The sequence below is a fragment of the Pteropus medius genome, unplaced genomic scaffold, assembly GCF_902729225.1.
Source record: "Pteropus medius unplaced genomic scaffold, Ma_sr-lr_union100, whole genome shotgun sequence".
NCBI classification, from domain to species: domain Eukaryota; kingdom Metazoa; phylum Chordata; class Mammalia; order Chiroptera; family Pteropodidae; genus Pteropus; species Pteropus medius.
This window is the reverse complement of record NW_024351732.1, coordinates 1,368,918-1,429,419: the sequence shown is the minus strand read 5'-3', so window position 1 is coordinate 1,429,419 and position 60,502 is coordinate 1,368,918. Positions and strand designations below refer to the sequence as shown.

Below are 60,502 nucleotides of genomic sequence, written 5' to 3'. Positions count from 1 at the left end.
TCAACAAATACCTAAGCACTCACCATATGCTGGGGAAGGTCTTGAAGCCAAGCTCTGAACCTTTCAGACCGGGTCTTTCTCTCACAGACCTTGAAGATTAGTAAGGGAGAGAGTCATTAAAGAAATAATATGAAATACATCAATATAAATAGTGATAAGTACTCTTTTAAGGGTATGAATGCTAACACCATATTTCCTAGATTGGTAATCCCAGCTCTGCCATTCAGTGTTTTCCTTGCAAACGGGCCCCAGTCCTATTTGCAAAAAGAGGCTTATAATACTATTCCTCTATGCACATGGAGTTATTGTGAATATTAAATGAATTAATGCAATGTAAAACATGTAGAACAGGCCCAACACAATTTGAGTTTATTTAATCATTATCTATTATGATGATAGGAAAAAGCAGGGCTCTGTCAGAGTAAACGAGAGGACTGTCTGTGAAAATGACTTAAGACCTAGAAGATGGTAAGGCTCCAGCCAAGCAAAGTGGACAGATAAGAATCTAAGGCCTCATCCCCGGTACTTGGGAATGTGATGGTATTTGGAGATAGGGCCTTTAGAGAGTTAATTAAGTTAAAATGAGGCCTTTAGGATGGGCCCCAGTCCAATCTGACTGGTGATCTTAGAGGAAATTTGGATACAGAGGCACCAAAGGTGAGCAACACAGAGGAAAGATCATGTGAGGATGCAGCCAGAAGGTGGCCATCTGCAAGCCAAGGAAACAAGTCTCAGAAGAAACCAAACCTACTGACACCTTGATCTTGGACTGTTAGGTCAGATACTATTTCTTATTCATCCTGGAGGTAGCTCCAGTTCCCTCCTACCCCACCATTCCATTGCAACTTCCCACTCCTAGGTCACTAGCAATCTCCTTCCGGATAAATCCATTCTATACTTTTTAGTCCTTTCTTTCTTGCCTTTTCTGTAGTATTTGACTCTGTGGAGCACTCTCTATTCTTCAATCCCTCCCACTCCTTTGCTTTACCTCCTACTATTCCAGCTATCCTTTTTCAGTCTCATTTGAGGATTTCTCCTCTTCTGTCTGTCATTAAAATGTTGCATATTCTTTGGGGTTCTATCTTTGGCTGTCTTCTCTCAGCACTCAATACACTTTCTTGAAGCCATCTCTTCCATTCCCATGTCTTCAGCTAGCACCTTTTGCTAATAACGGCCCAGAATTCCTTTCTAAATGTCCATATACACAACTATTTACAGGGCATCTCCACTTAAATGAAAATCGGAAAAGAAAACAACTGCTTGAGTTCAAAGCCTTGCTCCCTCATTAAGATGCATGGCATTGGGCAAGTTACTTACCTCTCTGGGCCTCAGATAATAATAATAATGATAATTATGGAGTTTGGGGTACTAAATGAAATAATTCATAGATAATTCATATACAGCACTTAGCACAGTGCCTAGCAATAAGTGTTGATAGTAGTGATTAAAGTTCTTCAGAAAGCTCAATTCAAAAGATTTAAAAGTGAATTCGTCACTGTAACTGAGACTTTCTCTTCATTCTTTGTCCTAAATCTTAGTAAATGACACTACTATCTACCCAATCAGAAACCTGGGTATTATCCTTGTTTCCACCACTGCCTCCCCACACCTATCCTACCAGGGGCTCTTCCTCAACTTAACCTTGTTGTAACATACCTACGATCCATTGAGTATTTCCAATGTCCAGGCTTTACACATCTTCATTGAGTCATTCCATAGAACAATCTTGCAAACTAGGTGCTATTATTATCATCCCTATTTTTCAGATGCAGAATTTGAGATACAGAAACCTTAAGTAACTCATCTAAGTTTATATGAGAGGCAAAGATGGGCTAAAAACCGAGGCAATCTGGTTTCAATCTCCATGCTCACAACCACTATGCCATATGCCATACTGTTTCTACTATAATCCTTATCACATCCTGTTGTTTACCTCCTCTCCCCTACTAGACTCTGATTTGTTTGCAGCAGCATCTTCAGTGACTATAACAGTGCCTGGCAAACTGTGCCTGCTTAATATACCCAGTGAGTTCAATTATTCCTCAGAGATAAGACAAAGTCTAAATATATGGAAACAATAGAACAGTCATCAGCTTGCATTCAACTAGGGCCAGGATTAGAGGTTTTGTTTGTGGAGAAAGTGTTTTTGTTTGTTTGTTTGTTTATGTGAGGATGACAAGCAGGAGACTGGAGTTAGAGATAAGTAGAGGTTAAGTTTACGATGATATTGATATTCACTGATTCAACAGTTATTGCTATAATCCTTTTAAGGAAGGGAAATTTGACAAATAAACTCGTAAGAACTCATATTCTTTTGAGTGCAGGTACTACCAATTTTTTTAAATTCCTTTTTTTTTTAAAAAAAAAAAAAAAGAGGCTACTACCTACTCCCATGTCATTCAAATTTTGTTAAAGGACCCAATTTCAGTGCTACGCAAGGTGGTTCAGATGAACTATCATGCTGGATATGAGAATTAAAATTTTAATTGGGGGACAAATAAAAATGTAAGCTGAAGCAGAATGTCAGTTTGCAGTTGGGGTCAATTTAAGCATGCAGTTAGTTTATATTCAGCACCACCTGGCGTGCACTGTGTACTGTGTGACTTACTGTATCATAATAAACAAACAGACATGTTAGTTTTCTTAAACAGTAGCAAGAAAAATGCTTGCTGCGCAGCCGCCAGCCAGTCAGTGCAGGCCCTGGGCAGCCCCCAAGAGAGGGAAGTAAAAATTCCATGACTAAATTTGTCCCTTCCTATTTCATCTCCTCCATTTGTTCAGGCCTTCCTCCCTTTCACCACAGGGTTATTTCCTTAATCCTCCTGACCCCATCTGCAAGGTTTCATCCTGTGCCACATTGGAAAATTTTTCAGAGCACCTGAGCTCAGCAAAACAGTATTTTCTTTTTCTCCCACTGGGTAGTAAAACAGTGCCAACCCAGGCTCTGAGCCTCATTAGACTAACCAGGCAAGAAGTCAGGCAAAACACTGTTTATATCCACACCATAGCTCTCTCTCGAGCTTCTGGCATGAAGACCAGGATAGCTCCAAAGCTGCTTTGGTGTTTTTTTCCCCCTACATGGCCTTCATGAAGAATAATTAGTCATATTCGTAAGTAGTAATTAATTACAGTTTATAGGCTCTAGCTAGGCACAATATAAATGTTTTCTCTGAAAATCAAGTTAGAAGAAACAAGATGTAAAACAACAATTGAAATAAATACTTGAACTGAATGGTCCCAAGCACTGTCAAAAGAACAGTGTAATCTATCTCTGCAATAATGAGCACATAATAGTAGGATCGGTTTCAGGTCATTTCCCTATCCCGCTGGGCAAGTGTTGGCTCAGCAAAAGAAAAAAAGAGAAAAGAAAAAGAGCCAAAAATAATTGCTCCCGCCCCCCCACCCCCAAATGATTTTATGCCTGGTAAACAGCCTGCGCCAGACGATAAGGCCTTCCTGGCTCTCAAATATGTTTTGTTTTTTTCTTTCTTTCTTTCCTTGTGTCTGTTCTCTCTTGAAGCTGTAGGGTGGGGAAGTCTAAAAATAGTCCATGAATCACGGCAGATAACACTGTGCAGCAGTTACATAAACAGCCGGCCCGGGCGCCGGGGCCGAGGGTAGGAACGGAAAATATCTGGGTCAGCGTTGTCACTCTGAATAGGGTCCCCGGGAGCCGGCCTGCGGGAGGCGCGGCCGCGTTGGAGGCTTGGGCCTGCGGGCGGGGAGCAGCAGGGGAGCGGCGGGCGGGAGCAGAAGCCCCGGGCCCGGCGCGGGCGGCTGCGCGACCCGGGCGGCCGAGCCCCGCGGTCTCTCCCCATGGCCAGGAGCGGGCCGCGGCGGCGGCGGCGGCGCTGACGGGCCCGGGGCAGGGCTGGCGGGCGGACGGGCCCAGGCGGAGGCCTGGAGCCGAGGGGAAGATGAGCGCTCTCCTAGAGCAGAAGGAGCAGCAGGAGAGGCTGCGGGAGGCCGCGGCCTTGGGGGACATTCGGGAGGTGCAGAAACTGGTGGAGAGCGGGGTGGATGTGAACTCCCAAAATGAGGTCAACGGCTGGTAAGTGGGGAGCGGGGGAGGCCCAGGGTCAGAGCAGCCCGCCCCGATGCGGGGCGGTCGCCGGCGACCTCGGCGACACCAGATAAGGTGTGACTTGGCGCCTGGGCCCTCCGAGGTTCTGCGCTCTTGAGGCCAACCCTGGCCCCCCTGCCTGGTATAGTCTGGGGCGCGGCCTACCTAAATCCTGACCCACGTGGTCCTCCGGAGTTAGCGCCCACCCTACCCCTGGGGCCCCCGCGGTCCCCGAATCTCCTGGCTAATATGGAGCTCATCCCAGTTCCAGTGTTGATTTTGCCATAGGTGCTTCTGAAGAACACATCTGTGCAGAGCAAAACACATAAGCAACTGAACAAATATGAATCTTATAAACTAGCACGGTTTCTTTCCCCAAGACCAGGAAAAAAAAAATCACTTGCTTCACTGTTCTGCTTCTCTGTTGTCTCACTGCAGCAGTGGTTGCTGCCGCCTATAGCTGCCTGTTGAGGGACGACTCATTCGTTTATTCTCTAGATCCAAGGCTTTAGATGCCTGCTTGCGGCTGAGTCCTTCCCAATTAAATAAGGAGTCTCTTTTTAAGATGCGCTGGTGGTCAAATTTTTAGTGTTGTTACTGAATGTGGTATTATTCTGCCTTCTTCACATTTAATTTTTTTATTTGATCCAGTCTACTTTGCTAGCTTAGAGTAGAAGTGAGTTTGCAATTGTTTTATTTTTTTAAGTGGAATCATTTAGAACTGAAGGGGACATTGGAGATGGGTTCAACCCATCTATTCAACACAACTATTACTAGGATAGCCGAGACCAGAAGCACAGTTCTCTGACTCCTCACAAATTTATCTACCTCCTTACCTTAAAGAAAACAACCTGGGTAACTTTTGAGAAAGCCAGGAAACAGTAGATAATGCTGTTTTGTTTTGTTTAAAGGTGTTTGCGAACAAGCTTTCTGTTCTGTGCGTACCTTTCCTGAGCATTGCTTCCTAGCTCACAAGCTGTGAATCGCTGTTCTGGCGCTGGGAGGCAGTGTTGTGTAGAAGAATGAGCCTGGTCTGTCTTTTCTACAGATTCTCCATTCCTGCCTAGTTATCTGAACTCTAACTAGAGTCACTTCATTTTCCAATTATTTCAAAAGTGTTGTGAGCATCCAACAAGCTAAGCATAATTTAAATAGCCAACATTTATTGAGCTTGCTCAGTAGCACAAACAAGATTCTAAGGATTTTATGGGTATTATCTCATTCGCAACTACTCTAGGACATAGCTATTGTTATTTTCTCCATTTTACAGTTAAAGAGACTGAGGCCCAGAAAGATGAAATAATTTTCTCAAGGTCACAGAATTTACAGTACCTAGGAGCTGGGAAACAAATCCAGCATCTGACTCCACACCCCACTTTCCTAACCATAATATCAGCCACATAGTAGGTTCTGTTAAAAAAAAAAGGAACAGGCCCCAGGCCCCAAGGACAGCAAACCTAGAATCAATTGCAGTTTCAGCCCCTCCCATTCTGGCCAATCAGTCTGGAATTTCCCAATCAACACTAGTGAGGTAATCTGCCTGATAAGACCCCTGCTGCCCTTCCCCCAAAGAAAAGTATACTCACCTGAAAAAAAGGAACCTTTCTTGTCTTATGCTAATAACTCTTGTCCCACCCAGTTTCTGCCTATAAAAACCTATTTTGCACAGCTATTCAGAGCTCCCTTCTTTTTGCTAGGTGAGATGCTACTGGATTCATGAATCGTTTAATAAAGCTAATTAGATCTTCAAATTTATTCAGTTGAATTTTGCTCTTCAGCAGTGCTCAGTTAATGTGAAGTGAATCTGAAGTAACCTGAAGAAGCTTCTCAGATTTATTTGGGGCTGACGTCTAAAAGACACCTCAAATTCAACATGTGAAAGGTTGAATTCCTGGTCTCCTCTCATGCCCCTAATTGCCCCAAGCCTCCTCCTCCCCACCCTCCTCATCTCAGCCTCTGAGGGTGCTCAGGCTAGAACCCTCGGTGTCCTTTCTGCCTCCTTTCTTTTTTTCACACCCCAAATCCAGTCAATTGGCTAATTCTGCCAGCTCCACCTAGCTACAGTTGGAATCTGACCACTTCTCACTGGCTCTGCTACTATGCCTGTAGTACAGAGCTGCCATCATTCTGTCACCTGGATTACTGCAGTAGCCTCCTAATTAGTCTCCTAGCTTCTACTCTTATACCCTAGTCTTTTTACAATGCAGCAGCCAGAGGGATACTAACTTAAGACTTAAGTCAGATCATTTCATACGGCTCAAAACCCTCTAGTGGCTGCCATCTCACTCTGAGTAAGAGCCCAGAGTCCTACAGTTTCTACTCCCTGTCCCCTGATTCTCCCTCCTTACGTCTGTGCCTCACCTCTGGATTCGACCCTTGCTTTCTTCATCTTGCTCCTTGCTTTTCCTGAAACACCAGGGCACAGCCCTGATTCAAGGCCTTTGTGTTTTCTCTCTCCATCTAAAATGCTTTTGCTCCTTCACTTCTTTCAGGTATTAGCTTAGTGATCACCTTGGTGAGATTCTCCTTGGCCCTCAATTTAGAATTGCACCATGCCCTTCCTCTGCTCCTGGCATCCCCTAATTCCTTTCCTTGCTTTATTGTCTCTATAACACTTAATAACAATACTTAATAACCACCAAGCATGCTGTTTGTTTTGCTTGTTTATTTGCTGACTGCCTCGGTTTCCTTATCTGTGAAATGGAGGAATGTTGATAATAGTATTTAACTCCTAGCTTGTTTAGAGGATGAAATAAGTTAATATATGTAACGCTTTTAGACCAATGTCCAGCATGTAAAGCACTATATCTGTGTTTATTTTATTAAGCAGTGTGCTGGATAATGGGATATAAAGATTACCCTCAAAAAACTTACTCTGTGGTATAGAAAAGCAGAGTGGTTACTGCTTTCAGTTTTTAGTTGCTTGATAATCACAACTTCAGCACTGATGAATGATGTCTGAAATACTTCCCAGCGCTAATAGGAGATTCTGACTGCAAATTTAAAGCTTAAAGAGTTGAAGTTCAAATATAGAACTCCCACATCAGTCGTAATTTAAGTGTCATGCATACCCCCTTGGCTTTAAGGAGCAAATATAATGGCTTGTGAAGAAGTTGAAAATATTGCCTGGCTGCAGTGGCTCTGAGTTATGACTGCCCAGAGCCACACAAGTCTGGACTGTAAATGATCACTCAGGGCTCTAGGCTGTGGGGTGCGAGCCGTGTTGACTTAACCCCACTTTACATGATGATACTTTAGCTGGTTGGTTTGTCCCAGAGTCTCTCAGACCCACTGGCAGTAAATTACCTCCTTCACTCTAAAGCTTGTCGTGAACAAGTTTGTCCTAATTTACAACTAGCAAGTGAGCACTTTATTTCCAAAAGGGAACATATTTTTTTCTCATCATGTTCCATTCATTTTCGAGTGCTTGCTTATTATAATTATTCACTTTTCAAGCCTATGTCACAGACATCCACACAGAAACACACTCTCGGCTGCAGTTTGCCCAGAGTGAAGGATGCATTAGATCTTCTACTTCTAGCAACGTCTACCTTGTTCCTGGTTCACTCATTCAGAAATATTAATTAAGCACCTGTATGTACAAGCAGATACTTCCTTATCTTCATGGAACTTATGTTGTAGAAGTCTAGTTCAAGACTCTTATATTTCCCAAATTGGCAGTCATTTCTTCATAGAGTGCACCTTTCAGGCACCTGAATAATCTAATTCTAATGAGTAATATTGTGTAATGTCACTCTGAAGCATCAGTGGAGTTGCTCCCAGCCAGCCAGATGAGCTAGCTTTCCATAAGTCATTAATGTTAAGGTGCCCAGGGTAAAATCAGCTTTTTCCTGGAACCAAATGAACTTTCTAGAGATTATATTTCCCAAGTTAGTGACCTAATCCTCACATATGTTCTGTTCTTTACCATATCTTTGTTTGGCTATAAGCACTGAAGATATTTATCTCAGTTCAATTAGAGAGTTGGTAAAAGAGGGCATTTCAAAACAGAACAGGAAAGAGTGTTTTCCTTCCATAATATCATTCAGCTTTGGCAACTGGGGATGAATTTAGTAGCTCTGAATCCTTCCATTTCTGTTAAGATGGAGTTTTTTTCTGGCATGCTAATTATATTTCTATGCAGTGTTAAAATAATAGCCCTTCAGAGTATGCATAATCCCTTCCTATGTGCGCAATATTAAATAATTAGTTTTACTTAAATGAGTCTAGTATGTTAGAAGAATTCTCGAAAATTTTGGTGGTTGATGTCCATTTTTAAAGTGCCTCAAGAATTGAAGTCTGTGTGCAGTGCTTTACATTTAAGCAGATGAGGCTATGTTTGTAGCCTTCTGGAGAGAACTAGAGAAGCCAACTTTTTTAAAAATGGAAATTTGGAAGGCCTTTTGTGTGCGTGCAAAAGAAAAGTAGAGGAAAAGAGAGCGAGCTACTGAGATTCAGACAGGAATATCTGCTGTAGTAATAATTTTAGTGGCAGAGCAAGCCTGTAGATAGGAGATGGTTATTTGCTTGATAATATTTAATCTTCAAGTGATATTTGATGCATATGAAGCAAGTTTCCATAGTCCCTGAAAAGGAATATGGCAATATAAAGATACATTTTAAAGAGACTGGGGGCAATCTAATGAGTGATACTGACAGCGTAACACTCAGCAATACCATTAGAGTTATCCCGCCAGCCAGCCTGCAGCCTTCTGGAAGCCATTGAAATTAAAGCTCCTGGGATAAATTAGTTTCTCCCAAGGGCCAGAAATAAAATTTAAAAATAAATTTTAAGCATACTAAATGTTTCGATCATCTGCTTTCTGAAAAGAAAAGTTGAGATTACCAGCCAGTTTCCTGGTTCTAGCTGAACTCTTACATGTATTTATTTACTAATGTGTAGAATTTGAAATCCCAAATCACCTCTCTTCTTTTTAAATCGTTTTTTCTTTCTTTTTTTTTTTTTCTTTTTCTTTGGAACAGGACCTGTTTACACTGGGCATGTAAACGCAATCATGGTCAGGTGGTCACTTACTTGTTAAAATCAGGAGCTGACAAAGAGATTCTTACCTCAAAGGGAGAAATGCCAGTCCAGTTAACATCAAGGAGAGAAATCAGGAGGATTATGGGAGGTGAGTCTGTGTTTTGGGGCAACTTTTGATTTTGTCAAACGAATTTAAAATTTGTTATTATTGGCTACATTCTTGATGCCATTCAAACAACCAGTCTATGCCTGAAAGCAAAGACTGCGTTACTATGCCAAGATAGGAATTCCATGTCGTTTCTGGAAAGATAGGCATTATAGGTTTTAATTTTTTTATCCGTAAAATTTAAGACAATAAAAATGGTAATCATAAATCTAATGGAATAGTCTTTACTTTTCTGACTTGAAGAGGCACTAAACATTGAGAAAAGTATTTGTCATATACCAAAGGACACTAGCTTTCACAAGACACTCTTCTTGGTAGTCTTTAAAGGGCTATGTAAAGGTTCTGTGTTTTCTTCTTTTTAAGTGGAAGATGATGATGATGACGGCAACCTCCCCCAGCTCAAGGAGTCAGAACCACCCTTTGTTCCCAACTATCTGGCCAACCCAGCTTTCCCTTTTATCTACACCTCTGTGGCAGAGGATTCAGCCCCGCTGCAGAATGGGGGCCCCTCCACACCTCCTGCATCACCCCCTGCAGATGGCGAGCCTCCATTGCTGCCCTCTGGGGCCTTTCCACGGGACCACACCTCTTTGGCACTGGTTCAGAACGGGGATGTGTCTGCCCCCGCTGCTATACTCAGAACACCAGAAAGCACAAAACCGGGTCCTGTTTGTCAGCCACCAGTGAGTCAGAGTCGCTCACTCTTCTCTTCTGTCTCATCCAAGCCACCAGTGTCTCTGGAGCCTCAAAATGGGACGCACACAGGACCAACGCCAGCATTCCAGCCATTTTTCTTCACTGGAGCATTTCCATTTAATATGCAAGGTAACCCCTTGTCAGCAAACAGCCTCCACAAAGGGGCAGACAATATCCAGAGGTCTAGTGCTTTACTTCCTGTTTGTGTGGGGCGGGGGCTGGGGGGGGTGGGCGGTGTTATATATTTATTTATTTTGAGCATAATTACAGATTTACAGAAAAGTTGCAGGAACTCTCTTTACTCAGATTCACAAATTGTTTACCTTTTGCTCTTTTACCCTGAACTATTTAAATGTGTATTTCCTAAGAACAAGGATAGACTCTTACATAATTATACACAGTACAATTATCAATTTAGGAAATGTAATCTTGATTTATAATGGATCCTCTAATCCATAGTCCATATTTAAATTTTGTCTGTTGTCTCTACAATGGCTTTTATAGCTATCTTTACTCCTTCCACCCTGCCTTCTGCCCAGGGTTACCCATTACATTTAGTTATGTTGTTTTAGTTTTCTTTAATCTGGAATGTTTCCTCAATCTTTCTCTATCATTTTGGATCTCAATATTTTTCAAGAGTCCAGGCCAATTATTTTGTAGAATATGATTTCCTGTCATTCTTTCTCTATTTATTAGTTGGCATTCTACTATAAAGTCTTTCCCTTCTCCTCCATTCATAACGGTGTGAACTCGTACTTTCTTATTTTATTCATTGGGTTATAATCCATTTTGATATTCAGATTATGCCGTATTTGCCCAGAGGGAGCGTCTTCAAGCCAGTTCTTATGTCCCTTGGACATGTCCCAATATTCTTGGAGCATTTTCTTACTTTTTGGTGCAGCAAGATGTTTCCTCCCAAAGCCAAAATGCCTTCCTTATTGAGGTGTACTGTATTGAAATCATAGTTAGACTTTAATTTTTGTTAGTAGTTTTTGCCCTTTTACTGTGTTTATTGCAAGGAGTTGCATATTTCATAAATACCTTTAGATCCACAATTGTTAAATCTTTTTAGAGTAACTTATGTATTCCTATTTTGCCTGTGCCTTTTCACCTCTCTTCTTCCCCATCTTATGAGTGGTTTGACTCCCAAACCCATTCTTAGCCTTTACCTCCTTAGCTCCAGCAACAGAAGTAAATGATCCTTCTATACAGCTGTGACGGTTGTCACCTCCCCAAACCCTCCCTGCCCCCCCACCCCGCCCGCTTTTTTTACTTTGTGAACCACAGTCTTAGATGTAAGGAAGACAATGCAGGAAACTATGCCAGCAGAGCCAGAACTGAGCCTGAGCAAACCCTGCTGATGGTGCTTGGTTTTTCTCATTGGGTGGCACAGGTCTTCGACATGGGGCATGATTAAATATAACCATCTTCTGGAAAAGATCTTAAATTATACAGGCTGAGTATGCCAGAACCATTTATTAACATTTCTCCCTCTTTTTTGCTAGAGCTGGTACTCAAGGTGAGGATTCAGAACCCATCTCTTCGAGAAAATGATTTCATTGAAATTGAACTGGACCGACAGGAACTCACCTACCAAGAATTGCTCAGAGTGAGTTGCTGTGAGCTGGGTGTTAATCCAGATCAAGTGGAGAAGATCAGAAAGTTACCCAATACTTTGGTAAGAAAGGTAAGGAAAGATCTGTTAAGCATGAGTGGTTGTTAGGTTTTTGCATTTTGAAAATACCTAGTTTCTTCCTCCACTGTATGAGTCATAGTTGACGAAATGAAGAGATAATAGAAAAGGAGCAAAGGGTGGTTTTCCAAATGTAATCATTGAGCTTTCTTTCCCTTTCCTGAGTCTGTGGAGACATTGGCATTTTTGAAAGTTGTAGGATATCGGAAAGAATTTTCTGAACTACCATTCACATGTACCTGTTTTCGGTTGTCTCTGTAGTGGTCTGTAAGGATGCCCTTAGTGCACTATCAGGAGTGGGTTAAATTCTGGGGCAAACCCATAAACGTATGTGGTTTTTCCAACATCTCTGGGTTCTTTGAACATCAGGCTTCTGGCTTCTCAGAGCACCTGAGGAAAACTGATTCCTGCATTGCCTCTCTCTCCCTTCAAGGTGTGCTCATCCTATAGCAGCTGCTACTAAGGGCTTCCACTATTCCAGCCCCGCTCATGCCCTTGAGGACTTCTGTGCACTATCACTGACAGCCTGACACAGGAATTTTTTGTTTGTTTCTAGGCTCTGAAATGAGCCAAGATAGTGGTATCAGCGCAACACAGCGCACCAAACATATAGAAAAAGTGACTCCTCTTAACCTGTTGTTTAACCTGTTTTTATTTTAGGATAAAGATGTTGCTCGACTCCAAGATTTCCAAGAGCTGGAACTGGTTCTAATGATAAGTGAAAATAATTTTCTATTCAGAAATGCTGCATCCACACTGACTGAAAGGCCGTGCTACAACAGGAGAGCTTCAAAACTGACTTACTAATGCAGCAGGGACTCTTATCACTGAGTATTGTGACAGTGCGTTGCCTCTGGGCCAAGGACAAACCATTGATCTGAATGCCTTGGATGCCCAGGAGGGGCCCTAGTGCCACTGAGTAGTATACACTAACATCTTTCTGCCAAGGTAGGAAGCCCCTGACCCCCAAGCAGCGGTGCCACTATTCCAAGCCTCTTGGTGCACAATAAACCTATTGCTCAAAGCCGTGAACAGCTGAGAAGTGGTCTGGAGAGGCAGAAGCCGACGGTTCTCTATCCAGTGTGTTTTATGTGCAGCATGTAAGAGAATTGTCTAAGCAGAAGCTGAGAGAGAGCAGAGCCTATTTCTAGCCACTCCTGTTGACAGTGCACCTGAAGAGCCAGGATGCGCTTTTCTTGGTGTTGCATGCTCACAACTCTCCTAAAACATGAAGTGACTAGAGAGGAAAACTAGTGAAAGCACAGGTACTGAACAAATGGGTTTAAGGTGACTTATGGCTGTGAGGTTTCATATAACCTATTTATAAGTGTTACTCAGGTTCAAAGTATTTAAGAAATACAGTTACCTAATTGTAAATATGCTGTTAACCAAAAGAGCTTCCCCTCCCCCATTTTTTCCTTCGTAAACACTCATGACTGCTTCTCTGTCTCCAGTGGGCTGTTGCCTAGACAGTCATCTCTGCATTAACTCCCCTCCATCACTAGAGGGCTCTCCGATGCTTTCCAAGAGAGCAAGTGCTTTTTTTTTTTTTTAACTGAAGCAATTCCTATCATCTCTGTGTTTAATTGCACCATGAGAGAAGAGCACAAACATTGCCTGTCCAATGTTCTCCACTTTCATTTTTCCACTAGAAATGAAAAACAATTTTTGAGACTGAATCTGTTGCTATTTTAAAGGTTATTGTGGGAAACTGAGCTAAAGGAGTTAGCATCTTTATTTTTGTATCAAAGATAAAGGTTATTTTGAAATTATTAGGATTTTTACACAACTCTGAAATCTGTTGCTTTTGTAAACAAATTGTTTGATCGTAGGGATCCCCCACTACTCGCACTAATCCACTTAACGAAGTCCATTGTGAGTCTACCAGGCTTTGTTCTGTAAAAAAGAAACACACCTGATTAAACTCTTGAGCATGGCAAAGAATTTTTTTAAAAGAATGCATTCAAGGATTCTTTTCCTTCCCTCAGTGTCATTAATGTTAAAAGAAAAGCCACTGTCTTGTTGAAACAAACAGCTTAACTCTAGAAATAAGAACGAGCACACTTAGAAGAGCAGGGGTTTGAAGCCAGCTGTTGAAGAGCATCCCTGTTGTCTTAAGAAGCTTTTTCCCCATAGTGCCTAGTTTCCAAAGAAACTTAACTTCCTAACTGTGTTAATTTTATTGGAACGCGACTGAGAGAGCACGTGCAGAAGATGCCAGTGGAAGAGAATGTGGTGCTAAGATGACAGCCTCCTGCTGCTGCCCAAATGCTGAGTTGAGCTGGAGGTGTTCTCACGGCCAGCTTCATGGAGTCACTGTTCAGTGGTTTACCTATATTCCAATTACTGATGGTGACTACTTACCCTTGTACAGTGTTTGCATAGCAGGGTAAAGGTTACTTATTACTCCCTTTCTCTAAAGTACTTTAAAGAAACCTCCCCTGTGTTTCACTCAACCAGAAGCTAGTTTCTCTAAACGTAGTAACCATTTTTTCCCTTTAAAAAAAGTTACATTTAACTGATAAAGTGGATGCTAGTTCTATCCTGGAGGAAATAAATTCAATATTAATTCATGCCTAAATTACTAAGGTTAAAACTCTTCCAGCCATCAGATCAATTAGAGATCCTCGAGCAGTAGAGGCCCTTGACTGGGAGGTGGCCTACAGAGCAGCAGCTCCAGGGCAAAAGAAACAGGGAGCCAGAGGTTTGGTGTCCCAGGTTAGAGATAGGCCCTACATGGTTCTCTCTCCTGCTTTATAAAGTCCTCTGTGGTCAGGTAACTACTATGTATGGCAGGCAGTAGGATAAGACTACACAGTTGCTGGTAGGTGAGTTTAAAGTCTTAATCTATGCATTCAGAGAAATATTTTTATATGCTTTGTGTAATTTATAACAAAGATTTTTTTTAAGCTGTTAACTGTGAATTCACCCCTCCTCCTCCACTGCGTATCTAAAGCATGTGTTCACACCGTGCGTAAACATTCACGGAAGATTTTTTCTTTGTGCATTGCTGACTGTTCAAATATAACAAGTATTATTAAAATTAAATATTAACCGATTGAGCCTATGTTCTTTAATTTTGGCCTTTGAAACAGTGCTATACTTCGAATCATAGGGAGTTCGAATTGTTGGACAGTCCCAGGGACAAGATGCTCTGGAGGAAGAATAGAAGGGACTGTTCCCCACCTGAGCCTCCTGCATCCTGCTGCTGCTTTGGTGCTCATGCCTTGTCAGTGGCACCTGGAGACAGATATTTTGTGCGGTGTCTTTCCTCCTGGTTCACAGCAGTCAGCTTCATTTCCCCGGAGTAGCTGAGCCAGCTAGATGGAGGTCATCCTCTATTAACCACATTTTTTGATTATCCTATTTACTTTACACAACTGAGCCTCTCCTTTGGGCTGTCAACACCTGTCAGGGCCTCAATAAGCTCAGAAGCAAACTCCCAAGATAGGAGAGGAAATACAGCCTTACATTCTTTGGATCTTTAGCTAAGAATGATGCCGAATGAATCTGCGTTTCTTGTTGGTTTAGGGCAGCTAGAGCCTCACAAAGCAGACGTCATGCCAAATTGGTCTAATAAATCAGGGAGCATAGCAGAGACCTTTTCTTAGCACCAAGCAGAGGCAGAATAATTTAGGCATTTGTGCTTTCATACTTGCTTTATCACAAGGATGAAAGTCTTCTTCCATACACTCATAAACATCCTAGACAGAAAGAGCCTGCCAAAAAAAATGTGATTAACCTTTAACAAATGGTCCTGCAGCACAGACTGACCCCAAAGCATATAGAAAAACCAGATCAAAGGCGCCATCTTCACACTTACTGCAAACCATTTAGGGTGGGGGACAATAAACCGTCACCCACAACCGGTCGCATCATACCAAGAATAAAGGTCAAGGAGACCAGAAAACTTAGTAAGGTAACAAAGAGAAGAGATCCATTCTAAATATAAGGCCTTGTGCAGGTGGACTCTGACCTGCAGAAAATAAACGGTTTGCTTGCTCAAGAATGCAAATTTAATTCATTCCCTCATCGCATTTACCAGCCTGGGACTGTCAGGGCAGGGGCAGCCTCTGGGCTGCTCTGTACTCTTCCCAAATTTAGCCTCAGCCGGACTGAGGAAGATGAATGACTCGGAGGCCTCACTGGTTATGGGGACCTGTCGGGAACAGACTTCTAAAGGAGCAATGAAATTAAGCACCTTGCACTCATTTCTCAGCCCCTAGAGAAGCAGGCTTAGAGGTCTGAGGGATGACATAAATGTGAAGGTGTTCACAACAGCTTTCCCAAGAGGCCTTGGGTCAGATTTCAGGGGCTTTATTTCTCACCTTTTTATAGTATCTGCACAGCAGATCAGGAACTACTGGCAACTATCCAGTGAATTCTGGCCGTGAAGACAATATTTCCAGCCTAGAGCTCTTGGGTCTAAAATCTTCAGATAATTCTAGCCATGTAGACAAAATACCTCTGCTTCTCCCCCTTCCAGGGCCCCTGCCTTCTCCAAATGTCGTAACCCCCACATCCGTGACCAGGCAGAAAAAGCCTACATCAGGGTGTATATATTGTTGACCACATAACTTCATTTCACCAGTGCTCCATTTTTAATGGATTCAGGCCAGCACTCCAGAGTACAGGACTCAGTTCTTAGGGAGGCCTGACCTGGCAGTCTTCTGTTCCAGGAAGAAAAAGCTTTATTTAAAAAAATATTCAGAGTAGAAAATATGAAAAATCATAGGGGGTAGGGAGATCATTCCATGAAATGATTGAAAACAGTATAGCGGGGAAATAATATGAGATTGGGTCTGAGGAGACCTGGGGATAAGTCTGGGCTCTGTGCCTCAAACCAGCTGTGACCTTGGGCATGTCAGGCACCTCTTGAGCTTCACGTTCTCATCTAAAGCATTTAGCCTGGTTATCCTGTGAAGCGCTTTACAGGGGCAAAAATCTAACAAATGCCTCCAGCATTTGCTATTAAGTCCATTCTGCAAATATATTTGGTGTCCTTTTCCTTTTCTTGAGGAAAACCAGGAATGGCCAGGAAGAAATCCCAAGAAGATATTTTAGGCAAGTCCAGCATCGCTGGCCATCCCGTAGAAGATGCCTCTGGCTGCAATGAGGTTGGTTGGAGAATCAAATTCAGCTACTGTCCCTTTGTCCAGGACCAGGACTCTAGCCAAAGAAAAGAAGTGGTTAGGTCTCCGTCAGCCCAGACCTGGCCTCATATCCCAACCTTGCCCTTCTGGGTACTGCTCAAGATCTGCAGTGACATGCCAACCCTGCCACTTCAGTCAACCCACCCAACACAGCCGCTACACCACATGTACACACTTGCAAGGCTGGTAATTTTAGCCACTCCGTTTGCTCTCCTGGCAGATGAGGCAGTTTCTGGGATCAAACACAAGAATCCTATTCATCTTTGCTAGTCGGGGCTCCAAAAACCTTCTCTAATGAGCCTTCCCCTCACCGGGGTCATAGGACTGTGTGCAAGGAGCCACGGGCTTGTGCGCTGGGCCCTGTGTGCTTCCATCTGCTTTGTGCCAACTCACAAAGGCACACGGCGGGAAACCGGGCTGCAGTGAGGCCTGACACTGGAATCTGGGGCTTTGGTTGCCAATCTGGCTGCTGCTGATGGGTGGATCCCACCCGCCTCACCTCACACACAGTCAGGCCTGGGCCTGCGATTAGATTATCCCGCCAACTAATCAGAGGGTGCACCTGGTGTAAGGACAGGCTCCCTGGGTGAGGCAGGAGTGGAAAGGGATCTCCCAAGCCCAGGGAGATGCCACTCAATGGGAGGATGTGGACCGTACTCTGTTTCCCCACCTATGGGACGCCTGGAAATGTGTTCTAGGAAGGAGTATATCTGTGGCCATCACTGCCTAGCCACTGCCCATATTGGAGCCCAGGAGACCATTTCCTCCTTTCAGGGGCTTCTCACTGCTCTTGGAGGTATGGACCGAATGCTTTACCATGATCCTAGAAGTGCGGCATGGTGGGGCCTGTCCCTCTCCCCGCCTCATCTTGGTTCTACTGCCCTCGTTGCCCTTTGTACTCCAGCCTCGTGCGCCTTCCCACCTCAGGGCCTTTGCATGTGTTGCACCTTTTGCCTGGCATTTTCAGCTCCCTCCCTACCCCACTTTTTCCCCATGCTCTCCAATTTCTACTCCTTTAGGGCCTGGCTGGCGCTTCCCTTCCTTAGGAGAGAAAGTATTCTGGCCATCCTGTATGAATTGGCTTTCTCAGGCCACCCCCGACACGGACCCCTGCTTCCTTCCTGCAGGCTCTAATTACACATCCAGTAGAGTGATTATTTGATTAATTTCTGCGAGCCCCACCAGAATGAATAACTCCCCATCCCCAAGCTCAGTTTGAGTTTTCTTCCCTCAGGGCTGCTGGTGAAAATCATTTTCAGTTAGGCCTGAGAACCCAAGGCCCAGTGCTTCCTGCCCACCTTCCCTTCTCTTCTCCCAGTGGGGTCCTGGATGAGAGCGGGGAGTGGGGTGGGGTAGGGATGGAACAGACAGACCATATCATCAAGCATTCTCGGTTTGGTGCCCGATCCTCGGGGCCTGTGTGGGAACACTTCTGAGAGAGACACAAGGGTTGCCCATTGCCCTATCTGTGGCACTGTCCCTGCCTTCCCATGCCCTATGGGTGTTTATTTTGTGAATGAAGGCCTGTTGATGTACTCCCACTGGACTCCTTCAGCATAGATTTGTGGCAGCATCCATGAGTTCCCATGTCTCCAAGAAGGCCGGCCTTCTGGGCCAGCGCCAGCTCACTTCCATGAGGCTTCTGAGTCACCCAGCCCCTCCCCTTATTCTCCAGCACCACACCTTAACATTGGGTACAATGAAGAAACAGGTCACAATTTTTCCTTTCACCCACGTGAGCTGCCTCCCGAAGAAAGCCATAAGGTTCCGAGGGCAAGGCCCCTTCCCTAATCCTCTGAGAAACTGGAGCTAGGGAGAATAAGAGTAAAGGGTGGAGGAGGAGACTAACATTCCCCAGGATCACCTGCACTTTAAACACTTTATGTCACTGACTCCTTCCTACAACCCTGAGAGAAGTTCATGAAAGGTTTGTGAATTACCCAAGGTTACACATCTCTCCTACCTCCAGATAACCTTAATCTGCCTGCCCCTTCCTGATGGTCCAGGTGACCTCACAGGTCCCTTCCTGCTTGGGTTCTGGTGTCCCACCTGGTGTAGTCCATGATGGTATTGAGCCGGTGTGCGATGGTCAGCACTGTGCAGGTCTCAAACTGGGTGCGGATGGTAGCCTGGATGAGGTCATCGGTCTCCAGGTCAATGGCGGCCGTGGCCTCGTCTAAAATCAGAATGCGGCTCTTGCGAAGGAGGGCTCGAGCCAGGCACACAAGCTGTCGCTGACCCACACTGAGAAAAGGAAAAGCAGACGTCTCCAGCTGGGAGCCCCAAGCCTGCCCCAGGCCTCATTCCCCCGAACTGTTTCTGTCTCCACTCCTTTCCAATGGCCCAAGACTGGCTTTCTGTCAAACTTCTTCATTTCTGCCTCAGCCCGGGCCTCCTGAAACAGGGGTCGGCGGAGTCAAGGGTCTGAACACCACAGGATTAATGAGGGGCCTTGGAGGTAGAGCCAGTGCTCGACCACACTGTGCGATCAACGGCCTGGCACCATGGCATCCGCTTTCTGTGCTTCCCTCTCATCCTCGCTCCTCAGCTAGTGCCATGATGCTCTATCAGTCATTGACACCTTAATAAGAACACCCTTTCTGGATATTTGCACACATTATGCCATCTTGCTTAGCCTAATATCACATAATTTGGACAGTCTTCTCCTGCCGCCATGGACAATAAAGTCCAGGGAACGAGGAAAACAAGGAAGGGGCAGGGCAGAGGAGGACCTGGGGAATGACTGGTGTCTGGTCACTGGGGAGGTGGAGGAGGGGCAGAATGCATACCTTCAACCTCTTGCCTTGGAAGCCAGAGCTAGTGAACAAAGCAAGAATGTGTTCCCAACCACAGAGGCTGCAGCACCCCCACACCCAAGGACAAATACCTCAGCCCTTCCCAAAGGGGTGAGTCACCACAGCCCGAGTGAAGGCCAGGCTCTCTCCCTGGCCCATTCCCGCAACTAATGAAGGTTTTGGCAGCAGAATGAGCCGCCAGATAGAACTCAGGGCTGATTTATGGTGAGACTGGCACAGCATACAGGTTATACTTAAAGTGGCTACCAGCTCAGGGAGGAAGGGAGCTGATTTCTGTCTCAGATCCTGGTGTAAGTGAGGATGGAGGGGATGCTCTGGGGGAGGTGCTGATGGCAAGCAGGGACAGGAGAATGGGCCAAAAAACAACTATGGGTTCAGGGTCTGGAAGCTTAGGCCCGTCTGCCAGCCGCCCCCAACACCACTGTGTAAGTGAAATCCCGTTAGGATGCATATTCAGTCTTACAGGATTGCTTGGGGAAGAGAGGGTGTCCCACCGCTGGCTATGATGTAGAAAGGAAAGGTTTGGGGCAAAAGCCCCCACTTCTTTGAGTTTCTGTCCCTTCTCTGGCTAGTCGAGCAGCTTTGGGCAAATGATTTTATATGTTAGAGCCTCATTTCTGGCCCACAGGACTGCAGTAAAGATTATACGAGATACTGGGGGCCAAGGTGTTTTGAACACTACTAAGTGCTGAGCAAATGTAAGGTTTTTGTTTTGTTTTTGAGGTCTGGAGAGAGTCCACGGGTATGGGCTGAGTAGAATAAGAATAAATAAGAATAAATTTTCCAGGAGTGTATGTAGGCTGAGTGCTTTCTATTTCATCACAATGACCCTAAGACTGCTCTGTTCAAATGGTAGTCACTGGCCACATGTGGCTACCGAGCACTTGAAATGTGGCAAGTCTGAACTGGGATGTGCTGTAAATGTAAAAATACACATGGGATTTCAGACTTAGTAAAAAAAATATAAAACATCCTTAATAACATTTATGTCAATTATATGTTGAGAAGATAATATTTTCTATATATTGGGCTAATTACACTATTAAAATTTATTTTACCTGTTTCTTTTCCCTTTTTCACCTGGCTACTAAGAAAAAAATTTAATTACACATACATGGCTAACATATTTTTATTGGGCAGCAGAGTGCAAGAGGTATGGGACTATTATTATTCCCATTTTAGAGTGAAGGAAAAGGAGGCACAGAGAGGTTAATCAACTTGCCCCAAATCACAGAGCTAACATGAGTATGGGACTCTCAAGCCTTTAGACTCAGTGAGAAGTGGCTCTCAGCTCTCCCTGATACACAGTCCAGCTGCCGGGGATATAAAATCTGGGGCTATAAGAAAACACAGAAGGGCCCAGGGAGCTCACTTTGCCCTCTCCTAAAATGCAGATGAGCTTGCATCCATCTTGGAAAATATCTATGATTTTCCTAAAGCGCTGTAGGTTTCCTCTCACCTGCTCCACAGACATTGACAACCCACAAGGACAAGACTGAATAAGACTTTGGAATCTTCCAGACCTAGTTCAAGTTCTAGACATGCCTTCTTCCAGCTACGTCACTTTGGGCCTGCCTCAGTTTCCTCATCTGTGAAGTGGGACCTCTGAGGCTTACGTGAGGAATCAGAGAGATAGTGCACTGTGTCTGGCACAGAGAACACGTTCAAGACAAAACAATGCCCTCTAAGTACACCCAGGCTGAGGTGGGAGTGAGGAGGGCAGGAGGGGGCTGGCCAACTCCGTGTCATTTGATATTAGATCCCCTAGCTCCAAAAGGTGCTGTTTCTGACTTGTCTACTCCCAGCTGTTACCTGAGATTCTCCCCTCCCTCGGAGCACTGGAAGTCCAGCCCTGCTGGCTGGGAGGCCACAAACGTGTGCAGGTGAGACAGCTCCAGGACCCGCCATATGTCTTCCTCTGAGTAATTGTCGAAGGGGTCCAGGTTCATACGCAGGGTCCCTGAGAACAGGACAGGGTCCTGGGGACACAAAAAGGCCTTAGAAGGAGGCAGCTTGGACCCTATAAGGCACCATGGGCCCCAGGGCCAGGGAAAAAGAAAGGATTTAGGTGGCAGCATTCCCACTCTGTCCCCAGCCCTTTAGGGGGTAGGCAATGACCAAGGAGATAGAAAATGCCTGTGGGGAAGTGATAAACCTCAGCTTTGCCAATCACAAAATCCTCTGCTAAAGCAGAAACAGGAGCACTAATCTGACTCCAAAGTGTCCAGTCAGCAGAAAAAAAAATACCCCAGAGGAGCCAGAAAAAGTGAAATGTAATTCAGAGCTGAGAAACAAGGAAGCCAGGACAGAACGTCTGGGGATGGGTCTGCAATTCAGGGGTCTGGTGTTCCTGGTTTGATTTGCTGGCCCAGGAGGTTGTGGGGCAAGGTATATCTGACCCTTCCAGATCCACTACAGGTGGCCGCTCTATGGCTCTGCTATTGCTCTCTGATTCTCCAGCCCCCCAGATAGAAGTCCCAGTCTTGGACCTCAAGTTACAGAACAGGGATGGGGTCTGCTCCCCAAGGGTCATTGGCCAGTGTGGCCGTCCATGTCAGGTTTGTACCTGGGGGATGATGGTCAGCTGAGAACGCAGGTCATGGAGTCCAATGGCTGCCACATTGAGGTCGTCAATGCGGATTTCACCCTCTGCGGCCTCCAGGATGCGAAACAGACACAGGGTCATGGACGATTTGCCAGCCCCAGTGCGGCCCACGATCCCCACCTGCAGCAGGTGAAAAGGGGCTGTCAGGGGAAGGCCCAAGGGTCCTGGGGACATCTCCAGGACACCCCTAGAGAGGCTGAGCAGACATGTGGACTAAAGAACTTGCTCTCGCAGAGACTCACACCCCCTCATGAGGAACATGGCCACTTCCCAGGCACAAACCCATCTCACGCGCACCTTCTCGCCACTGCGCACGCGCAGACTCAGGTTCTTCAGCACCAGCTCCAAGCCCGGCCGATAGCGCACTGAGAAATTTCGGAACTCCACTTCACCCTGTGAGGGCCAGTCCGCGGGAGGTCGGCTGCCCTCTACCACCCAGGGGGCCTGGCCAGAAGGAAAAAGACAAGTTCTGTATCAAGGCGGTACCTCTTCCCCAGCCTGGCTCCCTCCCACTTTTCAGTTTCCTTCTCTCCCAAAGTCCCCTCCATCCTCAACCCATCATGGCCCCTGAGGGATAGTCCGTGGTGCCCCTGTGGCCCATGCTTGTGGTTCAGTGAATCTTTTATCCCTCTACCTTTATTCCTCACAGAACTGCTCCAAAACATCCCATCCTCCCTCCCCTACTCTCTCTTTGTGCCGCATGCTGTTGAGCTGCCCCTCCCTGCCTGCCCTAGCTCCCCCTTTCACCATTCATTATTGAGTGGCTACATGGTGACAGGTACGTGGGTCACAGTGATAAGCAAGATAAAGTCTTTGCTCCCCTGAGGCTTACATTCTGGTATAGAGGGGCATACAATAAAAAAATAAAAGCATATCTATATAATGTAAGAAAGTGATGAATGCCGAGAAGTGCTTGGTGGTGTGGTACTGTACAAGGTGGTCAGGGAAAGCTTCCTGGAGGAGGGGATATTTAAATAAAGATCTGAAGTAAGCGAAGGAACAAACCAAGTAAATATCTGGGGACAGATGTGCCAGGCAGAAAGAACGGCTAGTGCAAATGTCTCCAGGTCTGTTCTGGAACAAAGTGACAAGGTGAGAGGGAGGAGACAGGTAGCAGTGGCCCCATGATGTAGGGCTTTGCAGGCCATTTTAAGGGCACAGTGGAATGATGCAATTTGATGTGCTTTTAAAGGAGTGCCCTGGCTGCTACCAGGTAAAGGGAGAGGGTGGAAACAGAATGACTAGTTAGAAGGCTGTTAAAATAAATTGAGCACAAGATGATGGTGGCTTCGAGACAGGACTGACTGTATAATTTGGGAGGCCCAGCGCACAATGAAAATGTGGGGCCTTTTGTTCAAAAATTACTAAGAATGTCCAGGTGGTGACACCAGAGCATTAAACCAAGTGTGAGGCCCTTCTGAGCATGGGGTCCTTCTAAGAGTGGGGACCTGTATGACTGGTCCCATACACTCATGAAGCCAGCCCTACTTCGAGGCAGTCAAAAAGCCAGGCAGCCAGTGTAGACCACTCTCTCAAGGTGTCAAAAGAATGGGCAGCAGGGTCGGGGCCAGAATTTTTTAGGATATAGAGATAGGATCATGTGTTTAGACGGGGGAAATGGAGTGCTAGACAAGAAGAGGGAGACTTGGAAGATCCCAGTGTGTGGAGAGTGAGGGGGTCATGGGGGATGCCTGGGAAAGGCAGGGGTAGGTAGGGGCCATGGGGGCAGGAGAGGCCAGGCTGGGAGGAACAGGTAGGATGGAGACTCAGTGGAGACTGACAGGGCAAGAGCTCGAGTCACAGAAGCCATGCCTTCCAAGAGGAAAGGAGGGGTCATTTCATCTGAATGTTGCTGAGAGATTAAATTCCAGGTCTGGAACCAGGGAAGTCATTGGTGAGTGGTTTCAGGAGAGTGATGGGGCCAGAAACCAGACTGCAGGAGGTGGATGAGCTAAAGGGTGATGAGGAAGTGGGGAGAGCATGTGTAGACCGTATTTTAAAGCAAGCTTCATAACCAAAGAGAGCCAAGAAACGGGGCAGTAGGATACAGGAGAAGGGGAGAGTTGCCTTGTGTGTCTAGAATGAAAGATATGATACACATATGTCTGCAAGCGGATGGCAATCATACAACAGAAGGAGCCAGACGAACGATGTAGGAGATGGAGGGTGTCGCTGAGGAAGTGAAGCCCCTAAATGGCCATGTGAAGAAGTGGGGGGTGGGGACTTCAAGACAAGGAGAGAATTTCCTGTTAAAAGAGAAAGGGAAGAAGGTAGTTTTGAAGGAAGGTTAAGGGAGTTCACATCTTATAACCTATTTTCTCATTGACATGTCAGGCAAGGTAGATAGATAGGCACAAAGGAGAAGGAAATGTGGGAGTTTAAGAAAAGAAAGTTCAAAACAGATCTTTCTGAAAATGGGAACACATGCTTCTCAGGGAAGCAAAGTAGGAACACCTAGCAGTGGTGTGTGGTTATAAACTTGAAGTAAAATCAGTGATTTTCTCCAGCAACATTTCAGCTGAGTGCCAGCATGGAAAAGGCAGATAGATAGGCTCACTGGGGTGGGGTTTTGTAGGTGACAACAACTGAGAGAGGGGTGAGGAGGGAGAAAGAAGGGTGAGGGAGTTGGGAGCACTAGCACAGGTGGAGCACGTGATCCAGGCTGATAGACAAGGATCACAGCACTGGGAATCTCAATAAGGGCAAAGTACTGGAATAGCAAAGGGCTTTGGAATACGTGAGCTGGGAGGGATAGGAAGGGTGGTCTAAAAGAGGGATGCTCGACATCAAGACTCAGAGATGATGCAGCTTCTGGGCATGAAGAGTTCTGGGGTGCGACCATAGGAGGGTGTGAAGAAGAAAGGTTTGAATCTCCCAGTAGAAGACAACTCCCTTTCCCCAACAAAGGGCAGGCTACCCCACTGCTCCTCCTTTAATCAGGGATGCCTTTGGCCGGATGCTCACCTTCCTGGATCACCCCAGCTGAGTGACCCACTTTTCTGCCTTCTTTGATTGCATCACCCCGGAGTCCTGTGGTATGTCTTACCTCTCCCCCTACATCAGAATCTGGTTGCTCAAGGAGGGTTGAATGGATGAATGAATAAAGAAGAGTCACCTGAGGAGCTGGCTCTGGGGTGCGGCATGGCAGGCGATCAAGCACCCTTCCCCGGTACTCTTGACTCCCCTCACCTCACACTCACCCCAGTACCCACCTCAGTCTCTGTCTTGGAGTACTCCTTGACTCTCTCCACGGCCACAATATTAGACTCCAGGTCTGACATCATTCGTATCATCCAGTTCAGAGCAAATGTCACCTGGCCAAAGGGACTGGGTCATGAGTAGGGTGATCTCCTCTGCCCTTGCAATGGCTTTGGGAGGAGTTCAGCCTGCTTGATTATGCTCCTATCCCATCTATGACCCAGGAGGGCCTGGGTAAAACCGTAGGGGTGCCACCTGGAGCTCTAATCATTAACCGTACCTCAGGCAATGACAATGCAGACTTAACCAAGGGCCACCTAGCCCAGTGTTTCCCAAACATCGATATATATAAGAAAGACTTCCCAGAGAACCTTGCTTCTTATTCTGTAGGTCTATAGTGGGACCCAAGACTCTGAATTTCTAACTAGCTCCCAGATGATGTTGACAGAACTGGTCTCTGGACCATACTTTGTATACCAAGGAGTCTTGATAGACATGCAGAATCCTGAGCCCTATCCTGGGTCTACTGTAACAGAATCCACATTTTAACGAGATCAGATGATTCGTAAGTACATTAAAGTTTGAGAAGATTGATCTTTCTGGACTTTCAAGACTTGAGCTACCTGAGGCAATGAAAATGTGATCTGCTTTACAAAATTCCAGTTGCAGTTACGTAACCCTTCGACAATACAGGCTGATATCAGAGTGACCTGCCCAGCCTCCAGCCCAGGCTCCTTCTCTGAAGGCATGTGAAAGGAGGTACATTCCAGTCCCACACTTTCCTGCCCCAGGAACTGTCAGGGTGGACTGCCTAGAGACTGTGCACAGGCAGGACAAGTTCTGTTTTGTCTTTTGGGGCCAAGCTCCAAGATACTTTCTCCAGCACCCCAAGGTAGAGAATCTCCTCCGGGTTCTTACAACATTTTGTTACTCCCTCCACCAAGACCCTTTACCATTGTAATGCTCACCCAGCATCACAATTCCCTACTGGTGGGAGTCTCTCTCCATGCTTGACTGTGAGCTCATAGTCCTGGCAAGCAGAACTTGTGGCTGGTCCCCACCCTGGGCAGAGCGAGATGCTCAGGAGATGCGTGTAACACCTGTGTGGCCTCTGCCCCAGTGGTGGCCCTGCCCTGGGGCCCGGACCCCTGTGTACCTGTAGGGCATAGGACACGGAGAGGCCCACCATCCCTGGACTCAGGCTGTTTCTCCCAATCACAGTGAAGAGCGCAGCAAAGAGCACAACACAGTTCCCCATGGTCTCCACTCGGACCCCCAGCCACCTGTGGGGATAGACAAGGAGGAAGTGAGGCAAGTGAAGGATGGGGGCAGTTTTCTGTTTACAAAACAGAAAAGGAGAAGGAAGAGCTAAGTTGCAGAACACCAGGATCTCTCCTGCAGAGCCCCTGATGGGAGCTCCTGGAGGAGCAAGGGGTAGCTGACCTGTTGGAGGCAATGTTGGGGTAGCAGCTCCTCTGGTTGGTGTCCACCTTAGCATTGCTAATGGCCTCAAAGTCTTGGCTGCGCCCAGAAGCCCGGATGACACTGGAGCCCGTCACCGTCTCCGAAAAGTGAGAGAATATGGGCGAGCGGCTGACAGATTCCAGCCGCTTCAGTTGCCGTGATGTGGCCACATAGAAGCGCTGACAGGGAGTAGAAAAAAAGATCGTGAAACCACCAATTCAGTCCTGCATACCCTCGGAACCCATCTGGGCTCTTCTCAGCCAGCCCCACTCCCCCATAAGACCTTGCTCCCTTCCTCTACTCAAAAGAACCTAAGACTTAGGGTCCTGATGTGGCTCCATGAACTCATGCCAACCTTTCTGTCTGCTCAGCTCTGCTCAGTCTTCCAGGCTACTTCCTCCACGAAGCCTTTCCTGATTCTCTTTCAGCTCTTGACCCTCTCACCCTCTGTGGAGACCTGCATTACAGCACTGACTTTGCTTGTCCTCCTAAATCAATACATATGTCTGTCTCTACTTAGGGGCTCTAGCAATGTGCTTACACAGTCAAATGTTTTTGCAATATTTGCAAAAATAAGATAACTTTGTATTCTTTTTCTTAAAGAGCCTCTCCCTCCTGTGCCCTCATACAGTTGGTTAAGCTTCAGCCCCACAAAAACATGGTTCTGCCTCCAGCTTCCATCTTCTACCCTGTGGACCCTAAGATAGCCAGAGCCACATGCGACATGTGTCTTAGAGTGTCCTGCCCCGGCACAGAGTGCAGCCCAGATCACAGTCTCCATACACAGGATCCGCTAACCATCCTGTGGCTCATCTTCAGCAGCTGATTAATTCACAGCAGAACAGGGGCTCAGTGACACAAATGACTTTTACAGTTAGCTGTATCTGAAAGTTATCAACTCATCTTAAAAACATACATACGCAGATTTGTTTAGAAATGTATAAAAATGAAGGAAGAATAATGTGTCTCAAACTGTTAACAATATTTTATTCTAAAAAAGCCAATAGGAAGAAGTTCCAGGGCTGGTTATAATTTACAAGAATTTCATTTTATCCTATGAGGCAGGTCCTATGAGTCTCTATTTTATAGGTGAGGAAAATGAGTTTCAGAACGGGAAAGTGACTGACTGCCTACATCCTCCTCTTCCTCCCTCCTCCCCCCTCCCCTGTGCACACAAAAGCCCTGCCCACATGAGCACCTCAGCCTCCCTCCCATGGCCATGCCCGCCCACTGGCTATGCACCTGCACAAAGAGGTAGAAGACAGCTAGAGGCAGGATGACCACCATGAAGAGTGGCGTGTTGGCCACAATGACCATAAGGGTGGCGATGGAGTTGTAAAAACAACCCAGCAGCATGAGGATGGAAGGGGCCAGAACCTCATCGATGACGTAGATATCCTTGGAGAAGCGGTTGAGGATACGGCCCGAGGGTGTAGTGTCGAAGAAGGACTGTGGCGAGCGCATCATGTTGTACAGCAGCGCCTGGTGGAGCGAGCGTGCAGCCTGGACACTGCCCGCTGCCATTGCAAAGGCCGACAGCACCACCAGAAGCCCTGTTGGAAGAGGCAGAGGGGCACTCGTTCACCTAGGCCAGGTGGCAAGCACGCAGGGGCAGGTTCCCAAATAAAGGATAGCCACGGTGGGCTAGGCGGGCTCAAAGGCAGGTGGACTGCGAGGGTGGGTTAGAGAGGTGTTGGGGCAGGGCAATGGCTATGATGGTGAAGGGAGACTCAGAGGCAAAGGCGTGGCTTAGGGGACCCAGCAGCCCAGAGGTGAGGAAGGGGCCACTGAAGCCCCTTCCAGGTATCTCTGCAGGCTCACCTTGCAGAATTCCAAAGGCAGCATAGACGCCCAGCCTCATGGAGGTGTTGTTCTGTTGTCCACCCACCACAGCCTCATTGGTCCAGGCACTGAGCCATATGTTGGCCCCAAGGGCAGCTGCGCTTTGACCCGCATACAGCAGACAGATGACTAGTGTGGTACAGAGCCCCATAGCCTTGGCATAATCCCAGAACATGTTCAGCTTCACCTGTATGGCCATGGTGGTCAGAGACAGAAAACTCCTGTGAGCCTCAAGACTTCTGGGGGCCCGCCCACCCTCTCCAGCCCTCCTTGTTCACCCTACTCACCCTGCCCATCTCCACCTTCTCCTCCTTGATCAGCACCCCATTTGCCTTCGCCTCTGCTGCCTGCACTACCTTTTCTGCTATACTCAGGCGTCTCCGGTGCACAGGCCGACCCTGGCCCTCTCCTTCTGAGGACATGGTACTCAGCTCTCTGTGGAGGCAGCTCTCTGGTCAGGCCCAGAGAGGAGGCCTCTGGCACACCCACAGAACAGAGCCCAGAAGGAGGGTTGAGGCCGCAGGCGGACACCCAGGGTGTCAGTATCAGGGAGAATGCCCACTGCACCCTACTTGGCAGGTTGTGGGGGCCCTGCTGCAGCATCCCAGGGGCCTGAACGCTCTCAGGAGCTCACCTCATAAACTGCTTCCGGACCTCATACATGACTGGCTCATCCATCAGGTCTGCGTGGCTGCTGAGTGTGTCTTCAATCAGCAGCACCTGCTCATCCTCTGGTTCCTCAAAGGCTGTCACAAGGTGGGAGGGAGGAGACAGAGGTAGCTCCCTATAAGTCCCAGTATCCCCCACCCCTACTCTAATGAAGGAGCCGGAATGGACAAGCATGAAATAAGATGAGAGGGGTTGAAAAGGCAGCAAGAACAATAACGACAAAAAGAAATGACCAATTTTGTGTTGAAAAAAAAAGGGCGGCAAGAAAGACTTCGGTTAGACGAAGAAAAACTTCGCATCAGGAGAAGTGGGTTCAAATATAAAGGTTAGGAGCTCAAGCTCTGAGCCAGACTGGATGAGCTTCGATTCCCACTTCTTCACTGCATGACTTTAGACAGGCATGTAAAATGGGGATAATAATAGTACCCACTTCATCACATCGTTGTGAGAATTAAAGAAACAAATCTGTGTCAAGGGGCAGAGCACTTAGTAAATGCTCAAGACATCTTAGCCATATATACAGCAGTAAGAAAAGCCAGGAAGAGGTCTGTGAGCCAGGCCAGAGTCTGAGGTTGTGGAGCTGGGACACATGAGCCCGGGGACTTCAATATGCTCCATGAGGACAGGACTTTTGTTTGTTCACTGTTATCTCTTGGTGCCTAGAATAGTGTTTAGTCATAGTAATTGCTCAATAAATATTTATTGCTAAGTAAATGACATTTCCAAGCGCTTGCATATGTGACTATTTATCTATGAAACAGCCTTGCCATACAGGCTGGGCCTGGGCCCTAATGCACTTTTGGCACATGAGAAAACTGAAGCTCTGAGAGCTGAGCGGCTGGTCTAAGGTCACACAGTTAGGGAAGAGGAGGAGAAGGATTGGACTACATCGAGTTCCCTTTCCTACTTGGTGATATCTGACCATCACACAGAGGTCCAAGTTCCCCAGAACCTCCCCTATATAACACTGGGCCTGTCTAGAGATACTCAGAGACCCCCAAGACAGAGGAAGCACTGAGAGGGCACAGAAATACAGAGGGCCCAGGATACCGGTCCTGCCATCCTCTTCCTGGTGTTCCTCGTCCTCATCAGGTGCATAGTTGCGGAGGAAGTCGGCAAAGGAGCCGTCGCGCTGGAGGAGAGCTGAGTAGGTGCCCACCTCAGACACCTGTCCATCATCTAGCACTATGACGAAGTCTGTCTGGGGCAGGAAGCTGATGCCATGCGTCACCAGCACCCGTGTCTGGAGAGAAAGCAGCCATCACTCCCGCCGCCCTCGGCACACACCTCCAGCACACACAGGCACAGGGCCACAGAGTGAGTGTGAGGCACTCGTGTGCCAGGGAGCATAGACAGGCACATAAGGGACTCACCCCATGCTTACCGCAGCCAGCTCAGGGCCTCTGGGCTGTGCCCCACCACATGGGTTTCCCCTGCTGCCCATCCCACACTCCTGCTTCTCAGACTCCCACATGTCCAGGTTTCATCCGCACCCCTTGGCTACTAGTTCTCTCCTAGGGCCCTAGATTTCACCTTAGCCCCCTCGGCTGCCTAGAAGCCTCACCTTGCCTGCCAGCACACCTTCTGGCCCAATGACGTGGTCAAAGATATGCTTGGCCACGTGGGAGTCCACAGCTGATAGTGGGTCATCCAGCAAAAAAATGTCGGCATTGCTGTATACAGCTCGGGCCAGACTGACCCGCTGCTGCTGGCCCCCAGACAGGTTAATGCCCTGGATGGAGGAGGAAGGGAGGAAGTAAGTACAGGGTAGACAGGCAGGAGGTGGGTAAGGACCCTGTCCACTGTCAATCAGCAGGGCAGACCTCTGCATTCACATTTCATATGCTTGGTCCTGTCCCTGTGAAGCAGTAAGGCCACAGAAGGAAGGTGGTGGCTTTCAGTGTCCCCTCAGGGCAGGTGAAGACATCCTGCTCCCTTTGCTCCATCACCCTGCCCAGCTGGTTTCCCTGCCTGCTGCCTCTTTACTCTAGGAGGCTGGAAATTCCCAGGAGGCCCTTAATAGACCTTTTAATATTCCATCGCCCATACAGTTTGCAGGTGACTTTCATAATAATAATCTCATTTGGTCCTCACATCAGTCCTTCCAGGGAGGTGTCAACTTTCTAGAATAAGAAAGCCCAGCTCTTAATGACTTTGTCCAAGGTCCTGAACTATTAAGGGCAGAAGCAAGGATGGGAAACCAGCATTACCCCAGAATTCATCAATCCTGAGATTATGTGCCAGAGGGGAGGTAAGATATTTCCTTAAGCTCATGATGAGGAAACTGAGGCACATAGCTGCAGAGCTGGGCCCAGAAGGCAGACCCCAGAGGTATAGCCTGCTTTGCTACCACCAACTTCCCTTTCTCCCTCTACAATAGGGCCCAACTCCTTCGGGTACCCTGAGAAACTGACCCCTGGGGAGAACAAATGCAAGGTGAGAGCTGGAGCTGCTAGGGAGAAGCCAGCATAGTGACTAAAGCATATGAGCATGCCTGCATTCAACCGACCAGTCTTTCTTGAGTGCCTACCATGTGCTGAACATTAAATTAGGTTTGTGTGTGTGTGTGAAGTCAGAGTAGGTCCAAGAGAGATGGGAAGAAGTGTCATAGACGAGGAGTTCTCTGGGTTCTGTGATCTCAGACTCCTACCTAAACATTTCCCATCCCCACTGCTCAGGCTCAGGTCCTCATTTCCCCAGGCCACCATAAGAAGCTCCTTGCTGGGTCCTGTGCCTTCAGGATCCTCCACACTGTAGCTTTTCAGCAATCCCTGCTTTAAAAACCTTCACTGACAAATTGAACATCAAGACAAATAATGAAGGTAATGGATTAGAACCCATTGAATCAAATAGGGATCCATGAGCCCATATAGATATAAAGAAATTAATGAATAAGTAAAAAAGAGGAAGGAGGAGAAAGCTCTTTCTTAGAGTAAAATGCCAACTAATAACTACAGCAGGAATAGAGTTAGAAAATTACCATTTGGCAAATGTCATAGTAAACACTGACTCAGGCAAGAATCGTCAGTTAGGAAATAGAATCATCAATGAAGACACAATCTCAAAGTTGACATTGTCAGTAAGGCACAAATTGACATCATGTGCCTCCTAATGGGATGCACTAAGAAGAACACAACATTACTTCTTTGGTATTTCCCCCAAAAATATAATCCAAATCTAATTGCAGTCAAATTGAGAGACATTCTACAAAACAAATGGCCTGTATCTTCAAAGGTGACAAGGTCCTAAAAGACTAAGACTGAGGAATTATCCAGATTGATAGAGAATAAAGAGATATGACAAGTAAATGCAACTCATGATCCTGGACTGGATCCTAGACCAGGAAAGAAAATAGCTAAAAAAAGACATTACTAGGACAAATGATGACATTTGAATATAGACTGTAAATTAGATAATAATATTGCATCAATGTTAAAGTTCTTGATTTGGATAATTCAACTATAGTTATGTAAGAGAATGTCATTGTTTAGGGAGAATATACACTGAAGTATCTAGTATTAAAAAAACAAAAGAGCTAAAAGTATAAAACTCTTAGAAGAAAGCATGGGGAGAAGTTTCATGACACTGGATTTGGCAATAATTTTTGGATATGATACCAAGAGCACAGGCAACAAAAGCAAAAATAGATAAATTGGATCACATCAAAATTAAAAACTTCTGTGCATCAAAGGACACAGTGAACAGAATGAAAAGGCAACCTTCAGAATAGGAGAAAATATTTGCAACTCATCTATATAAGGGTAAATATCCAGCACAATAAGTCCTTACTTACTGTAAGTCATTACTGGGTTCTGTGACTTTAAGTTAAATGACATATAATGAATCCAATTTTACCATATGCTAATTGATATAACAAAGAGTTAAGTTCCTACGACATGTAATCAATGTTAGAACAAAATGACATTGAATGAAATGATGTTATTCGAGGACCTGAGGCAGATATGAAGAACTCCTACAACTCAACAACAACAAAAAGACGAACAACTTGACCAAAAAATGGGCAGACAACTCAAACTTTTCTCTAAAGGAGATATACAAACAACCAACAAACACATGAAAAGATACTCAACATCATTAGTCATAAGGGAAATGCTCATCTGAACCTCAATGAGATACCACCTCATACCCATTAGAATGGCTTGTATTAAAAAACGAAAACAAAACTCCCCCCACCCCACCCCACCCCACCGAAAGCCACAGGCATTGGCCAGGATGTGTAGAAGTCTGAACTCTTGTGCATTGTTTATGGAAATGGAAAATGGTGCAGCCATTACGGAAAATGATATGGTAGTTCCTTAAAAAATAAAAAATAGAACTACCATATTATCTAGCATTTCCACTTCTGGATATACACTCAAGAGAATCGAAGGTAGGGTCTCGAAGAGATATTTGTACATCCATGTTCACAGCAGCATTATTCATGATAGTTAAAAGGGGGAAGCAACCCAAGAGCCCATTAACAGGTGAATGGATAACCAAAGCATGGTAGACACATACAACGGAATATTATTCAGCCTTAAAAAGGAAAGGAATTTTGATACATGATATAACGTAGATAAACCTTGGAGATATTATGCTAAGTGAAATAAGCTAATGTCAAGAAAACAAACCAGATACTGTATGATTCCAATTATATGAAGTGCCCGGAGTAGTCAAATTCATCAAGACAGGAAGTGGAATGGTGACTGCCAAGAACTGAGGGAAGAGGAAGATGGGGAGTTGTTGTTTAATGGGCACAGAATTTTAGTTTTGCAGGATGAAAAGAGTTTTGGAGGATGGTTGCATAATAGCGTGAATGTACTTAACACTACTGAACTTTACACTTAAAAATGGTGAAGATGGCAAATTTTACGTTATATATATATCGCAACAATTAAAAATGAATGAACTAAACAAACACTTTTACTGATATCCCATAGTTTTTAAGGTAACGGCCAAAACCTTATCCAAGGTCTTCAAAACTCTGCCTTGCCTTATACCCTCACCACCACTTCCTAACCAGTCCACTCACCATTCCTTGGCTCACATCTTCAAAGGCTTTCCATCACTCTTGGTAAAAGCCATGGTCTAACAGTGGCCTGCAAGACCCTACATGACCTGGTTGCCTGGACACCTCACTGGCCTCATCTCCTCCTCCTCAGCCCTTCTCACTCCACTCCACTCTGGCCTCCTTGCCGGTCCTTGAATGCTCCGATCACTCCTACCTCGGGGACTTTGCACTTGCTGCTCTCTGCCTCTAAAGCCTTTCCCTGAGACAGGGCTCCATGTCCCCGGACACAGCCCACTCCTTCCCTTTGTTCAGGTTTCCAATTCCCAGTGAGGCTTTCCCAAGACACCCTAACAACAGAGCCACACACATATTCCTATACCCCTTCCCCGTTTCATTCTTTCTCCCTTAGAATATATCTAATATATTATATATTTTACTTATTTATCTTGCTTATAAAACTTCCCCTGCTAGAATGTAAGCTATAGAAAGGCAGAAAGGCAGAGATTTTAGTCTGGTATATTCACTACTGTATAATAGTGCCCGGCATACAGTAAGTGTGTAATAGAATCTGATGAATGAATGAATGAATGAATGAATAGATGAACAATGTGTTCTTCTTCCTCAGCTGTTAAGATTCAACTCAAAAGTGATACTTTTCCTTATACAGACTCCCCACTCACTGCTCTCTCTATACCTATACCCTACATAGGTTTTCAGCCCCTACCTGTTCACAAGTTAGTCTCCCCCAGTAATAGAGCTGCTCCCCAGTGGCTAGCAGAGCTGGGCATATTACATGAATGTGTGAATGAGTGAATGAATGAATGAATGAGTGCATATATAGACCTGGGCTGGGTTGAGGTGGGCAGCCGTATATGCTGACTCCCCAGAGGATGGAAAGGGATCATGTACCTTCTCTCCAATCTCTGTCTGGTCCCCATCAGGCAGCATCTCCAGGTCGGCTAGCAGGGCACAAGCCTCCAGAGTCTGGCGGTAGCGCTTGGGGTCCAGTGCTTGGCCAAATAGCACATTTTCCTGAAGAGTACAGTTCTGGATCCATGCGTGCTGGGGTACGTAGGCCACAGAACCCTGGCCATAAGAGAACTCCACAGTTACCTGTTTGCCAAGCTTCTCTTCACATACATCTTACCTTTACATACACCTCTCACCTTCACATACACCTTGCCTTCCAGCTTCTCCATCTCTCCCAGCAGGGCAGACAACAGGGAGGACTTTCCACAGCCCACGGGCCCCACCACGGCCACGAGGGTCCCTTTTGGCACCTGGATGTCTAAGCTGGGGGCAAGGAAGCCAGGAGCCAAGTCAAAGACAAGGATTAGGTTTTCGGTTCCCAACCTTCCACCGGGAGACCCAAGCCCTGCTCCCTTCAGAGAACCACCCTGGCAAGTGAGGCTCTTCCTACTTTCCAAGCCAAAGATGGGGAGTTGGGGAGGTGCGGTGGGTGGTGGCTGGAGGGCAGGTTCTGCTACCGGTCTGATGTTTGGCCCCCTTTCGGCAGCAGAAAAGGGATGAGAGAAACTGGTACCTGTGGAGGGTGGGGGGCAGATCCTGGGCCCAGGTGAAGGTGCCATTGTCTATGATGACAGCATAGCCTGGGAGGGTCAACGTATACAGGTTTAGGAGGGCCCAGGGCCAGAGGGATAGGATCCCTGGGGGAGGAGGGAGGGAGAGGTGTGGGCAGCCTTGGGGGAAGGGGCTAAGAGGAGAAGGCAGGGAAGTTTGCGGGGCAGGGAGAAGGGACAGGAAGTCTTAGGGCAGGGGGAGCCCCAGGGAAGGAACTAGAGTGGGAGAGGGCTGGGGAAGGATGCAGAAGAAGAGAGCAGAGAGCCAGAAAAGGGAGAAGATGGGCATAGAGTTAAAGATGTGAAAAGAGAAAGAAGAAAAGGGGTCACAAGAGAAACGTTAAAAGCTTGGAATGAAGATTTACTGGAGCGGGGCTGTGGCAAGGGCAGCCCAGGTAAGGGCATCTAGACCTGGGGTGATGGTCTTTCTTTCCACACACTGGGGGTCAAATTCATCTTGGTTCAGGAAGTGCTGGATCCGTTTCAGAGACACACTGGTCTGCAGGAGGGTGTGAGTCAACCCTGGAAGCTGTGCTTTTTCTAACCCACTCCCTCCTACACTTGCCTGGCCCCCAACTTCCTGGGTGAGGCCCGGCCCCCTGAAGGCTCAGATAGGGTCCAGGTTGGTAAATGGAGGCTGTCTCCAGATCACAGGTTTCCAGGGACCCCACCTGACTTCCTCTGACTCCAAATGACCACTGACTCTAATAACCTCATTCAACTTTGAACAATTCTCCATAGTGCCCGATGGCCCTCTCCTGATTTCAGTAACTCTTTGATCATCCCCTGACCCTAAGTGACCCCAACAACCTGCACTCACTCCAGCAGGACATGCCCGCCCCCAGCCCCGCCCGGGGTTACCTGGGTCAGGTTGCTGATTAAAATAGGCAGCATGCCGAGGGGGTTCTTTAAGATATTGAACAGGGACACAGACACAAAGGCCTTCTCGGCGTCCAGCACATTGTTTGGGTCCACAGACATGTATACTGCGAGGGTGATGAGGGTTACCTGGGCAGCGGTAGAGGTGGGTGTCAGGGTGGAGTCTACTGGGCCTCCAGGCTGGCCAGGTGGGAGGTGGGAGGCCAGCTCCGGCAGGAGGCCAGCTCTGGCAGGAGAGCCTCACCAGGAAGGGGGTGCACATCCAGATGAAGGTGGACACAGCCTGGAGGTAGGCACCCTTGCGCAGCAGCTGGAGCTCGCTTTGCCGGATGCCTTCCACCTGCTGCAAGAAGCTGGGCTCCCAGGCATAAAGCTTCAGCACCTTGATGCCACCCAGGATCTCACTCATTAGCTTGATGCGCGAGTCTTTGAACTTCATTTGTTCTACCTGTGAAGAGAGTGGCTCTACTCTTCTCCCCAGAGCTCTACCCACGGGGGCTTGTGCCTTCCGTGCGCTGGCGCACATACCACAGCCATTCAGGCTGCTCACCACTCCCCCACCCTCCTCCCTGCTGGGTCTGTGCCACGCCTCGGCCTGGAATGCCCCACCCAGCCTCCCCTCTCTTCCTGCCCAACAAAATCCAGCTCCAACCTCTGTGCCAGTGTCTCGGTCCCTCCTAGGCAGTATCCTCCACCCCTTTCCCTGGGTTTCTAAGGCACACTGCACTTTCCTTTTCTCCCCCAAGAGATCTCTGTGCATGGACGCTTCCCCAGTTAGACTGACCCAGGGTGCAGCACGCCAAATTATTCATTCGACTCCCATTTATTGAGGGCTTACTATGTGCCAGACCATGTGCTAGATGTAGGGCAGATAATGATGAACAACTCAAAGTAGGCCCTGGCCATCATGAAGCTGACTGTCTGATGGAGGAGGCAGATAGGAGGCGAACAATTACCTGAATAAATGCTTAATAAGTTGGTATTTGTACTACGGAGGGAAACAACAGGATTTTGTGAGAGTCTGGGAAATCAGGGTTTATGCTGGGAGGTAGGGGCACGGAAGGGGAGGAAGGGAGGAAGGGAGGAAGAGCATCCCAGGGAATAGTGGGTTTGGTAGCCCGGAGGTACACAGAGCTTGGTGTTTTGCAGAAAAGTAAGAAGGCCAGATTGGCTAAAATTTGGCCATACCTCAGGGGGTGAGGGCTTGCAAGGTAAGCAAGGGCCTGGTAGGTGGTCATGGGACTTTGTCATTTATACTACGTGCAGTGAGAAACTACTAAAAACTTCAATAAATGTTTGCAAATAAAGGACTGGATGACTGAATATTTACACTCAGCACAGTGTGGTAGGAGAAACTCTCATTAGACCAGAGGATACAGGTTCGAGTCTCAGCTCTGCCAGGTTCTGAACTGCCATATCTCTCTGGGCCTTGGTTCCTCAGCTGCAAGATAAGAATGTTTCTAAAACCCTCTCAGGGTTGTTGTGAGGATAGAGTAAGCTAAAGTTTGTGAAAAAGGCTTGCAGCCATCAGTACTCAGTAAACAACGTCATCGAGGAGCCTGAGGTTAGTATATGCCTCTCCCCAGGCACCCAGCCCAGCGCTCCAGGCAGGAGCGGTACACTTATGATAGCACCCACCTGGAAAGCTCGCATCTTCATGGCCAGAGCTCCATTGAATGGGATCAGCAAGACCATGAGAGTAACTCCAGCCAGAATAGAGGGACCCAGGTTCTGAGGAGGTACAGGTGGGTGGATAAGACAGACAGATAACCAAAGTGTATACACAGACAGAATCCAACAGACAGAGGCTTATTAATCTGAAATCTAGAGATGGGCAGGAAGCAATAGATGGTGGTCAGCCAGATAGAAAGCAAAAAGCAGACACATTGAGAAAGCCGAAACATTTGAAATGAAAACATTTGCTAGATCAGCCAGCCATCAGACAGTGACAACAGATGGGGACAAACAGCAGATATGGAAGGGTGTCCAGACCCACAGGAAGACAAATACGGACAGACAATGATGGACAGTCACACCCATCCTGCTTCCTAGTCTCTCTTTCCTCCCCTGAGATCTTCAAGAAGGATAATCGGCTGGAGAGACTCCGCTGCAGGCACCAGCATCCTCACAGTCCTGTCCCCAACCCCAATTATCTAGAAAAGTTCTCGTGTCCATTATGCATCCCCTCTGCTGACCCAGAATAACCCCATCTTGTCCTTTCTCAGCAAAGTCAAGGTCAGAGGAAGGTGGCAGAGGTCAAAGTTTGAGAGTCACCTGCCAGAGGAAGTAGACTGCCAGGATGATCTGCAGAGGTGCTGACCACAGCATGTTGAGAAAGGGGGCAAGGTCCATGAAGCGCTGGGCATCCACTGACATGAGGTTGACCATTTCTCCCACGGTGAACTTGCGTTTGACTGAATTGGTGATAACCAGAGCCTGCAGGTGGACAGCAAGTAATGGACCGAGCCCGCGAGCCTCTCCAAAGCTCCCCAAGGCCAGCCTCCCCAGCCTTCCATGCCCTGTTCCAGCTGACCTTCCTATAGATGACACCTATGACACCCGTACGAAGCCTCAACCCCGTCACAAAGATGCGGTGGTAGTACTGGTGTAAGATCAGAGTCTGCATCGTGGAGCACATGAACATCATCCCGGCTAACAGGAAGCCCCACCAGACAGGGGCCGCGGGGTTTGAAATAAATCTGATCAGCATGCTGCAAGGGCAGGAGAGATGCGGGAAGGTGGGGAGGGCTTTCCAGGCTGCTCCCTCTATCGCCGCCCTCCCCTTTCACTCTCTGCCTCCACTCCGCCCCGGTCTGACGCCTCTCAGGTGAGCGCTGCTGGCCCTCCACGCCTCCACCCGGACCAGGGGACTCAGCCAGTGTTACCTCCATCCTTGCTCCCTTCCGCCTTCACCTCCTCTTCTATCACCATCTCTTCTATCCCCCGCCACCCATTCCTTCCAACGCTCTCACCACCGGCCTGTCTTTCGTCTCCTTGGGCCACACGGCAGGAACTAACACCATGTCTTCTTTGATTCGATTTTCCTATGCTTTCTCCAGAACTGCTAAGGGCTCAGAGCCCACCATAGGACCACACAGACTCTCGCTCCTCAATCCATCCTCTCCAACGTCAGCGGGCCCCAGTGCTGCCCAGTGACCTTCTCCAGGGCCCTAACTCAGCTCCCCTTCCATAGCCCTGTTTACCTTCGGACCAGTCCCCACTCCCTGGCCCTCTCCGCAGCTACCCACTTAAGTCTTCTCACTTAACCCTCTGTTGAGAACTTCCACCAACCACAAGCTTCCCTCCCAACTCTTGGCCTCTTCCCTTCCTCCTGCCTCAGAAGAGGTGTCTCTCCAGCTTTCTGAGCCTGATCTTGCCCCTGAGCCCTGCCTCCCACCCACCTCCTCAGGTACACGCTCTATCATCGCATCCCTTTCTCCTGATCTGCAATAGCTTCATCTCTGCTGGCAGCTCTGTACCTTCTATTGACATAACCAAGTCTCTTCCATACTGGGACGAAGCTCCCCTCAACCTCCATACTCATCATCAGGCCTCTCCTTCTGCTGTGGGTTGAGTGTGTCTCCCAAAAAGATATGTTCGAGTCCTAACCCCTGGCACCTGTGAATGTGACCTTATTCTGAAATAAGGTCTTTACAGATGTGATCAAGATGAAGTCACAGTGGAGCAGGGTGGGCCCTAATCCAGTGACTGGTGTCTTCATAAGAGACTGGAGAGGGAGATTTGCATACAGAGATGCCGGATGCACAGGGAGAGGGGGAGAGAGGGGAGGGAGGGAAGAGAGAGAGAGAGAGAGAGAGAGAGAGAGAGAGAGAGAGAGAGAGAGAGATAGCATGAGAGCAAGCCCACCGCACCGTGAAGATGGAGGCAGAGATCGGAGTGATCTACAAACAGGAATGTCAAGCATTCCTGGCAAGCACAAGAAGCTAGGAGGCATGGAACAGATTCTCAGAGCCTCTAGAAGGAACCAACCTCACTGACACCTCAGTTTCAGACTCCTAGCCTCCAGAACTGTGAGAGAATAAATTTCTGTTCCTTTAAACAATCAAGTTGTGGTAATTTGTTACAGCAGCCACAGGAAGCTAATATATCTTGCTTTACAGGAGGTTTCTAGACCTCCATGGACCCTGTCTCCATTGCGGATCCCCTGCTCTCAGGCCTGTCCCAGCCTCTATTGTTGACAAAGTCACTAACAAACTCCATGTTGCCTTTCCCAGGCTCTATTTTACTGGCCACCCTGCTTCACTCGAGGCCACACCTTGCCTTGGAAGTGCTCTGCTACTCCGTCTCTCACCCTTTCAAGTCACACTTCTGCTTACCCTCTTACCTGTCAGAATTCCCTAGGGCTCTGTCTGGGGTCTTTGCATGGGCTGTCGGGCAAAGCTTAGCCACAGATAAAGCTTAGCCATCAACTTTTACCCGATGGCTCTGAAAATGTGATCTCTAGCTAGCTGGGAGTCTCATCTTGGGGGGCCCACCAGCACCATAGGCCCAATGTGGCCAAGACTCAATTCATCACCTTGCCCAGTGCCCAGTCCCCTCCCCACACTGAGGTCATCATGTCAGAGAAAGACCCATCACTCTCCAGTTACCCAGGCCAGAACCTAGTCACTCTCGACCCCTCCCTCTCCCTGGCACACACCTCCACCTCCTGAGCAGCTTCTGAATCCTATCTCATTCCTGACCTGCTTGGCCCACTTCCATTTGGCCACCTGTCCTTCTAAAATGCAAATCAAACGCCCCTCTCTGGCTGCAAATCTTTTAAGGATTTCCTTCGCTCTCTCCCTTTCTCTTCGTGTTTTTCCGCCTCTCCCTCTGGTCACGCTGACCTCCAGCATTCAGAACTACCTGGAATTCCTGAGTCATGCTGTCTCAGGCCTTTGCAACTTTGCCTAGGCTGCACTCTCCCTTCTTTCCTCACATGGTTAGCTATCCTTCCAAACTGAAAAACCTCCCTGGCTGGCAAGTGTACCCTGCTCCTTCCTAAGCTATTTTACCTCCTGGGGTTGTCCAGACACCTGAGTACACCCCTGCCTGCACTGTGCTCCAACAGATTTACATGATAGTTTCTTCTACAAGACTTTAAAACTACATCATATTTATCTCTGTATCCCTAATATCTGGCACCATTTTGGTACCCTGGGGCTCATATATATTCATTGAATGAATGAATGAATGCATGAATGGAGAGGCAAGGGGTTTGGGGTTCAGCTGCTCGGCCGCTCTCCTTCCCACCCTCTCGTTTGAGAGCTCCTTCAAGTCCAATCCATACATGTGACAGATGATGGAGTCTATCATCTGGAAAGAGCACCATAGCTGGAGTTCAGAGCCCTGGACTCGAATCCATCTTTATCGGCTGTGTGCCCTTGGGCCAGTCACTTCACCTCTCTGAATTTCTGCATCTTCACTTTTTGTTTTTTTTTTTTTACACTTAGTTTTTCTGCTTCCTCATTTGTAAAAAGGCATAGGAACACTTCTCTGTAAGATTTAAGAGAGAATGTTAATGCGTCCACAGGGAGCCTGGCACATAACATGTACCTGGTAAATAAGTCAGATGTGAATGGGGAAACTGAGGTACGGAGGCATTGCCACTGCCAAAGGGCACACAGAAAGTAGGGAGAGCCCCTTTGTTTGCAGGTCTGGGGCTCTTTTCAATACATGTTGTCCCCTCCTCCGGGCTCAGTCCTCAGGGACAGCCAAGCGACCGCCCTGCCCAGGGAAGGGCTGCAGCAAGAAGGGATGTGGGAGACCTGAGTAGCTGTGGGTTGACGAAGGAGAGCAGGTCCTGGAGTAGCAGGAAGCACATACTGATGAGGAAGCTGGGGCCAAAGGCAGCCAGCAGGGCCTGGAGGAAGGAGAGTTCCTGGGGCCTGGGCTGGTCCCCCAGCAGCTCCTCATCCTCACCGGAGACTGTCTTCCCAGATGCCGCCTTGGCCTTGAGTCTGGTCCAGGGAGGAAAGAACAGTAGGTAGAAACGGGCGCATGGGCCCCATGAAAGCAAGTGATGGGAGGAGTGGGAAGGAGAGAGGAGCTGCTTTCTTGGCTCTCAGGATTGAGAGGGGGCTGGACAAGATGACTTTCCAGGTAATTCCCAAGAGACTGTCTTTGGGTACCAGAGGGCACATGAGGACTGCCTTAACTACTACCGGAGGACTATAACCTAGCAATACCCGGCCTCTGGCCTGCCCCAGTGTCCCGAGGAAAAATGCTAAGAGGGAAGGGACACATGGGCAGGGGAGGCTAGTGGCCTAGTCACAGGAGAGCTGAGCAGGAAGGGGGCGGAAGTGGCTTGGAGGGACAGAGAAGGGGTGCCCATGCAGACTGGAGGACCCTAGGTTTACCCAGAGGCTCCAAACCATTGAAGCCAAGACACTGCTGACCGAGCTCAAGTCCTTTATCCCTCCGACAGCCAGTTGGTAATTAGGGACTCCTCGCTGAACACGCACCGAACTCCTGGGCCTTGGGTTGCGGTGCGGAGGGAAAGGGTTCAGCCCCAGGGTCAGAAGTGGGCAGGGGAAGAGGACTCAGAGCCCCAGCTCTCTTGGCTGGGCAGTTGATGCCAGACAGCTGGGCATGGATTCAGGCTCTGCCACCATCAACTAGGACACCTTGAGTGCCTCATTAAACTTCTGTGCCTCAGTGTTCCCATCTGTAACACGAGGACAACAGAACCTACACCATATTGCTGTTGGAGATTGAATCAACCCACGTGCCCAGGGCTGGGGCAGAGTACATGTCCAGAAAGCGGCAGCCACTCCCTGGGCTCAGGGGAGCAGGTGAGAGCTGGCCTCACGTCCCGCGTCAGGACCACCCACACCTGCTCTTCTCGGATGCCCAAGCCACGCGAGCATCCCAGGTGGACTAGCCTCCCCTTAGATGCGTGAAGGGGCTAGGTGAAGGGACATGGGGACAGGAGGGCCTCACCGTGCTGCCCGCTTTTGCTGCTTCTTCCAGGCATCCAGCAGCTTCTTCACCACTATCTCAGAGTGGTCTTCCTTGTTCAGGGACCAGAGGTCCTGCTTCTCCAGGGGACGTCGGTAGCCAAGGATAGCCATCCTGGGGCAGGCAGATGGCCCCACATAAGATCAGAGTTTAGCAGCCTGGAGCTGGGACCAGGGTCTCCAGAAAGGAGAGTCTTCCTAGGGTGCTGTGGTCAAGGTAGGTATCTCCTTCGTTGCACAGTGAACAGGCTGGAGGTCACCGCCTCCCACCACAATTTCCTACCCCAGGCCCCTCCTCCCCCTCTTCTCCAGATGCCCCATTGACCCCTGGGCCCTGGTAATGAAATCCATGTTGGCTGGAGCTCTGGGCAAAGACGAAGCCCTAGCCTTGGTTGCCCCTTCAGTGCAGCATGGTTAATGAGATGTCAGCCAGGTCACAGACACAATTATCTTGCTCAAGCCACTCCAAGGGATGGCCAAGGGGATGAGGAGCTGCACGCTTATCCCAGACAGAAAAGCTTAGAGCTAATTACAGTGTCCCTCTAGCCCCTGGGCCTATCCCCACTGCCTGCCAGATGCAGGGCTGGCCTTTAGACTCAGGCCCCAGCCCAAACAAACAGGTTTCCCCATCCTCACCTGCCCCATGCCCGCAGGGACAAGGGTTTGAGGTAGGGGCAGCCAGGCCCAGCTCCTCAGAGCCTTGAACTTATCTACTCTCCTTCCTCCCTTTTACCCCCATCTCCTCACCCTCCTCTCTCTGACCCAGGCTGGAGGGAGAGCCAACTCACTTTGTGAACCACCAGAAAGACAGGCAGGAGAGGAAGCCAGCGTTAGCCTCTGGGCAGGGGTTCTAGAAGGTGAGAGTAGGACGAGGGATATGAGGAATGCCCACCCACCCTCTCAAGGCAGATGAGAGGGAGGAGGACCCCCCTGCCCCCACCTTCCAACTCTAAGCCCCAGGTTACACATTGTGGACATGACCTGGGGATGGAAGGAACTGGAAGGGATGGAGGATGCTGGTAAGGGCTGGCTGAGGAATGGGGGTGGAACCCCCACTGCCTCCCAGCCTCCATGGAAAACTCACAGGATCGACATTCCTTGGGGAGAAAAATGGTGGCTTCTCCTTGAAGCAGGACAGGACGAGGGCACAGAGCACCAGGGCAAAGTAGATGTAGAATGTGGTAAAGCGGAAAGGGTCCAAGATCTTGCCCTAGGGGGACAATGGGGAGAAGCATCAGAACATCAGTCTCCTCTGGGGTAGGAGGTGGCCCCCAGGGATTCTGAGAGAGGGGAAGGATCATAAGGGGGCTGCGGTTCTGTGAGGACTTATCTGGCATCAGGCATCGTGCCAAACACCTCACCTGCATCACCTTGTCCAACCCTCCCTACAGGCTAGGAAATCTATGACACCCTGTTTGTAACTGAAGAAATGGGGCTCCAGAAGACCAAGGAATTTGCCCAAGATCACACAGATAATAAGCAGACGATTCCAAGCCTGTGCTCTTCTGAATATACTTGACCGTCTAACCCTTGAGATGGAGAAATGAGGAGATGCCAAACTGACTCCCAGTGTTCCTGTCACCACACTATCGCCACCACCAAAGATCAAGAAGAAAGCCAGGAACTGAGGAAGGTGGAAAGAAAGGGGGAGAATGAGACCATGAGACTTCCAGGTAAGCCAGAACTACCTGTGCATGTCTGCAAACATGTGTTCAGTAAACAGACGTTGGCCGACACCCCTATGAGACATTGCAGTGGATGGTGGTGGTGACTACAGGATAATAGCTCCCTGAACTCCCACGAATATCCAACAATGGCCCCTTTCCGCTGAGTTACCCTGGTCCTCAGCTCTGTCCTTCCCGCCTGCTTCCAGCAGAGATACAGTGAGTAGAGAACAACACAAAAAAGACTGAACCACAGGGGATGTCCTGGGAGCCAGGGAGGGACAGAGGGGAGGAGCCTGGGACCCAGCGCTGACCTTGAGCCCTAAGGTCACACCCTAGACAGGGCTGGACCAGGTAGGTGCCTCTCTTTCCCCTTACCTTTGCCATGGCTGAAAGGATCTTGGAGCGGAAGGGGATGATGGCGCAGACCACACACAGAAACCAGAAGATGATGAGGACCCCCGAGGACTGTACCCCCTGCAGCCGCTCATACTGGATCAGCAGGGTGGCCAGCAGCTGTTCAGGGAGGGCAGGGGAGGCCGGGCCAGAGTATACACATCTGGACCTACCTCTGTTCCTCCCCGCCCTGTGTGGCTAGATGTTTCGGGGTCACCCCCCATCTTCCCACTGCTAAGGTGTCCGGCCTCCTCCTTAGAGCCCATGGTTCTCCCATCACAATCTCAAAACCCACTGGAGACCCTCCCCCACTCAGCTTCCCGGGCCCCGCACTGACCATGGTGACCCCCACCACCAAGGGGGTGACAAAGAAGATGGGGGCAAGGGCCCAGCCGTGGACCAGGCCATGGAAGGAGTAGAAGAGGTCAGCCCAGGAGACGCACCACAGCAGGACACCCAAGGCCTATGAACAAGGACATGTCTTAGAGCCACCATCCCCAGAAGGAGGGACAGTCTCTTTTTGCTCCTGAAGCCACCAGACTTGCTGGGGCCTGGCCCCGACGGCTGGGCTAGGCACTGGCTGGAAGCTTCTTGAGCGTAGGAGAGACTTGATGGAAAATTTGCTTGTACCTCCCCAAGTAGGGATGATCTCAGTTGGCTGCACACCCAGTTGGCAAGCTGCCACAGCCCCCCACCAGGCGGTGAAGCTGGGGGCCCCTGTCCAGCTGCTGAGAGTCGGGCAAGGGACTCATTAAAAGAAATTTCCCCCAGGTCCCAGTCCCACCCAAAGAGCCCTGAGCTCCTGACCGTCTTTAGCTTGGAGAGGCGGGAGAGGGTGATGTAGCCTCGGTGGTGGCACCGCAGGTAGAGTAGGTAGCAGGGCAGTGTGGCCCACAGGTAGATGCAGGGGATCCAGGCCAGCAGGGAGTTCTGGAAGCAGGGAGTGAGGTCCGGGTTGTCTGTGTACACCGACAGATTGGAGTCCTGGGGACAGAGGAAATAATTGAGTGCTATGGCTGCCTTCTGCAGGATTGGGCTCTCCCTCAAGGGAGGTGGCTGAGCCACAGAGACGCTCCATGTGCAATGGCGAAGAAGGGCCCAGCCGCGATGTCCGTAGTAGAAGTCTCAGTGTCCCCAGCTTCACTTTTCCTTGCCATATAGCTTAACAATAGATCGTCCTCAGCAGCTTGACCCTAAGCTTGGAATGTCCCTTGCCATAGAAAGTTGCCCTGAAATTTATGATGAATGCCCTTGTGCTTACTGATCATAATCCTGGTCCAGCATTTTTTCCAGACTACTCCCATCTTTGTTCCTGGGTTGCTAACACCCACCACGTTGCCAGAGGAATGGCTCCGTGAAGTACAACAGAGCACCCCCACCCCGGAACTGTCGCATAGCCCCAGGAATACAGCCCAGATTTTCCCTTAAATACCCTAAGCCAGACCGAGAAGGCAAGGAAGCTTTGAAGGTGTCAACGTGCTGCCTTCTTAGATCACCAGTCCTCTGACAATAAACGCTTATTCTAAATATCCCAACTCCTGTGTTAGTCTATAGGCTGAGCGGTGCAGGCAGCGTGAACCCCAGACTCAGCTGCCCTCCAGTTACAATGGGGGGGAGGGTGGTCAGAAGGTGTGTGAAGATGAGAGAGGGTAAAGTAAGAGCGCAAACGAGCAAGTGTTTGTGAGCTGTGGGCTCTCCTAGGAGGCCATGGTTGCCTCCATTTCCTCATTTCTTCACGTTTTCTCTCTCTAACTACAGTATAATAAAAGTATAATAAGCTGCATCCATTTACAGGGCACAATCCAATGGGTTTGTACACACCTGGGAAGCCGCTGTCACAATAACGATATAGTTCCATTGTTCCACAACTTCCCTCGTGCCCCTTTATAGCCCATCCCAGTCAGGCAACCACTGATCTGCTTTCTGTCATTCTAGATTTCTACTTGTTTTTTAAATCATTTTTTAAATTTTATCGAAGCAATATATACACATGGTTGGAGAGCCCACTTCCTCTCTAAGCCTCTCCCAGGAAGGGATGAGGCGTTTCCCTGAGCCTGCTGTTGCCTCTCCTTTTGGCAGGAGGCCATCCCCCACCGCACCTGCCTCACTGAGTGAGTGTGAGCTCAAAGAGCAAGATGATGTGGCGCGAACTCTGTAAATTACCAAGCTTAGAGTGACCACCTATTCCGGTTTGCATGGGACCGTCCTGGTTCTAGCACCAGGAGTCTGGTGTCCTGGGGGACCACTGAGCCCAGACAAGATCCTTCTTGTCTTTGACTATAACTTCAGCTGAGAACTTTTTTGAAAAAAGATCAGGGAATACATTCAAACACATATTTTACTGAGAGCGTTTCCTCTACGACCATCAGCCAACTAATCTTTTTTTCTCTTCTCGCAAAGGATTAGACAGCTTTACCTCTTTCAACTGTGTGATGATAAATCTTTCTTCAGGGCTAACGTTGGGAGGATAACATCGCCTGCTCACCTGGCTCCTTGGCCATCCTACTAGCCCAGACCCTCACCTCTTCCTAAGCAATTCCCATGGGTTCTGGTCTCTTCCCGTCCGTGCTCTAGGGGCCCAGATCCCTGCCCGCACTCTCCTGGTCTTTGCTTCTAAGTCTCTTTGCTGGTTGCCCTGTTGGCATCCGAGTGCCCCAGGGCTCAGTCCTTTCCTCTTCTCCATCTCCTTCTCCATCTGCTCTCAACCCCTTTGCAATCTCATCCAGTTTCATCTATAGGCTGATGACTCCCAAGTTTATCTCTCCAGGCCACCGCTCTCTAAACTCCATCTCTCTATCCAACTACCTACTGAACATCTCCACTGTACACATCCTACAAGAGCCTACAAGGAACACCTGTGCCGTGTCCCTTTCCACCAATCCATGACCTCTCTCACTCCAGCCAATGACCTCCTTGCTGTTCCTGAACACACCAGGCCTGTTCCTGCCTCAGGGCCTTTGCACTTGCTGCTCTCTCTGCCTGGAACACTCCTCCATCAGACTTACTTAAGTCTCTCTTTCTCAGCGAGGCCTACCCTGACCAGCCCTGTTTAATATTGCCACTTGCACCGCATCCTCAGCATCCCCAATCCACCCTCCTTACCCTTCCCTGCTTTTTTTTTTTCCTCTGTAGTACCTATCGCCCTTCAATATGCTATATAATTTACTAGTTGACTATGTTTTTTCTTATATCTTCCTGCTGGCATGTAAGTTACTTGAAGGTGAGAATCTTTATTTCATTTATTGATGTATCCTGGGTACCTATACCACTGCCTAACACATGTAGGTGCTCAGCATATACCCTTCCTCTGAACCTTCACTGTCTCCCTACTGCCTAGAAGACAAAGTCTAAGCATGTCTATGGTATTTAAGACCCCCAGGCTGGCCTAGAGTGATCTATCTATGTGAACTATTGAACTATCGATGTGCTTGAGTTCTCCCTTCTTAAAAATATATTTCATGGAGTGGTCTTCACACCTTACCTCCCTTTCCTCAATTATTTTCACTTTTTAATCCCATCGGGGCCAGCTCACTGCCCTCTAATGCCCCTGCCCACTGCTGCAAGATGACCCTCCCTGGAACACAGATTGTGACCCTTACTTCAGGCCCAAAACTCGCAGAGGCTCCTGCTGCTTCTGGAATCAAGTCCAAGCACCCCACAGGCTTCTCTTCTCACTTCCTTTCCCACCGCTCCCTCCCGCTACTGCCAAACTCGATTCACTCTACATGGCTCTGAGACTCTCACTTCTATACCTTTGCTCAACCTGGTCCCTCTTTCTTCCATTTGTCAAAACCCCAACAACTACAGGGAAGCAGTGATGGGCCCAGCTTGGCACCCATCTCTTCCATCTTGAGCACCCTTCCACTTCTGAAGTCAGCACCTACTTAGACAGCCACGTTTTTGGAGCATCAGTCTTCCACCTGATGATGCTTTGGTGAGGGCCTGCTATAGTCAGCCAGTGGGCTGGGAGCACCTGGGGCAGACCTGTCCTTGCCTTTGGGGACCATGCATTCTGGGGACGCACTGCTTTGGGGCATTTCACTTGAGTCCCAGGGGGCAGAGGTTGTACATCTTGTATTCTAGAGCCCCATGTTCAGTAGTCCCTCAAGCAACATAAACCCACAAACACTTGTTGAGCCTCTGGTATATTGGCCCAGCTGGACATCAGGTCACAGACAGAGCTGGGCACCTCACTGGGCCTGGTCAGGCACCACAGGAGAGGGCAGCAGACACAGCTAATCCCTAACGCAGCCCCGGATCTTTTTCTTTTCCTTTTTAAAACATTTCTTTTTCAAGTATAATATACCTACAGAAAAGCACACACATCTAAGTATACACCCTAAGGAATTTTCACATACTGAACACGCTTGTGTAACCAGCATGCAAATCAAGAAACAACATTACTGGCACCCAGAAGCCTCTCCTTGTGTCCCCTCCCAGTCACTACTTGTCCCAGGGGAATGCCATCCTGATTCCTAACAACGTGGATTAATATTTCCCATTAGGGATCTTCCTATAAAGGAAATTGTACAGTATGTATCTTTTACGTCTGGCTTCTTTCACTCAACACCATGCTCATGGGTGTCATCCTTGGGGTTGATTATGAGTGGGGACACGCCATCCTCATTTCTGCATGGTGGTCTATTGTGTGAACGGACCCATGTATGTGTCCATAATAGTGTCAATGGGGCAGCCCCACTCTGCTTTCAACTCAACAAGCCCATTAATCCCATCCATTTAGTTGCCACCCAGATAGCCTGCCGAAGGCCGCCCCTACCTTGGCAACTGTTGGGTCTCCAGGCTTGCAGTGCTCTTCCCATCTCTCTGGGCCCAGCCCAAGTCTTATCTCCTACAGGAAGTCTTCTTGGGGCACACCCGCCCCTGTCCTGGCTTTTCTTTGTTTTATCTTGTATGATCTTGACAACCAGTAAGTGACTAAGCCGTGAAAGTGATAAAGACCCTTTATGTTTCATTGACAGTTTATTATAGCACAGTCATTCACTGGCTGGTGGATTCAGAGCAACTTCCAGAAGCAGAGAGGAGGAACAGCGTTAGGCACTGCTCAAAAGGGAAAGCAGGTTCCACCTGTTCTGGCAACAGGTCTAAGGACAACAGGGAGCAGGGATCTTGAACAAGCACCCAGGCCTTGTGGGGCTAAACTGAGGTTTCTCCCTATCTCTTGCCGCCTGTACCTGTACCTGTGAACACATGCTCTCTCCCGCAGCAACGTGAGCCCTTGAGGGCAGACACCTGGCCCACACTACTCCTTTCCTCTCCTGCCCCACTCTCCACCTGCCAGCACAGGGCCAGGTATGCAGGAGTGGTCTGAGTTGATTGACAAGGGAGCCCGAGTTTGAGGGCATGACAGGGAATCCCTGCATGGGTGTGCAAGTCGATGACATGGCTCTTTGAGGCAGGCAAGGAGTCGCCACAAAAAGAAACAAATCTCGATACAGAGGACCCTGTGTGGGCTGCCGCTCTGAAGCTGAGGAACTGTGAGCAAGCTCCTTCATCTCCCTGAACCTCATTCTCCACGTGAGTCATAATGGGGGCAATGACAGCATCTTGGCCGGCTCCCCACAAGGGAGAGAATGAATAGCAAAGCACCTTGATTCAAACAAGGCAACGCTTGAGAAAGCAAGTGAAGGAACAAGAAGCTGATGGGACCTTGTTTTGGTTGCACAGGTAACCTGGACTGTGGCAACAATCGAGAGATCTTGGGGATACGAGAGACCCACGGGGAGGTCCAGCCTGGGCTTCTTCCCTTTAGATAAGTATGTCCCAACTAGGCAGAGCCATCTCCAGAAGGCAGCAGGTACCTTAGACTATTTATCCCAGAGCCCTTTGTAGGATGTCGAGGGGACATGCCTCACACAACGTGTCCAGAACCGAACTCCTGCCCATCCTCTCCTCTCCAGCCTGCCCTTGATGGATGGTAACTCCTTCCTTGTCCCAGCCCAGAATCCTTGGAGATCATCCTTGAAGATCATCCTTGATTCTTCTCTTTCTCTCATACCCCACATCCAATCCTTCAGCAAATCTTGACCACTCTACCTTCAAATGACCAGGCTGAACAAGATGAAAGCGTTATATTCCACTATTCTTATCTATAAAAAAGGCAACTTCATCTGGTTCTCCCTGATGTATCCAGAATCCAACCACTTCTCTCTGCCCAACTTTTCCACCTGAATTTCTATTACTGCCATAGCCACCTCCCCGGTCTTCTCGCTTCCACCCCTGCGGCCTGCCTGGGTAGTCTTTTCCAGCACAGCAGCTAGAGGCAGATCTTTATGAAATCTAAGCCAGACCAGGCTACCACGTTACTACTCCGGTTCGAAGCTGCCAAGGGCCCTCCATTTCCCTCAGAGGAAAAGCCAAAGTTCCTGCATGGCCCTCAAGACCCTCATTATCTGCCTCCCCCATCTCTCTGACCTCATCTCTCCCACGCCCCTCTCCTACTCTGCAGCTGTCACCCACACGGTTCCCACAGCAACAACAGCCTCCTTAATAATGCGATTAAACAGCTGGATGGAGCTGATAAGGTCTGGCGTCCAGAATGAACGGCACAGCAGAGGCCCCTTTGTGGGCACCGAAGCTGAAATCCCTACAGACCTAAGTAGGGAACAGGTGAGAGTAAGGACCCTGGAGCCCTCTGCCCCAGCTGGGCCATGGCTTTGTCAGGGACCTCCAGCTCCCCCCGCACCCCACAGGCTTTTGACAGCCTCTGTCTGAGAAGAGTAATTACTTCCTTAATCCTTTGGGGTGGGGAGAAGGGATAAACTGACAAGTTCATTTATCTCGGCAGAAATAAAGATGCAGAAAGGGCAGGGACCTGCTCTGATCCCCAGTCACACTCACTGACCTACCATGTCTAAAACGGCAGCCTTTGGAAGGGCCCGGGTGGGGGACGGGGGTGCAAAGCCTGGCCATGCGGGGCCAGTCCGTGGCTCACAGGCCTGGCTACTTCCGAAAGAGGCTGTGCCAGCCCACAACTTAGGTTATTTGAGCACCACTGTGTTCTCGGATTATCATTTAATATTCACAACAGCTGAGACCTATGGCTGGAAAGTGGCCACAGTTCACAATGGGCTGATATCCGCACTCAAACCCAAGCAGTCTTGTTCCAGAGTCCCCACCCCAAACCATGGGATTCTACTGTACTTTCTCTGTACCCTATAAGGTTCCAGCATGACATCCAGCCTTGGGGACAGAACACGTGCATCTCGAAACATCAAAAACCTCCTTTCAGCCTTGCACCACCCCCTCGAATCACCTCCTAGCTGCGGTTCATCTCAAAGAGCTGAGGAGAAGGGGCTACCACCATGCAGTAGCAGACTAGCTGGAGTTCTGGGAGCAGCTGGATTAGAAACCTGAATATCCAGTTAGAAGGAGAAATCCAATCCAAGGATTAGCACCCTCTCCCAGCACCACCCCTTGCACCGAATACAGGAAACAGCTCTAGGTGGGGAGGAGATAGGCCCAGCCACTCATCAAGATCCCTCAGGGATCCCCCTCTACCATATGCCCCCAGGACAGACCCACTAGGGAGGGGTGGACGCAGCCCATGTGTTCTGACCCTGCCTTCTGGGTGGGTCAGCTGGTAGTGCCCGAGGGGGCCTCCCTCCCTGGGGACCTGGTGCTCCAATACTATTTCCCCATTTGGGGACCAGCATGTAAGCTTGGCAAAGTTCCTTCCCAAATGCTACTCCCCTGACTCACTTCCTTCCCTAAGTCCAAGGACCATGCGGGAGATAAAGGGTGGGTGGGAAGAAGCCATTCTGGGGCCCCAGGGACCAAACCCGCCTGCCAGAAGCCAGGAGCTCAGAAGTTAAAGCCATCCAGCACCGGCTTCACTGCCCCCAACTGGGATGGAAGGAGGAGATTCTAGGGATCTGGCCTAACCAGGAAGACTGGGGAGCTTTGATGCCCACCAGCCTACCTCAGGGGCCCTGCCTCTGCCAGTTTCCCCAGAGCTTCACATGTCATTGTATTTGAGAGTCAAAGTACATTGAAATCAGTCTCATCCATTACTCATAAGTTCAGGTGGCCTCCTACTCAGGCTGGGCAGTGACCTAAGAGGAAGTCGAGGAAGACAGTGATACCCAGGAGCCCAAAAGGAGTTTGGAGGGCGCTAATCATGATCTTGTCCCTGCCACCCAGGCTGAGGCCAAATCCCAGAATCGGCACTGGGGAACTAGACCTGAAGGAGCCCCAGAGCCCACCTAAAGCTGACTGGAGCCCAGAGATGGGTGAGTGACACAGCTAGTGAGTGACAGAATGAAACTCAAATCTCAATTCCTCTCAGGCATCAGAGCAGGGGACACAGAAAGTTGGGCTTCTGAAGGACTAGGGTTTTGCCCTCTCTTATGGTGGGTAAACAGTCCAGGGAAAAATGAAGGTGCTGGTACTTGACCAGTGAGAAACCCATAGGCTTCTACCAAGAGCTGCTATTAGGTAAACTCCATTTCTAAAGTAGGGAAAGAGCTAGGGAAAGGGAGGTCTAGAAATAGGGGAGGAATTAACCAATCTCCCATTGGCCACATCTTCTCTCTTCCCAGTTGGTCACAGAATTTCAGGGTGGGACCTCAACTTCTTTCTGGGCTGGAATCCTCTTTTTAGCATGCCCACCAGTGGTCACTAACCACGTGCTTGCACACCCGCAGTGATGGGGCGCTCACTACTTCTCAGGAAATCAATACCATCTTTGGACAGCTCTCATGGTCAGGACTTTCAGTTTTCTGAGCCCTCATAAGCATCCTGGGAGCTTCCTGGGGCCATTAGATCAAGGCCGATTCTGCATATAGGTCAAAACCTCCTGAGGGTAAACAGCCCCAGGCCCTACCCCATGCACACTCTCTCCACCACCTGCGTGCTGCTCAGAACACAGAGCAATCTTCCAGGCAGGGGACTATGGGCACAGCCAAGGGACACCCCCATCTCCTTTGTTCTAGAGACATCTCTGGTTTCATGAGCCCTAGGCAGTTTTGCTACGGTTCATTCTTTTGGAATTTATTTCTACCTAAACTCCCAAGGCAAACTCAGAAATGTTGGTAATCTGACCCAAAGTAGGTAGAGGTAAAAGATTCAAACAAAGAGATAAATCATTCACCCAGGGCCTGGTGTGTGTGAGTCCACAGGTGGGTAAGCACATGTCCAGGGGTCACGGGTCCCCTCAAGTCTGCTACCCTTAGATTCATCCAGGGCTGAGGCTGATGAATTTAGCCACAAAATCCCCAGAAAACAGTTGAAAAGGTGGCCTCTGGCCCAGCAGACCTGCCAGCCTCTTTCTTGTAGGTCTTGGCAAGTCTAACACCCCCTTCTAACCTCATTTCTCTTTCTCTTAACTCCTCTTTCTAGGAATTCATGACCTGTCTTGCACAGAGAGTTTTTAGTTCTCAAAAGCATTTCATATTCCTTATCTCATTTGATCTCCACAAGAATCGTGTGAGGTGGTTAGGAGATGGGTTATTTTCCCATTTGCCAGGTGGAGAAACCGAGGTTATGAGGATAAGCGAGCGAAAAGGCTTCGTAAACAAGTGGCGCGGAGGGGCCTGAACCACGCTCGCCTCTGCCCCTACCTTTTCATTCTCAGCTCAGGTACTTCCTGGCTTCCCTGAACTACTTCCTACAAGGTAGGTCACCCACAGGCCCCCAAGATAAAAGATTCAGGGGCAGGTGTACCTGAATAATATACAATGTAAACGAGATGCAAACTAGCATACCGGAAATGAGTAGCTCAGAGCTCTAGGCCCTTTTGGGTAACCGAGCTAGAGCTGAGGCTCCAGCTCCAGCTTGTCTCTCAGCTCTGCAAACCCTCAGACGAGGAGCTGGGAACCTTCCTGCTTTCTCCCCACCCCACCCCCAGTCACCAGCCATGCTGGGTACAGCACAGAACAACTTCAGGAGCCAAGAAGATAACGTAGAAAGTTGAGGTGAGAAAGAGTAGTCAGTTCCGTTGTCCTTTGAGGTGTTCAAGCAGATACCCCATATGGAATTCATCCCTCAGATTTTATACAGATGCACTGATTTCCGTGGACCCTGAGATCCTCCAAGGAGGTACAAGGGGCCCAGAAGCCCAAAGGAGCACAGGCAATGGGAAAGCTGAAACCACATCCCGGGGGGTCCTGCTTCCTAGTCCAGCACTCTGCAACTGACGGTTGTGTGCCTTACGTTTCAAAAATACATGTAGCCCCCAGAGACTATTGTAAACACAGCCCACGAGTGGGGTTCCTGACTATATACACGTGCTTATGTACACACACACACACATGGGAACACACACTGGGCACACACACATCCGGCACGCCTGCACAAATACCCAAAATGGGAAAAAGGTTTAGAGACTAGGATTCAGAGGCCTCGGATTTGGGACCAGCCTACGCTAGGAATCCCTTGAATGACCACAGACAAGCCTTTTGAATCTGAGCCCATCTGTAAAATGGAGACACACTACTACTTGCCTCCCAAAGCTGCAATGAAGATCAAAGCAGCTGCCGTGACTAGGTTTTGAAAACTGTCAGAAAGCTCTTGGGCGGTCTACACTTAATGCACTTGAGCTGTGCTGGGGGACTGGAGTCAGCGGCCTGAAAAGCACCTGGTGTCTTGGAAAGGGGCTTGGTGTGTCAGCCAAAAAAGGCCCGCTTTTCTATTCTGGCTCCTCTGTCTTCTAACTAGGTGACTTGGGCAAGTCCCGCCTACTCTTGGGACCTCCCTTTCCCCATCTTGTAGAAGGAGAGGTTTGGAGCGGGGAATCCTGGGATCCTGTGCCTGTAAGGGCCTGCCTCTCCCTCCTGAGGCCAGAGCGTTGAGGGCCACCTGCTGTCCAGTGGCTCTTACCCCCAGAAAAGATGGTGGCAGGAACTCTTCCCAAGACGAGCAGAGCCCAGCAGAGCCAAACTCCAAAAGTACCTGGTTGAACAGTATCTCTGGATGCCCTAGGCCAGGGGGCAGGTGTGAGCGTGCAAAACTAAGCCCTAGTCCAGGGTCGTGAGCTAATGGGGAAATGCCACTTCTGAACCTTGCAGTCGGCCCCAGCGAGGGCGTAGGGTGAGGCAGCCAGCGGAGGAACTCCGATTCGGGGACGCCACCCGCTGCGCCCGGGACAGCCTAGTGCCTTGATTTCCCAAGTTCTCCACGCGGCGGGGAAGGGCAGGGCAGGTCTTGGACGCCACGAGAGACCCGGCTCAGGGCAGTCAGACCCCCCTCCCGGCGTTGCACGCACCCCTCCTCCCCGGGAGCGTCTCTGGGCTCTCTGATGCGCCTGCCTCGGTGCCAGGACCCCTCCTTACCCAAAACTTGGAGCCGAGCTCCCCTGAGCCGCACAGGGCGTCCATGGGACCGAGTCGCGGCGACCGGGAAGGTGATCGCAACCCTGCCCCAGCCCAGGATGCGGCGGTGCCCCAGCCTCCTCCGCCCCGCGCTCCGCCCCCGCCCCCGCCCGCCTAACCCAGCCCTACCCCAAAGCCCTTTGGTTCGCATTCTCGTGTTCCCGCGGCTGAGACAGAGCTTCCCTGAAGCTGCGGCTCTGGGAGGGACTTTGGGACAGGGGTAGGGGACCGATGACACAGTCGACAGCCCCCTTGAGTGGCTACTGTGCCGCGCAGGAGAGATGCTACTCCAGATACTGAGGCTGGTAGGTCCGGAGCAGGGTCTGTTTCCAACGGCCTCGCATCCATCCACACCGTGCACAACTCTGCTGCGGGCCGTGATTCACTGAAACCTGGAGAGGGACCTAGCAAGACTCCCTCCGGTAATAGATCCTTGAAAAGGTCACGTTCATTTCTGGAGCTCTGTCTCCTTATCTGTGAAATGGGAAGAGCTTGTGTGCCCAGACAGTCCGAAGGCCAGCTTTCCCCACTGGTTGCAGGGGAAATCCACACATCTCCACACATCAGACATCCACACACAATGTGCACATGCGCGCGTGTACCCGAGGACAGGGGAACAAACAGGTCAGGGGGCCCGGCATCATCCCAATGGTGGCTTCCCATGAGTCCCTTATATTGCTGCCTTCCTGAGATCTTGTGGCTCCCTGACATTGCGGGGGTCGCTTCAGTGCCACTCTGTGCCTCTGCTTTCATATTCATAAAACAAGGATAGTCACACTACCCACCTGGTAGGGCTACTCTGAGAATTAAACGAGAAAGATATGTAAAGCATTAAGCATGTTGCCAGTACACTTAGTAGGCACCTAACATGTGTTAGTTTCCTCCACGTCAGCCTGGTCAGAATGGGGGATGGGCAGGTGAGGCCCCAGGAGGAGCCCCACATTAACACTCTCCTCACAGGCTATCTCCACATTCCCACTTGTAAAATAGGTTTGCAGTCAGTGGCCTCTTCCTCCTGCTTGTCCCAGCTCAGCCATGCTGAGATCCCTCCCTCCATCTCTCTCCCTCCCCCAGTCACCCTCTCTTCCCAAACGGGATTCCAGAAAGCCACTTCAGCATCCCTTCTTGGGGTGAGAAGGAATCCCCGCTCTTCCTGCAGCTATTCCTGCTGGTCCATCTCTTTCCTGCCCTCACCTCTCCAATCCTGTCCCTGTCTGCAGGGTCTGCCCAGGTTCACTCTGGCGATCTATTCCCTGGCACTTGCTCTGAGCAGCAGGCGAGGGCAGATGCCAGCAAGATAGAATAGTAGCCAGCCACGGCCTTTCTCTCTGGGCAGGCAGGAAGTCATCAGAAGGAAGGGTTCTGGCCATGGGCTATCAGAACAGAGATCTGAGCTGGCATGGGGTGGGGCATGGGAGCAGAGGGGGATGAGGCTTCCCCTTCCCAGGCAATGGGACAGGCGCATCTCCCCTCCAATGGACAAGTTTTCCCAGCCCTTTGTCTGCCCACTCCCCTCCACTCACTTGGTCACACCTCCCACCTCCACTGCTGAGCCAAAGACTTTACAGAGGTTTCATGCTCTTGTCACGGTATGCTTTGAGTTATATTTAGTTGTGAAGAATCTGTCTTCCCTGCTAGTCTGAGAGGTTCCCAAGGGCAGGGATCGAATGAGTCACCTCCATTCCCACTCCATGCCTTGGGCAGTGCCTTTTGTATACTATGTGACTTCAGCAAGCCCCTAGATGTCTCCGGGACTCAGTTTCTTGAGAAACTTGGACAAGATGCCATCTAAAGTCTCTCCCTGCCCTGGTGATCTAGGCTTCTATGGCCTAAGCATCTAGGAATCGTCTTCCAACCCGTCTCCTAACCCCAGTCTTGGTTTTACCAGTACCTCCTGCCCCTCCCTGTGTTTTCACCTTGGTCTACCCATCAGCCTCCCCTGCTTCTCTCTCTCTTCTCCTGTTCCTTCTCTAAGGCACCAGAGAAACCATGAGGCTGGCTTGGAGCTTAGGAAAACTTGGGGACTTTCCTTCAAGGGCATTCAGGAAGCGAGCTCCCCACGCAGTCCTCCTTCCTGAAATGGGGAGCCCAGGACCAGCCCAGGCTCCCACTCAAGACACTAGCCCCAGAACTGGCCTGGTTATCCACTGGTTGGAGCTCTTGTTTGGGGCCAGGCCCTTGGGTTCTGTCTTCAGCATCGAGGCTGCAGCACCATTGCCTTTGGCCCCAGCCTTCTCATGCTGCCCTTGGAGGGCCCTTCTCAAGCCGGTGGCATCAGGTGGGAGCCTTCGAGATAATGGTGGGAGCCCTTGGCAATCCTCACCTTCTTCCATCTCTCTTGAGACATTCCTGGCCCCTCTTGGAATGCGCCCCCTTCCACATAGCCCTTGAATAATAATCACAATATTCCTAGGACATTATGGTTTTGGTTGTTCTCACCAGAGCAAGAAAACTGAGGCCTTGAGATGTCTTGTTGTGGCAGAGGCAGGACGAGCTCCACATCGTCTGAATGCCAGCTGTTTCCATGCAAGCTCCTTGGCAGGATGCATATCCTACATCCTTAGCTGTTGCACCTGTGCTGCCGGCCTACCTTCACCATTTCTTGGGCTACTCTCCCCCTATGCCTCACTTCCTTTTCTGTACCTGGCACTCTCTTCATCCTTGAAGATTTCGCTCAACCCTTCCCATCCACCCTGCCCACTATGCCTTCTTTAAACCTCCCTGACCCAAATCCTGGGCTAGGGACCATTACTCTGCATAGCTCTCCCTCCCTGTGTTGTACTCACCGATTGTCTTGCTTACCTCCCCCAGAAGAAGGTAGACAGCTTAACAAGAGGGACAAAATCTCATTTATTGCTGTATCCTTAGCATTCATGACAGTGCCCGGCAAAGTCAGTCCTCAGGAAATGTTTGTTGACTCACTAAACAAATATCTCATGTCCTAAGGAGAGGTCATAGGTAGTGAGGCCTCTGTGGCATTAGGCACAATCCCAGCAGTGGGCACGGTCCACTCTGCTTTTGACTTTTCAGAACCAAGATGTTTCCAACTGGAGGCTCCTGAGATGAGCAATAAAGATCTGCGAGTTGGGCTGCAGAAGAGGGAGGGACTGGACCTCCCCCAGCTTGAGTGGCCCCAGCCCCGGGCTCCCTCCCCAAATGACTACAGCTCCAGGCAGGATGAACAGAATATGTGCTGCGCCTCCCCTACCAGTGAATATCCCAGGGGAACTCAGCATCAGGGATTTCCTGGCAGGGAGATGGAAAGATAAGATAATTGCAAGGTACAGCTCCGAGCAGGAATGACAGCAGAGAGGAGAAAGAGCAAGGTAGGGAACGG

At 49.0% G+C, this 60,502-nt stretch overlaps 3 protein-coding genes across 8 annotated transcripts; 1 reads left to right on the top strand and 2 right to left on the bottom strand.

Moving 5' to 3' along the window:
* Positions 1 to 3,746: 3,746 nt before the first annotated feature.
* Positions 3,747 to 14,664, top strand: LOC120588965 (ankyrin repeat domain-containing protein 40). Of its 2 annotated transcripts, none has more exons than XM_039846350.1 (5): positions 3,747 to 4,051; positions 9,047 to 9,195; positions 9,577 to 10,038; positions 11,415 to 11,587; positions 12,263 to 14,664. In XM_039846350.1, the coding sequence occupies exons 1-5, from the start codon at positions 3,918 to 3,920 to the stop codon at positions 12,407 to 12,409; spliced, it is 1,065 nt and encodes a 354-aa protein (XP_039702284.1). In that variant the 5' UTR covers positions 3,747 to 3,917; the 3' UTR covers positions 12,410 to 14,664. The 2 variants fall into 2 exon arrangements, with proteins under 2 accessions (XP_039702284.1, XP_039702283.1); XM_039846349.1 differs by having other exon boundaries at positions 3,916 to 4,051; positions 11,415 to 11,596.
* Positions 14,665 to 15,420: 756 nt separating this feature from the next.
* On the bottom strand, positions 15,421 to 42,771 carry LOC120588964 (canalicular multispecific organic anion transporter 2-like). Of its 5 annotated transcripts, none has more exons than XM_039846344.1 (24): positions 40,299 to 40,579; positions 39,353 to 39,530; positions 39,094 to 39,255; positions 38,458 to 38,550; positions 37,064 to 37,267; positions 36,802 to 36,948; positions 36,352 to 36,439; positions 35,904 to 35,970; positions 35,527 to 35,653; positions 35,270 to 35,446; positions 30,914 to 31,081; positions 30,400 to 30,592; positions 29,315 to 29,426; positions 28,968 to 29,115; positions 28,660 to 28,867; positions 28,081 to 28,391; positions 26,818 to 27,017; positions 26,531 to 26,657; positions 25,389 to 25,490; positions 22,474 to 22,620; positions 22,138 to 22,296; positions 21,384 to 21,550; positions 18,805 to 18,999; positions 15,421 to 16,771 (listed from the first exon to the last, which is right to left on the bottom strand). In XM_039846344.1, the coding sequence occupies exons 1-24, from the start codon at positions 40,364 to 40,366 to the stop codon at positions 16,663 to 16,665; spliced, it is 3,657 nt and encodes a 1,218-aa protein (XP_039702278.1). In that variant the 5' UTR covers positions 40,367 to 40,579; the 3' UTR covers positions 15,421 to 16,662. The 5 variants fall into 5 exon arrangements, with proteins under 5 accessions (XP_039702278.1, XP_039702281.1, XP_039702280.1 ...); XM_039846347.1 differs by lacking the exon at positions 40,299 to 40,579 and adding an exon at positions 42,646 to 42,771 and having other exon boundaries at positions 15,422 to 16,771; XM_039846346.1 differs by lacking the exon at positions 40,299 to 40,579 and adding an exon at positions 41,480 to 41,789 and having other exon boundaries at positions 15,422 to 16,771.
* LOC120588983 (canalicular multispecific organic anion transporter 2-like) lies at positions 42,388 to 57,227 on the bottom strand. Its single transcript, XM_039846404.1, has 10 exons — positions 57,127 to 57,227; positions 46,646 to 46,822; positions 46,176 to 46,301; positions 45,821 to 45,958; positions 45,307 to 45,402; positions 44,863 to 44,988; positions 44,567 to 44,628; positions 43,762 to 43,893; positions 42,646 to 42,779; positions 42,388 to 42,428 (listed from the first exon to the last, which is right to left on the bottom strand). The coding sequence occupies exons 1-10, from the start codon at positions 57,169 to 57,171 to the stop codon at positions 42,388 to 42,390; spliced, it is 1,077 nt and encodes a 358-aa protein (XP_039702338.1). The 5' UTR covers positions 57,172 to 57,227.
* Positions 57,228 to 60,502: the final 3,275 nt, after the last annotated feature.

Coding starts and splice junctions, on each gene's coding strand:
- LOC120588965 (XM_039846349.1), top strand. CDS start 3,918: ATGAGCGCTCTCCTAGAGCAGAAGGAGCAGCAGGAGAGGCTGCGGGAG. Junction 9,196..9,576: donor AATCAGGAGGATTATGGGAG/GTGAGTCTGTGT, acceptor CTTCTTTTTAAG/TGGAAGATGATGATGATGAC. Junction 11,597..12,262: donor CCAATACTTTGGTAAGAAAG/GTAAGGAAAGAT, acceptor TTTTTATTTTAG/GATAAAGATGTTGCTCGACT.
- LOC120588964 (XM_039846344.1), bottom strand. CDS start 40,366: ATGATGAGTATGGAGGTTGAGGGGAGCTTCGTCCCAGTATGGAAGAGA. Junction 36,949..37,063: donor GGATGTGCACCCCCTTCCTG/GTGAGGCTCTCC, acceptor ACCGCTGCCCAG/GTAACCCTCATCACCCTCGC. Junction 35,971..36,351: donor AAGAAAGACCATCACCCCAG/GTCTAGATGCCC, acceptor TGACCCTCCCAG/GCTATGCTGTCATCATAGAC.
- LOC120588983 (XM_039846404.1), bottom strand. CDS start 57,171: ATGGACGCCCTGTGCGGCTCAGGGGAGCTCGGCTCCAAGTTTTGG. Junction 45,403..45,820: donor TCCTTTCAGCCATGGCAAAG/GTAAGGGGAAAG, acceptor CACCTTCCTCAG/TTCCTGGCTTTCTTCTTGAT. Junction 43,894..44,566: donor TCTTTCTGGTGGTTCACAAA/GTGAGTTGGCTC, acceptor TGCCTGCCCCAG/GATGGCTATCCTTGGCTACC.